Source organism: Ricinus communis, chromosome 4 (assembly GCF_019578655.1).
Source record: "Ricinus communis isolate WT05 ecotype wild-type chromosome 4, ASM1957865v1, whole genome shotgun sequence".
Taxonomy (NCBI): Eukaryota; Viridiplantae; Streptophyta; class Magnoliopsida; order Malpighiales; family Euphorbiaceae; genus Ricinus; species Ricinus communis.
The window spans coordinates 14,022,905-14,085,488 of record NC_063259.1 but is presented as its reverse complement, the minus strand read 5'-3'; the positions used below and the strand labels follow the sequence as shown (position 1 = coordinate 14,085,488).

The 62,584-nt window shown below is 27.3% G+C and overlaps 2 protein-coding genes across 10 annotated transcripts; one reads left to right on the top strand and one right to left on the bottom strand.

Annotated features, from left to right (window-relative positions):
* Positions 1-2,540: 2,540 nt before the first annotated feature.
* On the bottom strand, positions 2,541-9,354 carry LOC8268691 (actin-related protein 2/3 complex subunit 2A). 2 transcript variants are annotated; one of them, XM_015727561.2, is made up of 10 exons: positions 9,135-9,354; positions 8,903-8,969; positions 8,596-8,803; positions 7,999-8,168; positions 7,595-7,672; positions 7,187-7,319; positions 7,018-7,109; positions 5,155-5,211; positions 3,063-3,134; positions 2,541-2,973 (listed from the first exon to the last, which is right to left on the bottom strand). In XM_015727561.2, exons 1-10 carry the CDS (start codon positions 9,194-9,196, stop codon positions 2,938-2,940), a joined length of 975 nt encoding a protein of 324 aa, XP_015583047.2. In that variant the 5' UTR covers positions 9,197-9,354; the 3' UTR covers positions 2,541-2,937. The 2 variants fall into 2 exon arrangements, 1 of the variants encoding a protein (XP_015583047.2); XR_007215623.1 differs by lacking the exon at positions 2,541-2,973 and adding an exon at positions 3,972-4,069 and having other exon boundaries at positions 3,093-3,134.
* Positions 9,355-10,650: 1,296 nt separating this feature from the next.
* On the top strand, positions 10,651-31,792 carry LOC8279017 (membrane-bound transcription factor site-2 protease homolog). Of its 8 annotated transcripts, none has more exons than XR_007215596.1 (9): positions 10,651-10,979; positions 11,067-11,272; positions 11,450-11,597; positions 11,678-11,758; positions 11,848-12,312; positions 12,580-12,900; positions 15,784-15,849; positions 15,889-15,950; positions 16,326-16,765. XR_007215596.1 is itself a non-coding variant. In XM_048373285.1 (8 exons), exons 1-8 carry the CDS (start codon positions 10,734-10,736, stop codon positions 15,895-15,897), a joined length of 1,542 nt encoding a protein of 513 aa, XP_048229242.1. In that variant the 5' UTR covers positions 10,651-10,733; the 3' UTR covers positions 15,898-16,066. The 8 variants fall into 8 exon arrangements, 4 of the variants coding, with proteins under 4 accessions (XP_048229242.1, XP_015583050.2, XP_015583048.2 ...); XR_007215593.1 differs by lacking the exon at positions 16,326-16,765 and adding an exon at positions 14,562-14,730 and having other exon boundaries at positions 10,652-10,979; positions 15,889-16,066; XR_007215595.1 differs by lacking the exon at positions 16,326-16,765 and adding an exon at positions 31,710-31,792 and having other exon boundaries at positions 15,784-15,983.
* Positions 31,793-62,584: the final 30,792 nt, after the last annotated feature.

Genomic DNA, 62,584 nt, shown 5'->3' with positions numbered 1-62,584 from the left:
ACTATCCTAATAAATTTATTTTATTTCAAAATTATTTTTAACTTTAAATAAAAATATATTATTTTAATATTTAATTCAAACGATGAAATTTTAAAAATTTATAAATTTTAAATAAATTCATAGATTCCAATGATATGTAAGTTGCCTATTTTTTCTATACCTTTGTTTTTCTTAATAGAAGAGGGAAACAAAAAAATTTATTACCGTATGTTTGGGGAGGAAAATGAAAGTAGAAGGAAACTAAAGGTTAAAAATAAAAGTTGAATATGAATGTCTTTAGTTTTATTATCTTTTCCAGATTATTGCTAATGGTTCAGTTTTTCAATTAACTGAAAAAATGGCTTTTTTTTTTTAGTTTGTTTAATTCAAAAAAGAATTAAAATTAAAACTTTCAAATTTCTTTTACATAAACCAATTATATAAGAAAAACATATTTATTTGATTAAAGAAAAAAGAAAAACATATTAACAACTTAAGTTCATTACTAATAATTATAATTATTCCCTTCTCCTCTCCTTTCTATTTTTCTATTAATAGGTTTTAAAGCTTTCGTCGTTTAGACCGAATTAATATGGAAAATTTTAAAATAAAATAAATATTATAATAATCTATAATTTAGAGGATTTTGTACTTTCTTCCTTTTAGATGAAAAATTAAAATCTCTAAATATAAAAGGTTTTCTCTCCACTTGGATAGAAAATTAGAATATCTAAATATAAAAGGTTTTGGAGAATGATATGATGAATTCATAGATTTTGATTGGTTTGGCAATTTATCATAATAATCTTTAAATTAATAGATACTATAAAAATGAAAATTTATCATAAACTAAACGTTCATTGAACTATCTTATATCGATGTGATAGTAAAATATATTAGATGGTAAGAAGATTCTTGCATCCAAAAACAACAAGAGTTGAAAATAAGAACACTTCCAATATATTCTTTATATATATATTTTTATTTATTTTAAAAAATAGACTTATAAAAAAGACTGTGAATGACTCTTTGTTTTTAAATAAAAAATAAAGGATTAATTTGATTTCTATATTTAGAAATCCAAACTTTACTCTCTATTTTAAATTCAATAAAAGTACTATAGATTTTTATACATTTTACTAATTGTTATATTTATTTTTTTGTTATTGACAAGCATTGAAAGAGAAAAGTAAATAAATATTAAAACTATTAGTGTTTATATAAAAAAAGAGTAAAATAAGAATATAAAATATTATTAAATTTAAATAATTTTTTTGCTTTATATATTTAAATATTTCTTTCGTCGATTTTTTTTTTTATTCATAGGAGATCCAATGGGTTGTAGGCTACATAACAAGAGTAGTCATCCCCTTGCACTTGTTATAAAGGTGAATCTCATATCAAAATAATAAATTTTAAAATAAAAAACACTACTAGAGCTCCAAAATGGATAAAATTTATATATAAATGCAATTTTTCTTTGTACCACAAAGGCATATAAAGGAAGAGAAGTTTCTCTTGTTGAAACTTTTCATATCTTACTTGACTAATATCTACAGTTTTATTTTTCATCGAATTTTTTCTTTGAAAAAGAAAAGCTTGATATTTTGTATTAGAACTCTATTATACAAAATTAGTGACAGAACAAAATAATTTGAATATTGGAGGATAAGATTAGCTTTTTTATTATACATAAAACTATGAAAAAGGATGATATTTTATTTTATATATAATAAATAAAAAATTAATTCAAAATATGTACATGGAAGGTCCAACGAGGAATAATTATTTTTTTTATACTTGTTATAAATATGAAAACTTACTTAAAGTAGAAGAGATGACTCGAATTCAAAATCTTTAAAAAAAAAAATATTCTTATCATGTAAGCTAGACTTTAAACATAATTATTGAACATGATAATTAGATTAGATTATGTTGATTTATTCTGAAAAATCCAATGAAAGATAATAATTCATTTATATTTGTCATACAAATAAAAATTCACCTGAAATAGAAAAGATGATTTGAATCCGAGATCTCTCGTTCGTTGAAACAAGAACTCTTCCTATTTGAGATAAACTTCAAATGTAATTATCAAAGATGATGATTAGATTAGATCATGCACTTAAATAGATTTATAACTAAACAAGGAGGTCCCGTCAGTGTGTCTGTGTCATTGCTCACAAACGAAGTGACTTTAGGCTTTGTTTGAAATGAAATATTTAAAATTTGCGGATTTTAACAAAATTAATGGATTGTCATAATTTAAATTTTGAAAGAATTTTGAGTCTAAAAATTTGGTATTAACATCAAATTAAACAATCATCATTCACAAAAGTAAAAGATTTCATAAAAATCAACCTCCTATATGTAAGTTTTAGAATTCATCTTTCTGAAAGTAGATAAGATTTTCTTTACAAAATTAATGAATTTTTTATAACTAAACGAGAAATTTTAATAAAATCTACGAATTCTGCGAGTCAAAAAGTCCTCGAAACAAACACTGCCTTACTAACATCTACACCATACATGAAAACTTGGAGAGAACAACCTTCGCAATCTTGACACAAACAAGCAGACTTTGATTCATCCGCAATCTTGATTTAATGCCCTGAGCACTAATTGGACAAAAGAAAAATTTCTTGTTTCTGGGTCAGCAGACCGATCAGGAAAAAGAAAATTCCATGGACATGCTAAAGAAAATCAGGAGGCATAAAAAAAAAAAAAAAGGCAGAATGAAACAATTTACAAGACGAACAAAAATTTGGCCTAAAAGCAATTGACATTTTTCAGTTCAGAAGGAGCCAACTACTGAAGAAATTGTACATTTTAGAAACTAAATATTTTCGGTTTCCATTTCTGTTTCACTGGAAAGAAAGGTACAGGGGCTTGCAGCAGCCTAGCCTGCGCAGAAGTCAGAAGGTTCTTGTGGAAGTAGAATAGAGAGCAATTTCGCCTTCAAGATTTAGAATTAGCGCGAGCTTCTTTCAGACTCTACAGTACAATTTTTTGACATTAGAAAGTACACAGCCTGAAATTAACAGCTTGAGATTAAGCGTGAGACAGAAATGATCACGACATACCAGCCGTTTGAAAGATCTGCTATTTGGTGATTTCCTTTTTTCCTCAGAACCAGGTTTTGCCCGATCCAGAGCCTATAATACAAGAAATATAAAGTCATATGGATTCTTTTTAATAACACAGATCTTTCTGAAACATGTTAGCCAAAGTAATTGCAGCAAATAATCAGGCCCAGACGAAACAAGTACGAATGCTACAGAATGTATGAAAAAAATCAGAAAACCACATTCTCCCACTGATAAATATGTGAACATATCCCCAGCAATCAGTTTCCTCCAAGGGATATGTTCTGCAGAAAGCATACCACACTAGAGTTGCTTGCCATATTGAGTATCTGATTATCATGAAGTTATATAATCAATGATTTTCCCACAAGTAAACTTTTCATTTACACCTCACCCATGCAACGGTGAACCAAACTGATGGACCTAATATTTTTATGCATTAAAAATCGATTACTAGATTGCTTGATATAAGCAGGGTCCAATACAATGACGTACAATCTTAAACTGTAAGGACCTGTTTGGAAGGAAAGAAATGGAACATGGCACCTACAAAATTTGCTTCTCATGTAGCTCCCATTTTTATCACCACCTTTCCTTCACTCTCTTTTCCACCCTCTCACAAAGATAGGTTAAGACTGATAAATATACTGTAAAGTCTCCTATCCATTGCAATAAAGCGGACAAAGAGAATTGCCGATTGTACTAAAGTGTAGAAGACAGCATATGCTCTAACTTGGATACCACATAGAAATGGGATTGTGATCTTCACTCACTAACATGTCAACCTAAAGTGGAAGTATGCTAATTATATCTACAGCTTGTCCAATCTTCAACAAAGAGTAACCACAAAAATTAGCAGTCAATATGCACTCAATACACATTAGACCTATTCATGAGCTTGGCCACCTGATTTTCCACTTGGTCCCTGCCTGAACCAGAGGAAGCTTGTTTATTTTTTGGGCGGGCTTGGAAATATAGCTACCTCGAGATCCAGCTCACCTGATCTATAAAAACAAAAATAAAATATTTTCACATTTGGCTCAGGCTTGGTAACCAAACAAGCACGACTATATGGGCCACTCTAGAGCCTTAGCAAATAACTTTGGCACAAAGCTAGTCCCAGCCTGCATTTGAACAGGTTGAATATCATAGGGCAAGTCACTGACAAACAGATATTATCTAGAGAACAAGTTTATAATATGCAGCAGGGGTGAGATAAAAGTTCTCATCCTTCATTTTGCCATTAATTGCCACATTTATTGTTCAACGGCTCTCATATAACAGTGCTTTAGCTTGGTAACCATCTTTGATAGGAACATGTAGAAACTAGCACATAAGTTTGGGGTACCTGGAGAAGCTAAATAAGAATGCTGTGGGAGCAATTTGAAAACAATTCTAACTGCAAAGCAAGAACAATGATATATCAAATCTATAATAAGCCTAAACGTGAGAATATTTGATGCTTTTGCACTTCGTCAGGTAAATATTCTGGAATTGTCTATCATTTGAGAGGAAACTCTTTCTATACTTAACTGGCACCATTCCTGTAGCTTTGTTTTAGTCATGACTATATGATAACAGTTCACTGTTGCCGACCCACTGGAGTAGTCAATGGTCATGTAGGTTGCCAGTTCAAGTTTTAGATTGTACAAGTTGGGATCACCTATACATGTATTAGACTCTACATCATGACAAGGCCATCTGATACAGCCCTTGCAAAGTCAATAATGTAGGTGACTGTTGCTTATTTTTGTCTGGAGCAGCAACAATTGTAGTTTTCAGATTCCAATTCCTGAATAGGCCCCTTTTAGGCATGGCTACTGACAAAAACCAGCTTTGGGATAATGTTTGAATCTTGCATGGCTTGCTAGCAACATGGAAACTAGAGCTTCAATGCATAGTGAAACTACCAAGATGACAGGCACTAAATATAAATTCTCATGAAAGATTAGTTTTCCTGTCAGATTTAAAGTTCCTCAGGTATCCTTCTCTTACAAAATTTAAAATTCTACTAAGGCAAGCTAAACAGACACTATTAAGTGGTCACAGAAAACACAGTAAAGGTCATTGCAGAAAATGAACATTTAACCTGAATCAGAGATTCCACACGCCGTCGCATGCGAGTATGCATGAAACCTTCTGAACACTGTTGAGGAATGCAAGGAAGAATTCAAGATTAAAAGAGCTATTCAATACATGAATTAGACTTGAACATTAAAACACTAAGCAGTATAACAACTGAAATGTGGATATAGCAGGAATCATGCCTTAAAACACAGCAGGACATCAAATGACCGAGAAGAAACCATTCCCTTATTCATCCAATACCATAGCAAATCTAATAAATATTTGATAGAAATTCAAAAGAAAATGACTTTGTCTATTTATGAAAGAAGAGGACAAGATGATTATTATAAATTGAGTTTTGATTTGAAGCTTAATTTCTTATGTAGCAATATACAGAATAGTGAAAGTAATTTTTTTAAAATGTTCATATTTGTCCCACTCTCTCTTTTTAATGTTCTCTTTTTATATTTACACTAAATATCTTTTTCTCATCACATTTCAATTGTCATATATATTATCAGGATCAGATTGGAAGATTTAAGGGGCAGAAACTTAACATTGAAACATAGTGTTTGGGTGATTGATTTGATTAGCAATAGTTAGAGAAATTGAAGAACTATATGCATGAGGATCAGTTTATGTTGGTCAAATGACAAGATGAGTTTAAGAGTAGATATGGATGACTGATTGAGGAAAAGGTCGAACTTGGTGGTCATTAGTTACAGTGAATAATAACTCATCTCATAGTAGTGGGCAACCTCCAAAGGAGGGAGAAAAGGAGAAAGTTATGAGAGAAGATATAGCATAGAGGAAGACTGAAATCACAATAAGCATCCATGGCCTTCAAAACCGATCATATATTTACATTTCCATCATAACAACCTCGAAGATTGTAGTTGCTCCGCCAGCTACATCTTCATAATTCAGTCCATAGATTAAGAGAATAGGCAGTTCATCAAATTAAAGTATTTCTTACAGATTTTAATTTCAATAAATCTAAACTAGCTAAAGTAATTTAATGTTTTCTTTTTTATTTTGTCATCCTCTTCAAGTTCCGATTCCCAAATATTTTCCATAACCTAATTGTTTACAGCAAATTTTCCACTATTAATTTCCATTTTTAATGATTTCTATTTGACATTTCCAATTTATTAACTTTATTTCAATAACTCTTGGTTAAAATGTCATTGAGATTTAGATAAACGACAATTTAGTTGAGGTTCAATGCATTTTTTATCTTATTATGCATATTATCTGAAGAAAAATTCAAAATGTGACTGAATATGTTTATTAATACGTGCTAAACCTGCACAACTCACGGGTATATCGCTAGTGTATAACAAAGTCATGTATTTCCGCAATTACTCAAAAGCATAAAATATTGCACAAAAAGTAGATGTTGCTGAGAACTATAAAGTATACTGTGGGTCCAAAACATAGAATAAATAACCTACTTTCAGACATTGCCAGGGAATAATTGCAAGATTTTCTAATTGAATTTTTGACAAAGAAAATCAATTTTTTCAAGATAATAACACATTCCAACCCTCAAATCTTTTAATCAATAATCATTATATTCAAAATCTCCAATTAAGGATGATAAAAAATATTGAAACAAATTAGTGAAATTATTATTAAAGTTGAACACCAATATTACATGAAATGACTATAAAGCCAATAAACCCTCAATTTATGACAAGCAATTTGTCTCACTGTAGCAAAAAAAACCTTTTTCTCTCATTCTTATGCAGAAAAGAAGACATTGATAGTTTCTTTGTCATACTGTTGTTAACATGTACTTATTTCTCATGTTTCAAAGCTGGCACACAAGACGTTTCAGATAGTTTAGTCGTGACTGAAAATTCAAGAAATGCAAGAATTTTACCTTAACGTGATAGCTAACGTATGCATGGAATGTAGATAAATTCCATACTGTATGGTCCAACTTTTTTCCTTCCACATGGCGAGGAAAAATGACTGCATATTTTTGCATTTAAATCAGTCACTGGGAGGATAGTAATGGAGCAAAAAACGGTATTTGTTCGTGACATTACCAAAAGATACAAATCCTGCATTTGCAGATAATCCTTCTGTAGGAACATCCTTCAACTCTAAAGGAGGAGTAGGAGACCACAAACAAGGAGGAGCATTATTAAGTCCAGCTGTACGCCTTGCTTCTACAAATTCCTGAATAAGAGATAACAACTTCAAAAAGGTTAAAAGCAAGTAATTAACCAAGAAAATTTTGAAAAATAAATATTGGAACATGTACACTAAGCAACCTTGAATACATAGTACAAAAGGAGTAACTGTTAGACCCCAAACAAATTAAAACTTATACTTGCAATGTAAGAATTTGGAAACAAATATTATCATCTTCATTATTAAAGATTGACAGTTAGTTCTCATTCTGCATTCACATTTGTGGTTTCTAAGACCTCTGTCAGTCTAATACATTGTACCTGCAAGAAGGAAGTTGCAAGAGCAGTATCTATGGAGTCCTTGAATCTCATAGGGAATACTACAGTCACCTTTTCTGCCTGCCATAAAACAATTACATTTTCTTAGCTTAATTGTCATGTGTGTATGTATGTACACATAAAGAGTACACTCTTGACAAACACACTAAATTAATTTGAAAATAAAAATCAAGCCTTCAAGACACACTAAAAGCTAAAAGACTTTCAGCTAAGAGGCAGAGAGAGAGAGATAAAGGGAGAAGAAAAAATGATTGCCATAAATGACATAACAGAGGGTGATTTGCTATTTATTGCCTGGTTCGCCAATGGCGTTAAGGTCAAATAAAGTAGTTCCATTTGTCAAACAATTCTGTATAGTATAAATTAATGCCCACCTACAATTATACCTGAGGAACAAGAAAAAAAGATTCATTTGGCCGATGCACAAGGGCAAGAAGCCGATCTATATCTGGAGCAACAGTCCTTGAAGCAAGATGCTTTAGAACTACTCTTAAAGGCGCACCCAGCACAACTTCTCTGACAGATGCAATCTTTACCAAGACAGCCTGCCTGTTCTCTGCACACCATTAGTGTAGATGTCATCAAACACACCAACCAACTAGTACAATTATACAGAATACATCAAACACAATTCAGATTATATATTAATCATTGAAAACTATTCCATTGCCATATAACCAAACATCATGTCAGAGAATGAGAAAGTCAAATCTCTACACAGTCAATGACACAAGTATCCATGTTTAACAAAACGACCTCCCACATGCTAATCACAAGTTTAATAACATGACTAGATATATTAACCCAACAAAATAGTCCAGAAAACGTCCTGCCACTGAAAGCTAATCCCTTGATTTTAGAAGCATTCTTATTATCAAAAGACTAGAATGACCACCAAGAAACCCTTTATGTGTGAGTGTGAGTGTGAGTGTGTCTATACATGACAAAGCTCATAATGACCTTAGAAAAAGAACTTGTAGAACCTTCATCTGTAGGAAGTTTAGACAAATTGAGTTTCAAAGTGAGATTAAAGCCATCTCTTGGTGGATCAAGAATTTGAACAACTGAACCATAAGCAGCCTTTATAGCTTCTATAGCTCCAAAAGGAAGTCCACCCAAGAAAACAGTCTCTGGAGGTGGAGTAGGCAATGACACAGATAACAACACAGCATTTGGATTCTTCATTGACACCTACAAGTTGTTTTTTTCCCACAAATTAGCCACAAATAAGAACTTGGGTTCTTCTTTTAGCTTATTATAAAGTAAGAAACAGATATGAAACAGAAAAACCTGAATGTGGTAGCGAACATCATTAAATTCGACCCATTGGTAATCAAGCTCAACTGCCTTGTCAAGACTGAGAATTTAACAATACAATGAGTTAAAAGAAAAGATCATTTCCAGTTTTCTATTCAAGACAGAAATAAGCATTAGAAGCAAAAATTTACAGTATTTGATACAAATAATAGGAGAACAGCAACAACAACAATAATAATAATCACAAAGAGAGAGAATAACGCACTTCTTAACCCGATTCAACAAGGTTTGAAGGAGAAATCTGGAATGAGACTGCAACAAAATCATCGCAATTTTCAATTAAATTCTTTCAGCTTTGGGTCCTCTTTTAAAGTAAATAGCGTGTGTCGTGTTCATCAGGAGATTACAGATTCTTCTTTCTTTCATTCATTCAATATGATTTAATTAGTCTACTCCAATGAATAAATTTAATTAGCTAAACACGACGATTAAAAAAAGTAGAGCAAGTTAAAAGAAAAACTATTATATAGTTTAGCGTTTTTATATTTTTATTTAAAAATAAAAATATTTCTTATACTAAAAAATAATATATTATTTATTTTTTATATTTTTAATACATTTAATTAATTTAGAAGTATTCATATTATTATAAATTTATAAAATAAATACTTTTAAGTAATTTAATACTTGATTAGATATTTAATTATCATAATAGATTTTATAATATATAAATATATTTAAAAAATAATTTTTAGATGAAATTTTAATATGTTTATAAATTTTATAACGTACCGTTAGATGTCATATTATTTATAATATTATAAATTAGTAATAGTTTAAATTAAATATATGTAAAATTATATAAAAATAATATATATATATATAAATATTAAAAAATAAAAATATAATACTCTTTCAAATAAAAAATTTTAATTATATAAAAATTATTGTGTCAAATTCAAATTTAATTAATCTTCATATCTTATAATATCAATACTAGCTTTTTGTTAAAAATAATTTTTCCAAAAGAAAATATTATATCATCATTTGTCTTTAAACAAACTATAAAATCATCTCATATTCATTTTTATTTTTTGCCCTATTTATTTGATAAATATATAAATTAATAATAATTATTTTTTATTAGTAAAAATCAATTACCCAAGTAATCTCTTATAAAATCTAGAAATCAATCGGATCAGTGTTTATTTAAAAAAATCAAAATTTTTATTTAAATATTTTTTATTTGACCTGATCAAAATTAAATTGAAAATTTTTAGTTAATCAATTTTATTTTATTTTTGAGTTTAAAAAATTATTTATATGAATAATTTGAATTTTATATTTTAAATATATTTCATTTTAAGGTGAAAAGTATAATGAAAAAAATAATAATAATGATGTATGAGAATTTTAAAAAGATAAATTTAAAAATATAAATTAAAATTTTAAGAAATAAGAAAAATTCAAAATTTATATAAATATTAAATTACAATATACAAAATTTATTTTTATAAAAATTAATAATTTTTTAAATGTATATTTATTTATATAGAATTTATAAAAAAAGTTAAATAATTAAATGCTTCTTATTTTTATAAAAATCTTAATGTTAGTAACTTTTATAGTTTCTAAGATTATTATTAAATATACTCTAGCTCTTAAAGTTTTTTAAAATATTAATTCATTTTTATTTTTTAAAATATTAATTAAGGATTCATTTTATTGTAAGAAAAAGAAAACGGTGTTGACCAAATAAAAGTAGTGACGGTTAAATAACAATAATATTATTAGAAATGGCAGTACGGTGAGCAGTACTAATCTTGAGGTGAAAAACAGATGAGAGTGAGAGTGAAGGTAGACAATGGAGGAGGAGAGGCGTTTTAGGAGATTTGGAAGAGCCCAAAGGCACAGGCTGTTACCTCTTCAAACTTCAGAAACTGGAATCCCTCGTCTATCAAACACAATTTCATGTTGGTTTTGCGATTACAAAATCACAGCCTTTAATTCTCAGTTATTCCGTATTGGAAGGAGGCATGCTCGCTTCTTCAAGCTATGGTTTTCAATTGGGGTCGGTTTTGCCCTCACTTCACTTTTCCTTGTCACTATGGTAATGATGTGCTTTCCTCATCTTCTCTCTTTAATCTCTACTGATGTGTACATTATAGATATAAATTTGTGTTATGTGTACTTACAGATTCTTGTTTGGGACTCAGGCACTGCTTTCCATATATTTGGTGGTGGAAATAGAGAGCTAAGCAATGTTGTTCATTCCTTGTTGTTTGGGTTTTCTCCTACAATCTATGCATTTAGACTATCAGTTACTGATGCTGCTCTTTTGCTACTTTCTACTTTGATTTCTGTTTCTGCCCATGAATTTGGCCATGCCATTTCTGCTGCCAGGTCACTTTCTTCTTCCCATTTGATTTTTCACTCTGTTTTTCATCATTTAATTTGAAATAAGTAGATTCAAGAAACTATTAGATATAGAGATTTAATTTAGACCTGGATTCGCATAAGGTCAGATAGATAGATTCTCATGGTTATTTCTGTAGGCACCCTTTTGCATCGAAATTGCAGTGAGGGCATACAGACGGAATACATTGCCGTTTTTATTGCAGTCCTTTTTCCTGGTGCTCTTGCCGCTTTCAATCATGAGTTGCTTCAGATTTTACCACGTTTTGCTGCCCTTCGTATATACTGTGCTGGAATTTGGCATAATGCTGTGGTAAGCTCCTATTAGTTCATAGGTTACTATGTCATTTTCCATAGTATTGCAGGGATGCTGACTGTGTCTTGATCTCTAAGTGCTGTGCAGTTTGTGGACTGCTGTTATTCCTCCTGCCCTTCATCTTGTCTCCCTTTTACATGCATGGTGAAAGCCTCATGGTATACTGTTAACTTTTTACAATGAATGCACATGCTGATTTGCCTATTTTTGCTTCTCACTTATGGGATTTATTTTCATACTTGAATAGGTTTTAAATGTACCTTCTGCCTCTCCTTTGTCTGGTTATTTGTCTCCTGGTGATATAATCGTGTCATTGGATGGTAGGCGTATTCATAATGAACAGGAATGGATGGAGATGACTGCTCTAATACATCAACAGGCGCTCCCAAGTTCAAACCATTCAGAAAATTCCAGAGGTTCTTCCATAGTTCATAGTAGAAATGGTTACTGTGTTCCTACTTCTATGATCGAAGAGAGCAAGAAAATTCATTTGGCAGATGATCAATCAGCTTGCCCTGATAATCTGACTGAATTTGTAGCCATTCAATGCTTTGGTTCTAGTCATTTACATGATGCCACCTTTGAGAATGGTCATCTAAGCAGAAAAGATGGTATGCACTGCTTGGATGCTAGGGATGCTGTCAAACTTAAGAGATGTGATCGTGGATGGGCTACAGAAATAACTAATGGAAGCAGCTGTTTATGTTCCCAAGTAGGTACTTCAATATTTTCAAATGTCTTTCGATCTTCAGCAATGCTTGTTAATTATTTTTGACATTTGCTTATGGTCCATAATCTGGAGGAATGATAAAAATTTAGGCTTCCCACTACGAAGTTGTAATTTAATGTTCTAAGGCAGGCTTTTGAAACAAAAGTGTTCATGGCAGTGACCTTTCTCTATCTGATTTGATTTGATGGGAAAATAATTAATAACATGCTGTTCATCTCAACTGATTCAATTCTTTTCTATTATCTTTAGGATGAACTTTGTTTAAGCCCTGTCCATTTTCCCGGGTTAATATGGGCTGAGATCACTTATTCAAGGCCTTACTCTCCAGAATGCTTACTACTTGGAAAAAACTCTGTTCCTGATTCTGAAACTGATTTCACAGAAGATAACTGTGGTGGGACTTTTGTTTTTGTTGGTGAAGTGATCTCCATGGCACACTCACTTCAGTTAACTGCTTATCAACCTCGCTGGGCATTCACTTTCAGTGCATATATTCCAAAGGTTCTGGAAAAGAGCTTAACATGCACATTTCAAGTTTCTCTTACAGTTGCTCTCCTCAACAGCTTGCCGGTAAATTTTGTTCCATTTAACATTATAGTAGGATTTAAATTCTGTTAAAGTACATGTGCCCATTAGCCTTCTTAATAGTTAAGAAAGTAACTAGAAATCTAGAAAAGGAAAAAGGAGTTTCATCAATCTATTGATCTCCTTGTATGTAGATGTGGAAATTCTCTAACAAATGGGGCTGGGAGAATTGGTTTAAGGCAAGCTATTTCGTGTGCCATCTGTCAACAAGCTTAGGGTCTCTAGCTCCTAAATTATTCTATCCAGTGCCCGTTACTAGCCCTGTTTGGTCTCTGAAATAACACTTTTTAGTAGATGAGTTATTTTCTCAAACAACTATTGCTAGTAGAAACCAAGATGAATGTTTAATGGAATCATCTTATTATGACATGATTCTCACCTGGCTTGGTTGGATTATAATTACATTTGATGGATACTGATTGCAATGTTTTTCAGTAATTTAATGTGGTTAGCGTTCTGCTTTTTCTATGGGTGAGATTGTTAATCTTGTGAAAAGGTAATTAGTACAAAATAGGTTGATAACAGCAAATACATTAGCTTGACTTCTGAGATTGGTCACTGCAAGGTAGAGATGTTAACTTTAGGGTAGAGATACTATAGAACATTCCATACAGCATTAAGGATACTGCTTTGGCAGAAAAATATTAAGCGATAACCTTTCCTAGTAAACTATGCTTGTCAAGGGAATATCACTTACCTCCCCCCTTTTTCTTTTTCCATTGAGACAATTGAGTACAATTCAAGCTAAATACTCAAGAAGATTGTTCTTGGAAAAGGATGAACCTTGATATTTTAGATTTATTTATTGCTTCATTCTGTTAATTGAGTGGGAAATATGCATGCCTTTTCCAACTCTTTCCAAACCCTCCAACTTCAGTTGATGATACACTTTCAAGGAGGACAGGTGTTGATAAATTTTCAGTCCTGGTATCTTTTCTCTTATCTTCCAATTGTTGAGTCCCTTGTGGATTGTCCTAACTATTTTAGATTAGATGCAGTCAAATGATGGCCAATTAGTTTTCCTTCACTAATGAATGCGTTTTCTTTTTTCTAATGTTTTTCCTTTTATACTTTTATAGCAAGGTCTTGGAATGGATTCTTTGTATTTTGGAACAGTTTGTCAAACTTATTAAGTTAATAAGCAATTAAATGTCCATACTGAATTTTCTAAATTAGTAGAACTGTTGCCGAAAATTGAAAATGGTGGACATGAAAATCCATCACCATAAGAAAGCACTATTGGGTCTTAAGCCAACAGTTATGATTACCACAGTACCATAAGATACTTTGATCACTCTTGAACTTGGTAACTCTCAGTTCTTATGTTTCCTTATATGTACTTGTTGCTTAGTTCTTTCAGACATATTAGAAGACCTGTTCCTTGAATTGATGTATTTAATCATGTCAATGTTCTCTCTTATATCTTAAATGCTGTGGTGAAAAGATTTATAGTAATTATAGGGATGAATATATGGTTCAGGATTTGATAGCTTAAAAACTACCAATTTCGCATCTACTGTTAGGTTCTTGGCATTGATGTAGAGATTAAAAGACTGATATGCTGCCAATATTCATTAAGAAAGCAAAACTCCATGGCTTTTAAATGCTCATCAAAATTCTCTCTTCCCCTTAATATCATGTTCTAGGTTTATTTTTTGGATGGCAAATCTATTTTGGAGGCAGCTTTGTGTCATTTCACTTTGCTGGGCCCAAGGAAGAGGGAAAAAGTACTGCAAGCCTGTCTTTTAGGGGGCACTATCATTTCCATGATGGGTTTTATTAGGATCTTCTTCATCAATGTTTTTTAGTGAACAGGTAATGAACCTTTGATCTTGTTTTTTGAAGAAAGTCGTTTTTAACATGTTTGCTTTAAACTTGATTCTGCATACATTTCTCTTCAATTGGAAGCGAAAAACAAGAAACACATTCCATTTACGTGCAAATAGCCTTGTTTGACATGCTATGTATTGATATATAGAGATCATTTAAATTCAATAGTAGATTGTGTTTGGAATAAATGAATGCTTGAAAATGACTGCTGCTTTAATCAAATATTCAAGGTATTGAAGTAAATAGTTTTGTAGTTCAAGTGGTGTCATTAACCAATCTTTCTAAGTTTGATAGGAGTTTCCCCTAATGTAATGAAAATTGTAGAGGGGAATGGAAGTCAAATGAAACATTTTTAAATCGATTATTTGATTTTGCACTTATCTATTGGAATTTATCTATGTATTTGATATTTGGAAGACATGAGTTTCTAAGGGAGCCATATTCATATTTTAACTTAATATATGCATTTTCTGTTTCTTTTTACTTCTTTTATTTTCTTGAAAATTTCTGGATAACTTGGGTTCTCTGAAAATAAAGATGTTGTTAGCTTTTGCCGAGGAGCTTAGTAGTGGAAGCTGCACATCTATTTGAACTTGGAGCATATGTTCTTCAGATATTCACTCTCGACAATGCAATTATCAAATAGCAGAAACCAAAACTAGTTGTAGGCTTTCTTATACAACAAATTGCTTTGTACACTTGCAGTTTTTAGTTTATCTTATAACAATTAGATGTAACTTCTAAAAAAGAAAAAAAAAAAATATGAGAGGAAAAATTTCATACAAAAAGAAATCTTCTTCCCTTCCAAAACCATGTGCAGATCCTTTTTCTATCTTAGCTTCATTTTATAACTTTTACATAATTATCTTCGAACTTATAGGAGCAATAATCAACTTTTAAGTGATAATGATCACTGTCTTAACAGGTAGCTTTTAGAATTCATAGCATAGATGTATGCATCAGACATTGAGAAAAACCTCACTGATACACTTCAACTAGCCATATGTATTGCTTCTTATGTGGTACTCTTGTATGCAGATCATCTTAACTCTTGGAGAAGAATATGCTTTTAGAAGAAAAACCCTCTGGCTGCAAGTGTTTGTTTTCGGTGCATCTAGGAGAGGATGTGGTACTGCGTATCCATGCCATTGAAATTTTCTACCGAGCGTAGCTGGATGTACCAATTTGAAGTCAAGTTGTGTAAGGTTCGTATGTTATAGCAAAAAACCTAACATAAAATTTGAGTGCTTTTTCCATTTTGTAAATATTCGGATTCGTGATATTTTGTCTATTAATCAATTTTGTCGGTCCTTTTCTCTTAGATTCAATTGCATTTTCAAAACTCATATGATCTTTTCCATTGCTAAAGTATTTGACTATGAGTCTTGCAATTACTGCAGTTATCCGAGTAACAGATACCACCAAACACACTATAACTGATTTAATGAGCAATTCAGGGTTTTATGGTTTGAATTAGTTCATATTTACACATGCGCTTAGTCTTGAGACAAACTATATTGATCTTTGACCTTGTTTTCTGGATTTTCTCTGATTTGTATGTTTGTTTTTTCTCTGGGTAGGGTTTTGGAAAAGATGGTTTCTGGTCACCAAATTTCTGAGATTTTCAGTGTCATGATAAAGTGCAGTGTTGTGAGTATTCAGGTCTAATTTCAGCCATGGCTGTTGTTTATTACTGCATTTCATAGCTATCTACTTTTTAATTGGAAAAATATCAGAAACACTCTTCTTTTTTTTTTGTTTATTTTTAATCAAATTTATAGTATCTTTTTCATTTTTACTGTGTAAAAATATCAAAAATATAGTTTTTTTTTTTTTACTTTTTTATCCTCAAATTTATGGGTTTGATTGACTTTTAATACAACTGAAAAATAGCCGAAAACAACCAAAGAAACAATGACTGTAAATTTGAAAGAAAAAAGGTTAGAAAAACAGTAAAAACGATATATTATATTTTTGTTGATTCTGGGACATTTTTGAAAGTTTCTTTTTTAATTCAACACAGAAGAGCCACTCAATTTGATTTTGTATTGCAATGAGGAAGGCCAATTTCATAGACTTTAGAAGTTATGAAACGAGAGCCATGGGCTGTCTTCTAATTGTAAATGCAAACCCAGAGCAAAATAACTGTTCTCAATATTATTATGTAAGATATTTGACCATAATAATGTAATTGTGACAGTTAATTTTTGGAATTTGAAGTTCGGCATTGAACTTTAATATAAAAAAGATTATTATTTTTCTATTCTCAAATTTAATTTATAAATAAATTTACTTAAAAAAAGTTAATATCTAAAATGGTAAATATATATATATATATATATATATATATATATATATATACTAATTTCTGGACTTAAAATTTTTTGACATTTTGCTTAATTTTTTATGCATAGGAGTTTTGTTTTGACGTGTGTACTTAGTTTTGATACATGAAGTTCAAGCTTACGTGTAATTTTATTATTTTTTCTATTAATTTATTAATTAATAAATTATATCTCTAATTAAATACTGACTATAATTCTAAGAATAACATATTAATTATATTTTAATATTATATTAACTAATAAATAACTTTATAATCAGATAATAATATTAATTCTATTTAAAAAATAGCATATTAATTATATTTTAATATTATATTAATTAATACATTAGTTTTCTAATTAGATAACAATTTTAATTCTAGAAAATAACATTTTAACTTATAGTTTTAATATTATTTTTAATTATAAATTAATTTTTCAAGCATACAATGAATTTCTATTTTAAAAAAAGTGATATAAATTATTTTGATAGGATTAATTTATATAATATTAAAATTAATCAATTAATAATTTTAAGATAATTTTTATATTATTGTACTAATAAAATTTTAAAATCTTAAAAGATTAAAAAAATATTTAAGAAATAATTAGTTTGCTATTATTTTTTAAAATATTATAAACTAATATTAAATATTAAAAATTTTATTAAATTATATCTATTAACTTAATTTTATAATAAAAAAATAACAATAAATATGCAACACACGGATAAGCGACTACGCTTTTAAATCCGAACCGGACATGCAATTTTACATACGGTTTCGATTCCTATATATTTTATTATCAACCTAAACTTATTCATTGCATTCTAAAATAAGCATTGTTACACAAAGATTATGAAACTGGTGAAATAGCCTCAATAATAGTAAAAGAATAACTTAATTTCATTAAAATACTCTTCCATTAATATACTCCAAATCACTATATATTTTATCTCTCGTCTGTTATATTTTCTCTCTCCAACTATATTAATATTTTTACTCAAAACCCATAAGAGTAGACTTAAAAGAAGAAAAACAAGTCACTAATGCTTTATTGGTTTATTAAAACAGCAATTAATTTGGAATATACTTTTCTTTTTCTAGAGTATAGTATTTATTTTAGAATGAAAGAAATATATATTTTTTTAATTTCTTATTCACATATACTTTTACAGCATTTTTAATACATTCTTTATATATGTTAAACCATTTATTCCAAAGAGTCATTTATGACACTCTAATGCAATATTTATTCTTCAATACATAAAGTAGATAGTCAATTTGGCTCTCTATGTATGAAGAACCAAATTTTCAGTCTCTATTTTATTTAATATGCACTATAAATTTTTATACAATTGATTTAATTGATATTTGTTACTCTTGTTTTTCTATTGATAAAAGTTACAAATAAATGAAAGAGAAATTAAAATTATTAATGCTTATAGAAATAAAAGTAAAATATATAATAAAATATAAAGAGTCTATTGGACTTAAATAAAATGTTTTACTCTTTATATATAAATATTTTTTAAATATTCTTTATTATAGAAACTGTACTCTTTAAAATAAAGAGCACCGTTGGAAATGTTCTTATACTCGGAAAAATTAGCACTCAACATCCATTCAAATTCATAATCTCAAAACCATAGAGAGGGTGTCAATATCATTGATATAGGTTGCACAAAAATATAGAAACAACAAATTTTTTTAAAAACTTGGTAAAAGAATTGGAAATTCTTAAAAGATTTCTAAAGCCTTTAAGAGCTTTCAAAGAGTTTCCAAACATGATCAACACAGAAACCTTATTTTCTTAAACATTTCGTAGAACCCAGACATTAACTCTCTTACACATGGAAGAACATTTCCTCCCATGATTGGAAGTAGCCCACCTTCCAAAGCTTTTTTGCTTTTTTAGAGATTTTGGTACAAATCTAAGCATCCATCCTTGAAACTATGCAAACTTACTTCCTATGCATCAAACCTCGTTTTTCATTAAAGGGCACTAACTCAATCATTAACCCAATTCCTCAATAATTTCCAACTACAAAACTGTTGTAGGAATCTAAAGTCAAGATTTATAGTACATTTTGTGCCTAGTTTTGTATTGTTATTGACAAATTCTTTTTAATGTGGGCATATAGTGACGGCTTGTTGGGGGACAAAGCATGGTTTAGAAAATTCTAAGTTCCACATAAAGCATGCTTCTCTTTATTATTTTACTGTTTCATGGCTCTTCGGCATTGTGACCTTTGTATCAACTCAAAAACACGACGCACTCGACCACAAAAAGACACTCTTAAAATGACTTTTGTATAATAAGTCATGAATGGTCTGAAACTCGTTCTTATCACATTTGATTCTACTACTCAAACCATCTTCAAATATCTTTCAGATAAGTATTATATAATTTCAGCGTTTTACAATTTTTAATATGTAAGTATTTTTCAGATAAAAAGAGATATGTGATTATAAATTGTAATAAAAAATGTATTTTATCGTTAAAAAATCTTGATTTACAAGAATTTAACTACATTTATTTCGACAGTTACTATTATTATATTGCTCGTATTTGATAGCGAAAACTCATAATTTCATTATTTGACTGTTAAATCATGGTCTAAGAAGTTATCTTAAACCATTTTTAAATATTTTTTGGCTCAACTTATTTATTTTTCAAACTATTTACTTACTAGTCATATTCTCATGCTACATAAAATTATTTTAATTTATGGTTTTTTATGGATATAAAATATCAAAATCTAGTTTACAAGTAATGATAATTTAATTTTAATTATTCAAAGTATGCATATTTACAGGGTGCTCGTCTGACTTGAATATTTGAGGGTTATTTTTTTTCTTTCCTATTGATTTTGTGAATTTGGTCCAAACTCAAAATATCTAATTCTTTTAGCTTTAAAAAATATATTATTTCTTCAAACCTCATCCAAAATCTTATTTGGATGATAACTAATTTATTTTAAATGTAATCCTAATGAAAAATAATATAAATAAAGAAAAAATGAGAATTAATGAGGTTTAACAATGGATCTACGTCTTCCACACAAAAAATGGCTAAAATATTTTATTAATTCAAGAAATGGATAAGACTTATATTTATATAAGAAAGAAATCAATTTCTTTCTATTATATTATCAGATCTCATAAAATACTGCCAATTCTAGTCTACTCATTTCATTTAAGACTCATTTTTCTGAACTTGATTTCTATGTTATGTATGACCGTGCCTAAGATCATATCGATTAAAGTAGATCTTTGTTCCCCTCACCTCTGATGTCCAAGCCTCTAATTAAGAAGAAGAGGTGATCTCGATACCAGGTCGCAATAAAAGACGAGAGAAGCCCAAAGTTTTTATTCCTTCCACAATAAAAATGAAAATACCTTCTAAATTTCTCATAACGGCGAGATCTAAGCCCCCGGTCATTCCAGTGACTTAAAAAGGAAAAGTCCATCTTAATATTTTTTATCAATCAAAACATCTTCTCAAACTATACAAGTTTATTTTAAAGCATACGGCTTTCCGGGTGTACATGATGATATTTGTACGGATGGATCTTTTATATTGTACGACCGAGTGAATCATCTGTTAGACTTTATTCTTTATAATAATGGTCATTGAATTATCCATGACAATACATACAAATTATAGATTTCAAAATCCATATTGATTATCAAATCCTAATATCTAAAACTATCATATACCATAATTACTAAGAAAGTTTAGTCATAAGTATGTGTTTTCATTATATGAATGAATTATGAATGAGTGTTTGAATCAACAAGTATAGCTATACTAAGTCAAATCGCTAAATTCTTTAGAGTTTTTTATTTTTGTCTCTCATAGGTAGATAATAAAAGTTATCTATGATTTGACATATTAGAAACCATAACCTAGAAATCTTAATATACTAATCTAATAACAACATCCACCTATTTAGCATACTATGATTTAAGAATTTATAGGCTCTACATAGATGAATTATTTTAAATAAGCTCACTAATAAAATAGTTATTAATATAATTGTTATTAAATATGTAAGCTCCGACAATAGAGATTAAAAATCTAAGATGATCGTCATTCTCAAATATGAGATGGTCGTTCACTAGTGATGGGTTATAGATCATCAAATTCCCACAAATGGTATGAGAAACGGATATATTAGCTGCATTCTCAAAAGTATGAATCTGTCTAATAATATTTGACCAGACTCAATCAGCTTCCTGATTTTATGAAATCTCCCATAAATATGCTTAATCCTAGCATGATAGACCTAGTTTCTTACTAAATCATTGGCACCCCGACTGTCACGATGCAATTGAACTCCTTCTTGCTTAATACCTAGTTCCTTCATCAACCTTGCAAGCAGTAAAGCTTCTTTGGTAGCTTCAGCCATCGCCAGATGTCCTACTTTAATTGTAGATAATGCCAAGTTTTGATGCGTCCTTCAGATACCTTAAATTCCATTTGATTGCTTCCCAACGTCGTCTGCTTGATTTTGACATATCTTAACTAACAACACGAGCCAAATTAGGTCTAATACAAACCATTACATAACTAAAAGGCCAACTACACTACAACGCCATATGAAACCTTTGCCCCGACTTTAATCTTTCAATCTAACTTTGGACACTGCTCCAAACAAAGCTTGAAATGATCTGCCAATGGAGTACTCACTGATCTCTAATCATTTAAATTTTAGATTCTTAAATATCCACATAATGACTCTACTATTATAAATATTATTTTTTTAATTATAAATCATTGGATCGGGTATTATTTTAATTGATTTATAATTTATATGTCTTTCTACTAATTTAAATTGTCGGGTAGATCTATATATGACTTTTAATTATTTATACAAATCAAAATTATATGATTATAATAGTCGTCAAGCACTACTAATTATATTTTAGAAATAGATAAAAACTTGTAAGAGATAATATAATATATTCTCTTAATCAATAACTAAATACTACATATAATTAGTTAATTCACTATCAAATTATATTAATATATAATTAAAATAAAAATAATATCAATTATTATAGATTTACAAAATATCGTAAATTTATAGTACATATGACTCATTAAATTTAATATTACTCTTCCAAAATCTTAACTTTGTCAAGTAACATATCCTCATGCTTCATAGTCGACATTCATGTGGCTTCAATCTATCAATGCTTTGATGCAAGAGGCTGTTTTAAACCGGTCATACGATGGATCCTGTGCTCTTACTCAATCAGTATTTGTATATTTCATTATTTATACACTAAATCGGTAGTTAATTATATATTTATTAATTTTAAATAATAAAATACATATCAGTCATCTAATATCAAAATATAAAATATTTATACATATACGGTGATTTTCTTATCACTATTCTTACGGATTTTAGTGGCAAGGTCACAATACGTGAACCACACCCTAAAAAGATTGTTGGTCTATGCAGCCACCAACCTCATATATAATAAAAAGATTATTGAATTCAATATCCTTATTAAATTTAGATTGCATTTTAACTTGCAGGCTAACCACCCAATAAGTAGATTATACCTATGTTATTTTGTATAATATAATATAACATAATTATGAACATAATATAGTATTCAAGGGTATATGACTTGATTGCCAAAGTGTTGCTGAATTTAATTTACTCCAATTAAAAATAGAGGAGATTCTTGAAGAATCAAGACATGTGATCTTATATTATATATAATAATAATAATAATAATATGTAAATTTTGTAGCAGTGGAAGGGTCATTTTCAATTTGGATTTTGTGAAAGCAAAATTAAATATTTGGATAAGATATTTTTCCCATTTGCCTGCGGCTCTGACTCTATCTGCATGTGAGAGGTTTCAATGGTTTTGGCAAATTACTATTCCAAGTTCACCAAACAAATTATAAACTTCTGAAAAAAAAAAAAAAAAGACAAATATTTAACCTAATCTTTGTAACACTGCCTACTTCTGAATTATGTTGCCCCCTTTAAAGGAATATTAAAATTTCTGGTTGAAGGCAGCTCTCCATTCATTTCTATTTTAATGGATAAAAGTAAAGGTCAAAACAAATACTTCTACTATTTATTTGTCCAAGTTTATTCTAATATACAAGTTACTTTTTATATTTTTGTATTATATCTTTTTTATTTATTTTTTATAAAATTAAATATTATTTATTCTGTATAAAATTAATGTAGTTAAACCACTAAATTATTAATTTAAAATTATATTTTAATCCTTAATAAAGTTATTATTAAATATTAGACTCGTTTAAAAAATTAATTTCTTTTATTAAAATAAACAAATCTCATTTTTAATGCAAATTAATTTTAGTTTTTGATATGAATGGTTAATTAATAATTTTTTATCTGCTTTAATCTTTTTTTCAAATACTAATTAAACTATATTAATGTGAATATTTATTTCTCAAAAGATTAAAAGAAAGAAAAGTAAAATTATTTTGTTTCTCATGCATTCAAATAATTTTTTTTTTAAATGCCATTTACTTATTCTTTTATTTTTATACACTCATCTCAAAAATAAAAATAAAATTTATTCTTTCACCTCAAAACAATAATAGAAAAAGAGAAAGGTATTGAGTGTTCTAAACAAATAATTTTTAGAAATTAAAAGATGATGAGTAATTTTTTAAATGAATAAAAATTAAAATAATTTAATCTAATATATTTTTTTTAGTGCTAAAAGAAGATTTGACAGAAAATTAAAAAATAGAAAAAATTATAAGGATCAATAAAGAGAGGGACACTATAATATATATAAATTAGCAGGTTCTTTAATTAAAAAATAATAATTCAAATACTGAAATTGAAAAAAAATTAAAAAATTGAGACATTAAATTTATAATTATCCCTAAGAGTTTGGATTTCTAATTGGTTATTACCATCATTAGTTAACTTTCCCTTCATTCAAAACATATAAATTTTGAATTTACAAATAAATTCTATAAATTTCAACCAAACACAATAAAAATATGTATCAGCTTCAACTATCTATTCCAAAAATCCCTTTCTATATCTAAATTTCTAGGTAGGAATACCTTTAATAAACTCATCATGTCTCCAATTATATGGCTTGCGAATTTCTTCCATTCTTTCCACCACTAAGCTGAGCCAACTCCAAGTAAGAATCAGCGTTCGAGCTAAATATTAACAAGTTTATTTAAAAGTATCTATTTCGAATTGAATCGATTAAATTTTAGATTTCACATTGATTAAAAATTAAAAAAGAATGAAAGCTTTATATAATATTTGAAACTCACTGTTTAATTTTCTTTTCTGAAGGATAGTATTTACTAGTTAAGTTTTTAACCTAATTACTAATTAAGTATATATATTTTTTAATAAGTTTATTTAATTATTTTAAATTTTAAAAAATAAAAATATTCATACTTTTAAATTATTTTTAAAAATACTTCCCGATTACAATCTTATAACGAGGAAGACGGTGTGGCAAGCCAACTGTGTTTATTAAAAAAAATTATAATTCAACATAAAAATTTTATCCTCTATTTACCATGTAATCATTAAAAGTCTCACATATATATATACATCTTTTATATATCTCATATCTAAATGCATTTTTTTTTAATAAAATACGATAGATTTACCATATAATTTTTCTCATCAAAATTTTAAAAATTATTGCTCAGAACTATTTATATAAAAAAATTCATAAATACGGATGTTTATTTTAAAATCTTAAAATAATTTGATAAAATATTTGAAAAAGAAAGTATATAATCTAGGATCTAATTGGTAATTAGACCCAAATTTTTGAATCAGCAAGGATGGTTTTCACTTACGTGTACTCGAATCTTCTTACGTCCGTATGTTGTCGTGTGTTGATTGGACATTACATGTGAGTCAACCTGATAAGATGGGCTAGCTATGGGTTTAATGTTATGTGAGGATTGGGTGTTGAAATTATAGATTTTAGGGGGCAAGGCCACAAGATTATTGCTAACAGAATCTAATAAAACACAAACGTAAGAAAAGCCCACCAACTTACCGATGGGTAATAAAGTACTAATAGCCAAACACCTGTTGTCTTTTTGCCGTATTATTATATATTTATATATGTTATCCTCTTAAATGGGTGACACTGATGAATTGGTTATTAAATTTAAAATAAATATTAATGTTTTATTACTTTGAAAAAGTAGGTTAAATATATAACTGGCCTACTGCTGTATTTGTTCCTTTTTTACAATTGGCTCCTTCAACTAAATTTTGCTTTAAAATTGAACCTTTTAAATCTATGGTTCGTGCAATTGAATCCCTTCAGTAATAGTAGTAATAAAAAAAATTAACATTTTTCTCTAACGACATTTTTGTATTGATAAAATAAAAAATGAGAGAAGCTAATTAATCAAAATAATAAAAATTAAAATATTTGTAAAATCTCTTACTCAAAAGAGGAATCTTAACTCAATAAGACATTAAAAAACATATTTTGATCACTAATTTTTTGACAATCCATTCAAATTTTAATATGTGACAGCATTGAATTTCAAATTTAGCAACCCCAAATTATTAGTAAACCCAAATATCAACAATTTTATTATGTAGCCTTAAAAAAATCCAAATATCAAATCGGATACATGGTAAAAAAAAATCAATTGAAACGGCAGCTGCAGGAGCTTCAGAAACGATAGTGGCGCATGGCGAGGCTGGGTTTGTGAACGGCGACGTTGTTAGTGCAGTACGCAGAGCACAAGACTGGTTACTAGTACGATGTGCAGTAGCAAGACTGTTGTTGATGCGTTGTGCAGCAGTAAGACCGTTAGTGGTGTACGTTGTGCAATGGCGAGACTGTTTACTACAATGAATGGTGGCAAGACTGGTTGTGGGTGCAATTTTTATAACGAGACTGGTTGTTGGTGGTGTGGTATGGTGCCGAGACTACTGCAATGGCTGGTGGCAAGGATTGATTGCAGCTTACTATCGATTTAGAGGAAGAGAAGTGAGAAAATTTGATTTAGGCCATTGATTTAGAGGAAAGGAAGTGAAAATTTTTTATTTTGATTTATTTTCTTTTTTTTTAAATTAAGTATTTTTTATTCATTAATAAGATATTTAGTATATTAATAAATAATTTATTAAACACACTTAAACTATTTTTTAAAAATGCACGCTTAACTAATGCTATTGAGGAAGTTTGATTGCATAATCCTTAGAGTTAAGGTTCAATTGAAACAAAGTTTAGTTGAAGAAGCCAATTGCAAAAAATGAAATAAATACAATAGGCCATTTATGTATTTAGTTAATGAAGTATTTCATTATTTATTTAACAGTTAGATATAATTCGAGTAATTTATAAAAAAATTTAATCAAAAATAATGCATGAAAGGGTCGTCGAGGAATTGTTCTTCATGGAGGACCAATATTAAGGAGACAAGTTAGATTTTTTTGGACCTATAGTAAGGGGACAAGTAGATTATAGGACCAATCGTATCACGAAAAGCGTTAGCAAGCAAAGGGTCTATTTGTAGTTTTAAAAAAGGAAAAAAAATGGATAGATCAAAGTTGTCAATTCTAATTTGGTCATCAACAATATATTTAAACTTGTAGAAGCAAAGAATACATTCCACATCTTATCCAACAAAGAACCCGTTCATTTGTCTATCTCTCTATGTGCCCTTGTCACTCAACCTTCACCTCCAAAAGAAATGAAAACACTTTACATTCCCAGAATTATTGGACTCCATAATAATAATAATAATACGAATAACAACTCTAGTGTGTTATATGTTGTGTTGTCATCATGAATGGTGACTGTTAAGGAATCAAAATATGAACAAAATTGTTGTCCATTAGTACTTTTGCAATATTATGATTTGTCATTAGGAAGAAGAAAGAAAAAAAAATAAGCAAAATTTTCTAGAGTTACGGATAATTGACCAATAAAAAAATAAAAAAAAATCGATTAATGCTGGCGAAAAGAGGGTTGAAATATATTACCGAAAGGACTATGATATATATAAAAATAAAATTTTAAAATGTCGAAAAGACCGTATGTATTATTTTTATAAAGTAATTCTTTTTAATTTAAATGTGTCGACGATAATGAAAGAGCCAAAAGGATATAATCGATCTTCATGCAAAGTAAATAACTCAATCAATTAATAAGATTTCAAATTAAAGCAAATAATTAGGGAGAAAATGAGGATGAAACGAAGAAAGAGGCAACGGACGAAAAGAAATGGGGAAGAGAAGGGAGAGGCAATAATTGCCCGTGCGTTTATGGGATCCGTTTGGACACATAACTGCCATAACTACCGCTGGTCTTTCCTCACATGCTAATGCTGTTGCTGTTTGCTTTTAATTAACAGAAACCCCTTTTTTAAAAATGTATATATTATTATCTCACGCGCATGCCCCCACGCATTCACCTGTCTATCTATTTAATAAGAGAATTAGAAAAAATATAATAAAAAATGAAAATGAAAAAAAAAGTGGGACTCTACAATCTAAAATTAATTTAAGTGGGCCCACAGCCGATCATGTGAATCATAGCCACGTACGTTGTCGGCATCTTACCAAATTGACCAGGCAGCCTTGTACCCCTCTCACATGCCCCTTCAATCCCACTCCCATTGAGTGAAGTGAAAGAAAACAAAAACAAAAAAACAATAGTCTTTGGTAATTCTTTTATAGATTGATTGTTCTTTTAGATAAGTATTTGGTGATAATTTATTATAGATTAATATTTATTTTTAAAAATTTTTACTCTTAAAATTTAATAATTTTACTTGGTACGTTATCATTTTTATTTTTTTCGTGTCTAATTATATAAATCTACAGTCAAATTTCTCATTATTAAGATATTAAATCATAATGAAAAAATTATTATTTTAATGATATTAATTTAACAGTTAAATAATAATATTAAAATTTATAAATTCTAAAAATATAAATATAAAATAATAATAATTGATCGAACTTTTTATCAGTATAATATCTATTTATACAGTAGTTATTATTATTATTTTTTTATTTAAATAGACATTTGACAAATTATCACAAAAAGCAACTATCATAAAAAAATTATTCTTCTTTTTTCTGGATGATCACTCAACACAACATAGTCAGTCCAATGAGATTTATTCTATATTCGGAAACTTATATTATATAGGAGAAAAAGAAGAATTATTTCCATTATTTTCTACTTTTCTATTTTATAGATAGACAATAAAAAATAAAATTCATATTTTGAATTTTCAAAATGGAAAAAAAAATTATGAGAAAGAAAAATAACGTTTATTTTCCTTTTCTTTCCAACCAAACATAAGTTACTTTTCTTTTTTATTCCCTCTTCTAATTTCTTTTTCTGTTTTTTTCAAAGAAAGAGTTAGTTTAACAGGTTTCTTTATGCTTTTAGCAATGAGCAACAAAAGAAAAAATGTTTATCAATGCAGTTGCGAATCTAGAAAAATCAATAGGAGTAAAATAAGAGAGAAATTTTAAGAAAAAAAAGAGTAATAAAAACATGAATAAACTTATGAAAGTAGATAGAAAATAAGAAATTAATATAGATTAGGGATAAAAATTAAAAGAAAAATATTAATTACTATAATCCACTGAGGTTTTTACAAATTTATAAGTTTCACATTAACAATTAATAAAGATTTAATTTCATCTTTAAATTTATTATTAAATATTAGTTTTTTTAAAAATAAATAATTTAAATTTTTAAATTACCCTAATCGCCTATCATAATTTTAAACAATCATTGACAACACATTTTTTATTAAATTTTTATTGGCTAATATCTAATTAAATGATGAACTTTACACTTTTAACAATTTTATCTAATTGTTTCAAAATTTTAAAATAAATATCTATGCTTTCAATTTATTTTCAAAAACACTTTTCGATAATAATTTTTAAAATTTTACAATGAGAAAAATGACGTGGCAAGTCATTTTTACTTAGTAACATAAAGATTAGTGAGTCAATACAAAATTTATTGTATTTAGATGTAAAATATGCAAAAAATGCATATATGTGAAATTTTTAATGGTCATATTATTAAGTTTAGGATAAATTATTTTTACTGATTCATAATTGTTATTTTTTTAGTAAGCACAACGAAAATAGTTTCATAATATCCATGGAACTAATTTATGCAACTAAATTCAAACATAAGAATTAATTCAAAGTTAATTAATACGCACAATGAAGCTAATTTATGCAACTAAATTAATGAATTTGATATCTCATCTCAGAAAAAAGAAATTGATATCAAATTTAGTTGTTTAGCATAGGTGGCTTCCTCAAACTCAATTTTGGATAGTAAGTGTTGGAGGCAATTTACATATGAAAAGGGAAGGAGTAAACTAACACTTTAGATATTTTAGATTATAAAGAATAAAAGACAAAAAGAATTAATGCATAGATTATTATTTTTCATTAGTAAGTGTTGGTTTCCATCATCTTTTCTTGTGCTGAATTCAATCTAAAAGTTTACAGATTTTACATCTTATGCTCAATTCAATTTATAAACAGATTTTGCACATTAGGTTTACCTTTAAGCAAAAAGAAAAATTGAAAGCCATCTTTGCCTCTCTTTTATTTAATTTTGTTTACCAAGCTCTTTCATTAAAATGTGAAGAGTTTGGTTTCTAAATGCATTTTGATTAGTATTACATTTTCAACATGGTGGTTTTTTCTTATACCTAAGATTTTTAAACCATGAGAAGCGTTTAGTTGAATTATTATTTTATTTTTCCACTTATAAATCAAACCGGTAGATGATCGAGATATATGTTTATTATTTTTAAATAAATAAATATTTATCCATCATCCAATAGTAAGGTACAACAAGAAGAAAAAAATCCATTGTTGAGTTATTGAACTTATCAGTTTTATGCCATTGGATCCTTAAACTTTTATTTTATTCTATTGAGTCTTTGTATTTTTATTTTTGTTTTGTTCAGGACTCCTTACATATATTTTATGAGACAATCGAATCTTTTTACTTTTATTTTTAAAAATTTTAAAGACTTAAAAATATATTTTATCTCTATATATACGTATCACTCTCTTATTTATTATTTATTATAATATATGCACTTATTAGAAGACAGAGTTAGCATATTTCCGAAAACAGAAATTTCAAATTTTCAACTCAAGAGCATGTGTTATGATGTCAGAGACTGATGTTTTTTAAGACAAGATTTAGAAAAGCAGAACCAAAGTACTATAAATGTTTCAAATGCAAACAAAATTATGCATGTGATGCTTAAACGTTTTTCCCTTTCTTCAATTTTCCTTAAGTCACGTATCACATGCACTGACTTTTATTATCTCAAGCATGGAATTGGAACCCATATAATGTTTCAAATAATGAAGAAATTAAAACTCTTGTGCTCTCTAATCTTCATTTTAATTTTTTGTTATTAATATTAGTATACAATCATTGCCAATCAATTAACTTAATTTAAATTTAAAAAGGATTCGATCTTATATACTAGACGACATTTTTCCCAAATTATATACCCTCCTTATTTAAAATTAGTAAAAAGGGTATAATTAGCTGGAATCGCACAGATGTACCGTTGATTATTTAAAATTAGACAGAATCACGGTGATATATAGCCGATTATCTTTTTTCCTTCACAATATTAAACTTAAATCTCGATTAAACATGTAATGATATATGATTAAGCCAAGCATTTGAGTTAAGTGATACTCATATCTTTGTCATCACTTATAATTACATTTGGTAAAATAGACAAATTTCAGTCACGAGAATAGAAGAGGAAGAAAAAAAAAAAGAATTATTGAAACCATGTTACATACATATGAAGACATATGCAAGAATAGTACCATTAGTTCACATGGTTCTGATTACTTATTGAGGGGTGTATTTTCTTTGCCCACTTTGGAGCATCAAGAAGAAAATAAATAACAAAAATATATTAAATGCATAGTTTAAATAAAAAAGGGAAGAAAAAGGAGAGAACGTGGGGGCATGAGAACCCACATGGTGATTCTGGGTAGAAAAGGCATAAAATCTTCAAATTGTGTTGGGGGATAGGGTTAGGTATGGTAGTTGGAAAGTTCTATTTCATGCTCTTATAATTTGTAACTAACCAACCAACCAACCAACACCCAATATATATATCCAATTACCATGGCTTTTTATAAATTGTCATATATAATTTTAACATGTATACGTGTTTTTTTAGTTCATATATATTTATATATACATACATTTTTAAAAAATATAATATTATTTTTTCTTTAAGCTCGATAACGGAAATCTGTAGCGAATTTATATAATACAAATAATTTTTTTTTTTAAGAAAAGGAAAAAAGAAAAAGGAGATGCATGTCAAGCACGGCATGTCTATTATCTTCAAAAGAAGGCAGCTAGCAAATTGCTTAAAATTCAATGATCCCTCCATTAGCTGCGTTGTTGCTGACAAAGCCCTAATCCTCAAAAATTCATCATCGCCATCACTTCATTCTTTGAAGAAAAAGAAAAATACTTGACTAGTCTTAGATGTACCAGCTACGCTCGGATGTACCAATTTGAAGTCAAGTTGTGTAAGGTTCGTATGTTATAGCAAAAAACCTAACATAAAATTTGAGTGCTTTTTCCATTTTGTAAATATTCGGATTCGTGATATTTTGTCTATTAATCAATTTTGTCGGTCCTTTTCTCTTAGATTCAATTGCATTTTCAAAACTCATATGATCTTTTCCATTGCTAAAGTATTTGACTATGAGTCTTGCAATTACTGCAGTTATCCGAGTAACAGATACCACCAAACACACTATAACTGATTTAATGAGCAATTCAGGGTTTTATGGTTTGAATTAGTTCATATTTACACATGCGCGCTTAGTCTTGAGACAAACTATATTGATCTTTGACCTTGTTTTCTGGATTTTCTCTGATTTGTATGTTTGTTTTTTCTCTGGGTAGGGTTTTGGAAAAGATGGTTTCTGGTCACCAAATTTCTGAGATTTTCAGTGTCATGATAAAGTGCAGTGTTGTGAGTATTCAGGTCTAATTTCAGCCATGGCTGTTGTTTATTACTGCATTTCATAGCTATCTACTTTTTAATTGGAAAAATATCAGAAACACTCTTCTTTTTTTTTTGTTTATTTTTAATCAAATTTATAGTATCTTTTTCATTTTTACTGTGTAAAAATATCAAAAATATAGTTTTTTTTTTTTTACTTTTTTATCCTCAAATTTATGGGTTTGATTGACTTTTAATACAACTGAAAAATAGCCGAAAACAACCAAAGAAACAATGACTGTAAATTTGAAAGAAAAAGGTTAGAAAAACAGTAAAAACGATATATTATATTTTTGTTGATTCTGGGACATTTTTGAAAGTTTCTTTTTTAATTCAACACAGAAGAGCCACTCAATTTGATTTTGTATTGCAATGAGGAAGGCCAATTTCATAGACTTTAGAAGTTATGAAACGAGAGCCATGGGCTGTCTTCTAATTGTAAATGCAAACCCAGAGCAAAATAACTGTTCTCAATATTATTATGTAAGATATTTGACCATAATAATGTAATTGTGACAGTTAATTTTTGGAATTTGAAGTTCGGCATTGAACTTTAATATAAAAAGATTATTATTTTTCTATTCTCAAATTTAATTTATAAATAAATTTACTTAAAAAAAGTTAATATCTAAAATGGTAAATATATATATATATATATATATATATATATATATATATATATACTAATTTCTGGACTTAAAATTTTTTGACATTTTGCTTAATTTTTTATGCATAGGAGTTTTGTTTTGACGTGTGTACTTAGTTTTGATACATGAAGTTCAAGCTTACGTGTAATTTTATTATTTTTCTATTAATTTATTAATTAATAAATTATATCTCTAATTAAATACTGACTATAATTCTAAGAATAACATATTAATTATATTTTAATATTATATTAACTAATAAATAACTTTATAATCAGATAATAATATTAATTCTATTTAAAAAATAGCATATTAATTATATTTTAATATTATATTAATTAATACATTAGTTTTCTAATTAGATAACAATTTTAATTCTAGAAAATAACATTTTAACTTATAGTTTTAATATTATTTTTAATTATAAATTAATTTTTCAAGCATACAATGAATTTCTATTTTAAAAAAAGTGATATAAATTATTTTGATAGGATTAATTTATATAATATTAAAATTAATCAATTAATAATTTTAAGATAATTTTTATATTATTGTACTAATAAAATTTTAAAATCTTAAAAGATTAAAAAAAATATTTAAGAAATAATTAGTTTGCTATTATTTTTTAAAATATTATAAACTAATATTAAATATTAAAAATTTTATTAAATTATATCTATTAACTTAATTTTATAATAAAAAATAACAATAAATATGCAACACACGGATAAGCGACTACGCGTTTTAAATCCGAACCGGACATGCAATTTTACATACGGTTTTGATTCCTATATATTTTATTATCAACCTAAACTTATTCATTGCATTCTAAAATAAGCATTGTTACACAAAGATTATGAAACTGGTGAAATAGCCTCAATAATAGTAAAAGAATAACTTAATTTCATTAAAATACTCTTCCATTAATATACTCCAAATCACTATATATTTTATCTCTCGTCTGTTATATTTTCTCTCTCCAACTATATTAATATTTTTACTCAAAACCCATAAGAGTAGACTTAAAAGAAGAAAAACAAGTCACTAATGCTTTATTGGTTTATTAAAACAGCAATTAATTTGGAATATACTTTTCTTTTTCTAGAGTATAGTATTTATTTTAGAATGAAAGAAATATATATTTTTTTAATTTCTTATTCACATATACTTTTACAGCATTTTTAATACATTCTTTATATATGTTAAACCATTTATTCCAAAGAGTCATTTATGACACTCTAATGCAATATTTATTCTTCAATACATAAAGTAGATAGTCAATTTGGCTCTCTATGTATGAAGAACCAAATTTTCAGTCTCTATTTTATTTAATATGCACTATAAATTTTTATACAATTGATTTAATTGATATTTGTTACTCTTGTTTTTCTATTGATAAAAGTTACAAATAAATGAAAGAGAAATTAAAATTATTAATGCTTATAGAAATAAAAGTAAAATATATAATAAAATATAAAGAGTCTATTGGACTTAAATAAAATGTTTTACTCTTTATATATAAATATTTTTTAAATATTCTTTATTATAGAAACTGTACTCTTTAAAATAAAGAGCACCGTTGGAAATGTTCTTATACTCAGAAAAAATTAGCACTCAACATCCATTCAAATTCATAATCTCAAAACCATAGAGAGGGTGTCAATATCATTGATATAGGTTGCACAAAAATATAGAAACAACAAATTTTTTTAAAAAACTTGGTAAAAAGAATTGGAAATTCTTAAAAGATTTCTAAAGCCTTTAAGAGCTTTCAAAGAGTTTCCAAACATGATCAACACAGAAACCTTATTTTCTTAAACATTTTCGTAGAACCCAGACATTAACTCTCTTACACATGGAAGAACATTTCCTCCCATGATTGGAAGTAGCCCACCTTCCAAAGCTTTTTTGCTTTTTTAGAGATTTTGGTACAAATCTAAGCATCCATCCTTGAAACTATGCAAACTTACTTCCTATGCATCAAACCTCGTTTTTCATTAAAGGGCACTAACTCAATCATTAACCCAATTCCTCAATAATTTCCAACTACAAAACTGTTGTAGGAATCTAAAGTCAAGATTTATAGTACATTTTTGTGCCTAGTTTTGTATTGTTATTGACAAATTCTTTTTAATGTGGGCATATAGTGACGGCTTGTTGGGGGACAAAGCATGGTTTAGAAAATTCTAAGTTCCACATAAAGCATGCTTCTCTTTATTATTTTACTGTTTCATGGCTCTTCGGCATTGTGACCTTTGTATCAACTCAAAACACGACGCACTCGACCACAAAAGACACTCTTAAAATGACTTTTGTATAATAAGTCATGAATGGTCTGAAACTCGTTCTTATCACATTTGATTCTACTACTCAAACCATCTTCAAATATCTTTCAGATAAGTATTATATAATTTCAGCGTTTTACAATTTTTAATATGTAAGTATTTTTCAGATAAAAAGAGATATGTGATTATAAATTGTAATAAAAAATGTATTTTATCGTTAAAAAATCTTGATTTACAAGAATTTAACTACATTTATTTCGAGTTACTATTATTATATTGCTCGTATTTGATAGCGAAAACTCATAATTTCATTATTTGATCGTTAAATCATGGTCTAAGAAGTTATCTTAAACCATTTTTAAATATTTTTGGCTCAACTTATTTATTTTTCAAACTATTTACTTACTAGTCATATTCTCATGCTACATAAAATTATTTTAATTTATGGTTTTTATGGATATAAAATATCAAAATCTAGTTTACAAGTAATGATAATTTAATTTTAATTATTCAAAGTATGCATATTTACAGGGTGCTCGTCTGACTTGAATATTTGAGGGTTATTTTTTTCTTTCCTATTGATTTTGTGAATTTGGTCCAAACTCAAAATATCTAATTCTTTTAGCTTTAAAAATATATTATTTCTTCAAACCTCATCCAAAATCTTATTTGGATGATAACTAATTATTTTAAATGTAATCCTAATGAAAAATAATATAAATAAAGAAAAATGAGAATTAATGAGGTTTAACAATGGATCTACGTCTTCCACACAAAAATGGCTAAAATATTTTATTAATTCAAGAAATGGATAAGACTTATATTTATATAAGAAAGAAATCAATTTCTTTCTATTATATTATCAGATCTCATAAAATACTGCCAATTCTAGTCTACTCATTTCATTTAAGACTCATTTTTCTGAACTTGATTTCTATGTTATGTATGACCGTGCCTAAGATCATATCGATTAAAGTAGATCTTTGTTCCCCTCACCTCTGATGTCCAAGCCTCTAATTAAGAAGAAGAGGTGATCTCGATACCAGGTCGCAATAAAAGACGAGAGAAGCCCAAAGTTTTTATTCCTTCCACAATAAAAATGAAAATACCTTCTAAATTTCTCATAACGGCGAGATCTAAGCCCCCGGTCATTCCAGTGACTTAAAAAGGAAAAGTCCATCTTAATATTTTTTATCAATCAAAACATCTTCTCAAACTATACAAGTTTATTTTAAAGCATACGGCTTTCCGGGTGTACATGATGATATTTGTACGGATGGATCTTTTATATTGTACCATGACCGGAGTGAATCATCTGTTAGACTTTATTCTTTATAATAATGGTCATTGAATTATCCATGACAATACATACAAATTATAGATTTCAAAATCCATATTGATTATCAAATCCTAATATCTAAAACTATCATATACCATAATTACTAAGAAAGTTTAGTCATAAGTATGTGTTTTCATTATATGAATGAATTATGAATGAGTGTTTGAATCAACAAGTATAGCTATACTAAGTCAAATCGCTAAATTCTTTAGAGTTTTTTATTTTTGTCTCTCATAGGTAGATAATAAAAGTTATCTATGATTTGACATATTAGAAACCATAACCTAGAAATCTTAATATACTAATCTAATAACAACATCCACCTATTTAACGCATACTATGATTTAAGAATTTATAGGCTCTACATAGATGAATTATTTTAAATAAGCTCACTAATAAAATAGTTATTAATATAATTGTTATTAAATATGTAAGCTCCGACAATAGAGATTAAAAATCTAAGATGATCGTCATTCTCAAATATGAGATGGTCGTTCACTAGTGATGGGTTATAGATCATCAAATTCCCACAAATGGTATGAGAAACGGATATATTAGGCTGCATTCTCAAAAGTATGAATCATCTAATAATATTTGACCGGACTCAATCGAGCTTCCCGATTTTATGAAATCTCCCATAAATATGCTTAATCCTAGCATGATAGACCTAGTTTCTTACTAAATCATTGGCACCCCGACTGTCACGATGCAATTGAACTCCTTCTTGCTTAATACCTAGTTCCTTCATCAACCTTGCAAGCAGTAAAGCTTCTTTGGTAGCTTCAGCCATCGCCAGATGTCCTACTTTAATTGTAGATAATGCCAAGTTTTGATGCGTCCTTCAGATACCTTAAATTCCATTTGATTGCTTCCCAACGTCGTCTGCTTGATTTTGACATATCTTAACTAACAACACGAGCCAAATTAGGTCTAATACAAACCATTACATAACTAAAAGGCCAACTACACTACACTGCCATATGAAACCTTTGCCCCGACTTTAATCTTTCAATCTAACTTTGGACACTGCTCCAAACAAAGCTTGAAATGATCTGCCAATGGAGTACTCACTGATCTCTAATCATTTAAATTTTAGATTCTTAAATATCCACATAATGACTCTACTATTATAAATATTATTTTTTTAATTATAAATCATTGGATCGGGTATTATTTTAATTGATTTATAATTTATATGTCTTTCTACTAATTTAAATTGTCGGGTAGATCTATATATGACTTTTAATTATTTATACAAATCAAAATTATACGAGTTATAATAGTCGTCAAGCACTACTAATTATATTTTAGAAATAGATAAAAACTTGTAAGAGATAATATAATATATTCTCTTAATCAATAACTAAATACTACATATAATTAGTTAATTCACTATCAAATTATATTAATATATAATTAAAATAAAAATAATATCAATTATTATAGATTTACAAAATATCGTAAATTTATAGTACATATGACTCATTAAATTTAATATTACTCTTCCAAAATCTTAACTTTGTCAAGTAACATATCCTCATGCTTCATAGTCGACATTCATGTGGCTTCAATCTATCAATGCTTTGATGCAAGAGGCTGTTTTAAACCGGTCATACGATGGATCCTGTGCTCTTACTCAATCAGTATTTGTATATTTCATTATTTATACACTAAATCGGTAGTTAATTATATATTTATTAATTTTAAATAATAAAATACATATCAGTCATCTAATATCAAAATATAAAATATTTATACATATACGGTGATTTTCTTATCACTATTCTTACGGATTTTAGTGGCAAGGTCACAATACGTGAACCACACCCTAAAAGATTGTTGGTCTATGCAGCCACCAACCTCATATATAATAAAAGATTATTGAATTCAATATCCTTATTAAATTTAGATTGCATTTTAACTTGCAGGCTAACCACCCAATAAGTAGATTATACCTATGTTATTTTGTATAATATAATATAACATAATTATGAACATAATATAGTATTCAAGGGTATATGACTTGATTGCCAAAGTGTTGCTGAATTTAATTTACTCCAATTAAAAATAGAGGAGATTCTTGAAGAATCAAGACATGTGATCTTATATTATATATAATAATAATAATAATAATATGTAAATTTTGTAGCAGTGGAAGGGTCATTTTCAATTTGGATTTTGTGAAAGCAAAATTAAATATTTGGATAAGATATTTTTCCCATTTGCCTGCGGCTCTGACTCTATCTGCATGTGAGAGGTTTCAATGGTTTTGGCAAATTACTATTCCAAGTTCACCAAACAAATTATAAACTTCTGAAAAAAAAAAAAAAAAAGACAAATATTTAACCTAATCTTTGTAACACTGCCTACTTCTGAATTATGTTGCCCCCTTTAAAGGAATATTAAAATTTCTGGTTGAAGGCAGCTCTCCATTCATTTCTATTTTAATGGATAAAAGTAAAGGTCAAAACAAATACTTCTACTATTTATTTGTCCAAGTTTATTCTAATATACAAGTTACTTTTTATATTTTTGTATTATATCTTTTTTTATTTATTTTTTTATAAAATTAAATATTATTTATTCTGTATAAAATTAATGTAGTTAAACCACTAAATTATTAATTTAAAATTATATTTTAATCCTTAATAAAGTTATTATTAAATATTAGACTCGTTTAAAAAAATTAATTTCTTTTATTAAAATAAACAAATCTCATTTTTAATGCAAATTAATTTTAGTTTTTGATATGAATGGTTAATTAATAATTTTTATCTGCTTTAATCTTTTTTCAAATACTAATTAAACTATATTAATGTGAATATTTATTTCTCAAAAGATTAAAAGAAAGAAAAGTAAAATTATTTTGTTTCTCATGCATTCAAATAATTTTTTTTTAAATGCCATTTACTTATTCTTTTATTTTTATACACTCATCTCAAAAATAAAAATAAAATTTATTCTTTCACCTCAAAACAATAATAGAAAAAGAGAAAGGTATTGAGTGTTCTAAACAAATAATTTTTAGAAATTAAAAGATGATGAGTAATTTTTTAAATGAATAAAAATTAAAATAATTTAATCTAATATATTTTTTTTAGTGCTAAAAGAAGATTTGACAGAAAATTAAAAAATAGAAAAAATTATAAGGATCAATAAAGAGAGGGACACTATAATATATATAAATTAGCAGGTTCTTTAATTAAAAAATAATAATTCAAATACTGAAATTGAAAAAAAATAAAAAAATTGAGACATTAAATTTATAATTATCCCTAAGAGTTTGGATTTCTAATTGGTTATTACCATCATTAGTTAACTTTCCCTTCATTCAAAACATATAAATTTTGAATTTACAAATAAATTCTATAAATTTCAACCAAACACAATAAAAATATGTATCAGCTTCAACTATCTATTCCAAAAATCCCTTTCTATATCTAAATTTCTAGGTAGGAATACCTTTAATAAACTCATCATGTCTCCAATTATATGGCTTGCGAATTTCTTCCATTCTTTCCACCACTAAGCTGAGCCAACTCCAAGTAAGAATCAGCGTTCGAGCTAAATATTAACAAGTTTATTTAAAAAGTATCTATTTCGAATTGAATCGATTAAATTTTAGATTTCACATTGATTAAAAATTAAAAAAGAATGAAAGCTTTATATAATATTTGAAACTCACTGTTTAATTTTCTTTTCTGAAGGATAGTATTTACTAGTTAAGTTTTTAACCTAATTACTAATTAAGTATATATATTTTTTAATAAGTTTATTTAATTATTTTAAATTTTAAAAAATAAAAATATTCATACTTTTAAATTATTTTTAAAAATACTTCCCGATTACAATCTTATAACGAGGAAGACGGTGTGGCAAGCCAACTGTGTTTATTAAAAAAAATTATAATTCAACATAAAAAATTTTATCCTCTATTTACCATGTAATCATTAAAAGTCTCACATATATATATACATCTTTTATATATCTCATATCTAAATGCATTTTTTTTTAATAAAATACGATAGATTTACCATATAATTTTTCTCATCAAAATTTTAAAAATTATTGCTCAGAACTATTTATATAAAAAAATTCATAAATACGGATGTTTATTTTAAAATCTTAAAATAATTTGATAAAATATTTGAAAAAGAAAGTATATAATCTAGGATCTAATTGGTAATTAGACCCAAATTTTTGAATCAGCAAGGATGGTTTTCACTTACGTGTACTCGAATCTTCTTACGTCCGTATGTTGTCGTGTGTTGATTGGACATTACATGTGAGTCAACCTGATAAGATGGGCTAGCTATGGGTTTAATGTTATGTGAGGATTGGGTGTTGAAATTATAGATTTTAGGGGCAAGGCCACAAGATTATTGCTAACAGAATCTAATAAAACACAAACGTAAGAAAAGCCCACCAACTTACCGATGGGTAATAAAGTACTAATAGCCAAACACCTGTTGTCTTTTTGCCGTATTATTATATATTTATATATGTTATCCTCTTAAATGGGTGACACTGATGAATTGGTTATTAAATTTAAAATAAATATTAATGTTTTATTACTTTGAAAAAGTAGGTTAAATATATAACTGGCCTACTGCTGTATTTGTTCCTTTTTTACAATTGGCTCCTTCAACTAAATTTTGCTTTAAAATTGAACCTTTTAAATCTATGGTTCGTGCAATTGAATCCCTTCAGTAATAGTAGTAATAAAAAAAATTAACATTTTTCTCTAACGACATTTTTTGTATTGATAAAATAAAAAAATGAGAGAAGCTAATTAATCAAAATAATAAAAATTAAAATATTTGTAAAATCTCTTACTCAAAAGAGGAATCTTAACTCAATAAGACATTAAAAAACATATTTTGATCACTAATTTTTTGACAATCCATTCAAATTTTAATATGTGACAGCATTGAATTTCAAATTTAGCAACCCCAAATTATTAGTAAACCCAAATATCAACAATTTTATTATGTAGCCTTAAAAAATCCAAATATCAAATCGGATACATGGTAAAAAAAAATCAATTGAAACGGCAGCTGCAGGAGCTTCAGAAACGATAGTGGCGCATGGCGAGGCTGGGTTTGTGAACGGCGACGTTGTTAGTGCAGTACGCAGAGCACAAGACTGGTTACTAGTACGATGTGCAGTAGCAAGACTGTTGTTGATGCGTTGTGCAGCAGTAAGACCGTTAGTGGTGTACGTTGTGCAATGGCGAGACTGTTTACTACAATGAATGGTGGCAAGACTGGTTGTGGGTGCAATTTTTTATAACGAGACTGGTTGTTGGTGGTGTGGTATGGTGCCGAGACTACTGCAATGGCTGGTGGCAAGGATTGATTGCAGCTTACTATCGATTTAGAGGAAGAGAAGTGAGAAAATTTGATTTAGGCCATTGATTTAGAGGAAAGGAAGTGAAAATTTTTATTTTGATTTATTTTCTTTTTTTAAATTAAGTATTTTTATTCATTAATAAGATATTTAGTATATTAATAAATAATTTATTAAACACACTTAAACTATTTTTTAAAAATGCACGCTTAACTAATGCTATTGAGGAAGTTTGATTGCATAATCCTTAGAGTTAAGGTTCAATTGAAACAAAGTTTAGTTGAAGAAGCCAATTGCAAAAAATGAAATAAATACAATAGGCCATTTATGTATTTAGTTAATGAAGTATTTCATTATTTATTTAACAGTTAGATATAATTCGAGTAATTTATAAAAAATTTAATCAAAAATAATGCATGAAAGGGTCGTCGAGGAATTGTTCTTCATGGAGGACCAATATTAAGGAGACAAGTTAGATTTTTTTGGACCTATAGTAAGGGGACAAGTAGATTATAGGACCAATCGTATCACGAAAAGCGTTAGCAAGCAAAGGGTCTATTTGTAGTTTTAAAAAAGGAAAAAAAATGGATAGATCAAAGTTGTCAATTCTAATTTGGTCATCAACAATATATTTAAACTTGTAGAAGCAAAGAATACATTCCACATCTTATCCAACAAAGAACCCGTTCATTTGTCTATCTCTCTATGTGCCCTTGTCACTCAACCTTCACCTCCAAAAGAAATGAAAACACTTTACATTCCCAGAATTATTGGACTCCATAATAATAATAATAATACGAATAACAACTCTAGTGTGTTATATGTTGTGTTGTCATCATGAATGGTGACTGTTAAGGAATCAAAATATGAACAAAATTGTTGTCCATTAGTACTTTTGCAATATTATGATTTGTCATTAGGAAGAAGAAAGAAAAAAAATAAGCAAAATTTTCTAGAGTTACGGATAATTGACCAATAAAAAAATAAAAAAAAATCGATTAATGCTGGCGAAAGAGGGTTGAAATATATTACCGAAAGGACTATGATATATATAAAAATAAAATTTTAAAATGTCGAAAAGACCGTATGTATTATTTTTATAAAGTAATTCTTTTTAATTTAAATGTGTCGACGATAATGAAAGAGCCAAAAGGATATAATCGATCTTCATGCAAAGTAAATAACTCAATCAATTAATAAGATTTCAAATTAAAGCAAATAATTAGGGAGAAAATGAGGATGAAACGAAGAAAGAGGCAACGGACGAAAAGAAATGGGGAAGAGAAGGGAGAGGCAATAATTGCCCGTGCGTTTATGGGATCCGTTTGGACACATAACTGCCATAACTACCGCTGGTCTTTCCTCACATGCTAATGCTGTTGCTGTTTGCTTTTAATTAACAGAAACCCCTTTTTTAAAAATGTATATATTATTATCTCACGCGCATGCCCCCACGCATTCACCTGTCTATCTATTTAATAAGAGAATTAGAAAAAAAATATAATAAAAAATGAAAATGAAAAAAAAGTGGGACTCTACAATCTAAAATTAATTTAAGTGGGCCCACAGCCGATCATGTGAATCATAGCCACGTACGTTGTCGGCATCTTACCAAATTGACCAGGCAGCCTTGTACCCCTCTCACATGCCCCTTCAATCCCACTCCCATTGAGTGAAGTGAAAGAAAACAAAAACAAAAAAACAATAGTCTTTGGTAATTCTTTTTATAGATTGATTGTTCTTTTAGATAAGTATTTGGTGATAATTTATTATAGATTAATATTTATTTTTAAAAATTTTTACTCTTAAAATTTAATAATTTTACTTGGTACGTTATCATTTTTATTTTTTTCGTGTCTAATTATATAAATTTACAGTCAAATTTCTCATTATTAAGATATTAAATCATAATGAAAAAATTATTATTTTAATGATATTAATTTAACAGTTAAATAATAATATTAAAATTTATAAATTCTAAAAATATAAATATAAAATAATAATAATTGATCGAACTTTTTTATCAGTATAATATCTATTTATACAGTAGTTATTATTATTATTTTTTTTATTTAAATAGACATTTGACAAATTATCACAAAAAGCAACTATCATAAAAAAAATTATTCTTCTTTTTTCTGGATGATCACTCAACACAACATAGTCAGTCCAATGAGATTTATTCTATATTCGGAAACTTATATTATATAGGAGAAAAAGAAGAATTATTTCCATTATTTTCTACTTTTCTATTTTATAGATAGACAATAAAAAATAAAATTCATATTTTGAATTTTCAAAATGGAAAAAAAAATTATGAGAAAGAAAAATAACGTTTATTTTCCTTTTCTTTCCAACCAAACATAAGTTACTTTTCTTTTTTATTCCCTCTTCTAATTTCTTTTTCTGTTTTTTTCAAAGAAAGAGTTAGTTTAACAGGTTTCTTTATGCTTTTAGCAATGAGCAACAAAAGAAAAATGTTTATCAATGCAGTTGCGAATCTAGAAAAATCAATAGGAGTAAAATAAGAGAGAAATTTTAAGAAAAAAAAGAGTAATAAAAACATGAATAAACTTATGAAAGTAGATAGAAAATAAGAAATTAATATAGATTAGGGATAAAAATTAAAAGAAAAATATTAATTACTATAATCCACTGAGGTTTTTACAAATTTATAAGTTTCACATTAACAATTAATAAAGATTTAATTTCATCTTTAAATTTATTATTAAATATTAGTTTTTTTAAAAATAAATAATTTAAATTTTTAAATTACCCTAATCGCCCTATCATAATTTTAAACAATCATTGACAACACATTTTTATTAAATTTTTATTGGCTAATATCTAATTAAATGATGAACCTTACACTTTTAACAATTTTATCTAATTGTTTCAAAATTTTAAAATAAATATCTATGCTTTCAATTTATTTTCAAAAACACTTTTCGATAATAATTTTTAAAATTTTACAATGAGAAAAATGACGTGGCAAGTCATTTTTACTTAGTAACATAAAGATTAGTGAGTCAATACAAAATTTATTGTATTTAGATGTAAAATATGCAAAAAATGCATATATGTGAAATTTTTAATGGTCATATTATTAAGTTTAGGATAAATTATTTTTACTGATTCATAATTGTTATTTTTTTAGTAAGCACAACGAAAATAGTTTCATAATATCCATGGAACTAATTTATGCAACTAAATTCAAACATAAGAATTAATTCAAAGTTAATTAATACGCACAATGAAGCTAATTTATGCAACTAAATTAATGAATTTGATATCTCATCTCAGAAAAAAAGAAATTGATATCAAATTTAGTTGTTTAGCATAGGTGGCTTCCTCAAACTCAATTTTGGATAGTAAGTGTTGGAGGCAATTTACATATGAAAAGGGAAGGAGTAAACTAACACTTTAGATATTTTAGATTATAAAGAATAAAAGACAAAAAGAATTAATGCATAGATTATTATTTTTCATTAGTAAGTGTTGGTTTCCATCATCTTTTCTTGTGCTGAATTCAATCTAAAAGTTTACAGATTTTACATCTTATGCTCAATTCAATTTATAAACAGATTTTGCACATTAGGTTTACCTTTAAGCAAAAAAGAAAAATTGAAAGCCATCTTTGCCTCTCTTTTATTTAATTTTGTTTACCAAGCTCTTTCATTAAAATGTGAAGAGTTTGGTTTCTAAATGCATTTTGATTAGTATTACATTTTCAACATGGTGGTTTTTTCTTATACCTAAGATTTTTAAACCATGAGAAGCGTTTAGTTGAATTATTATTTTATTTTTCCACTTATAAATCAAACCGGTAGATGATCGAGATATATGTTTATTATTTTTAAATAAATAAATATTTATCCATCATCCAATAGTAAGGTACAACAAGAAGAAAAAAATCCATTGTTGAGTTATTGAACTTATCAGTTTTATGCCATTGGATCCTTAAACTTTTATTTTATTCTATTGAGTCTTTGTATTTTTATTTTTGTTTTGTTCAGGACTCCTTACATATATTTTATGAGACAATCGAATCTTTTTACTTTTATTTTTAAAAATTTTAAAGACTTAAAAATATATTTTATCTCTATATATACGTATCACTCTCTTATTTATTATTTATTATAATATATGCACTTATTAGAAGACAGAGTTAGCATATTTCCGAAAACAGAAATTTCAAATTTTCAACTCAAGAGCATGTGTTATGATGTCAGAGACTGATGTTTTTAAGACAAGATTTAGAAAAGCAGAACCAAAGTACTATAAATGTTTCAAATGCAAACAAAATTATGCATGTGATGCTTAAACGTTTTTCCCTTTCTTCAATTTTCCTTAAGTCACGTATCACATGCACTGACTTTTATTATCTCAAGCATGGAATTGGAACCCATATAATGTTTCAAATAATGAAGAAATTAAAACTCTTGTGCTCTCTAATCTTCATTTTAATTTTTGTTATTAATATTAGTATACAATCATTGCCAATCAATTAACTTAATTTAAATTTAAAAGGATTCGATCTTATATACTAGACGACATTTTTCCCAAATTATATACCCTCCTTATTTAAAATTAGTAAAAAGGGTATAATTAGCTGGAATCGCACAGATGTACCGTTGATTATTTAAAATTAGACAGAATCACGGTGATATATAGCCGATTATCTTTTTTCCTTCACAATATTAAACTTAAATCTCGATTAAACATGTAATGATATATGATTAAGCCAAGCATTTGAGTTAAGTGATACTCATATCTTTGTCATCACTTATAATTACATTTGGTAAAATAGACAAATTTCAGTCACGAGAATAGAAGAGGAAGAAAAAAAAAAAGAATTATTGAAACCATGTTACATACATATGAAGACATATGCAAGAATAGTACCATTAGTTCACATGGTTCTGATTACTTATTGAGGGGTGTATTTTCTTTGCCCACTTTGGAGCATCAAGAAGAAAATAAATAACAAAAATATATTAAATGCATAGTTTAAATAAAAAAGGGAAGAAAAAGGAGAGAACGTGGGGGCATGAGAACCCACATGGTGATTCTGGGTAGAAAAGGCATAAAATCTTCAAATTGTGTTGGGGGGATAGGGTTAGGTATGGTAGTTGGAAAGTTCTATTTCATGCTCTTATAATTTGTAACTAACCAACCAACCAACCAACACCCAATATATATATCCAATTACCATGGCTTTTTATAAATTGTCATATATAATTTTAACATGTATACGTGTTTTTTTAGTTCATATATATTTATATATACATACATTTTTAAAAAATATAATATTATTTTTTCTTTAAGCTCGATAACGGAAATCTGTGGCTGTAGCGAATTTATATAATACAAATAATTTTTTTTTTTAAGAAAAGGAAAAAAGAAAAAGGAGATGCATGTCAAGCACGGCATGTCTATTATCTTCAAAAGAAGGCAGCTAGCAAATTGCTTAAAATTCAATGATCCCTCCATTAGCTGCGTTGTTGCTGACAAAGCCCTAATCCTCAAAAATTCATCATCGCCATCACTTCATTCTTTGAAGAAAAAGAAAAATACTTGACTAGTCTTAGATGTACCAGCTACGCTCGGATGTACCAATTTGAAGTCAAGTTGTGTAAGGTTCGTATGTTATAGCAAAAAACCTAACATAAAATTTGAGTGCTTTTTCCATTTTGTAAATATTCGGATTCGTGATATTTTGTCTATTAATCAATTTTGTCGGTCCTTTTCTCTTAGATTCAATTGCATTTTCAAAACTCATATGATCTTTTCCATTGCTAAAGTATTTGACTATGAGTCTTGCAATTACTGCAGTTATCCGAGTAACAGATACCACCAAACACACTATAACTGATTTAATGAGCAATTCAGGGTTTTATGGTTTGAATTAGTTCATATTTACACATGCGCGCTTAGTCTTGAGACAAACTATATTGATCTTTGACCTTGTTTTCTGGATTTTCTCTGATTTGTATGTTTGTTTTTTCTCTGGGTAGGGTTTTGGAAAAGATGGTTTCTGGTCACCAAATTTCTGAGATTTTCAGTGTCATGATAAAGTGCAGTGTTGTGAGTATTCAGGTCTAATTTCAGCCATGGCTGTTGTTTATTACTGCATTTCATAGCTATCTACTTTTTAATTGGAAAAATATCAGAAACACTCTTCTTTTTTTTTGTTTATTTTTAATCAAATTTATAGTATCTTTTCATTTTTACTGTGTAAAAATATCAAAATATAGTTTTTTTTTTTTACTTTTTATCCTCAAATTTATGGGTTTGATTGACTTTTAATACAACTGAAAAATAGCCGAAAACAACCAAAGAAACAATGACTGTAAATTTGAAAGAAAAAGGTTAGAAAAACAGTAAAAACGATATATTATATTTTTGTTGATTCTGGGACATTTTGAAAGTTTCTTTTTAATTCAACACAGAAGAGCCACTCAATTTGATTTTGTATTGCAATGAGGAAGGCCAATTTCATAGACTTTAGAAGTTATGAAACGAGAGCCATGGGCTGTCTTCTAATTGTAAATGCAAACCCAGAGCAAAATAACTGTTCTCAATATTATTATGTAAGATATTTGACCATAATAATGTAATTGTGACAGTTAATTTTTGGAATTTGAAGTTCGGCATTGAACTTTAATATAAAAAAGATTATTATTTTTCTATTCTCAAATTTAATTTATAAATAAATTTACTTAAAAAAGTTAATATCTAAAATGGTAAATATATATATATATATATATATATATATATATATATATACTAATTTCGGACTTAAAATTTTTTGACATTTTGCTTAATTTTTTATGCATAGGAGTTTTGTTTTGACGTGTGTACTTAGTTTTGATACATGAAGTTCAAGCTTACGTGTAATTTTATTATTTTTTCTATTAATTTATTAATTAATAAATTATATCTCTAATTAAATACCTGACTATAATTCTAAGAATAACATATTAATTATATTTTAATATTATATTAACTAATAAATAACTTTATAATCAGATAATAATATTAATTCTATTTAAAAATAGCATATTAATTATATTTTAATATTATATTAATTAATACATTAGTTTTCTAATTAGATAACAATTTTAATTCTAGAAAATAACATTTTAACTTATAGTTTTAATATTATTTTTAATTATAAATTAATTTTTCAAGCATACAATGAATTTCTATTTTAAAAAAGTGATATAAATTATTTTGATAGGATTAATTTATATAATATTAAAATTAATCAATTAATAATTTTAAGATAATTTTTATATTATTGTACTAATAAAATTTTAAAATCTTAAAAGATTAAAAAAAATATTTAAGAAATAATTAGTTTGCTATTATTTTTTAAAATATTATAAACTAATATTAAATATTAAAAATTTTATTAAATTATATCTATTAACTTAATTTTATAATAAAAAAATAACAATAAATATGCAACACACGGATAAGCGACTCGCACAGTTTTAAATCCGAACCAGACATGCAATTTTACATACGGTTTCGATTCCTATATATTTTATTATCAACCTAAACTTATTCATTGCATTCTAAAATAAGCATTGTTACACAAAGATTATGAAACTGGTGAAATAGCCTCAATAATAGTAAAAGAATAACTTAATTTCATTAAAATACTCTTCCATTAATATACTCCAAATCACTATATATTTTATCTCTCGTCTGTTATATTTTCTCTCTCCAACTATATTAATATTTTTACTCAAAACCCATAAGAGTAGACTTAAAAGAAGAAAAACAAGTCACTAATGCTTTATTGGTTTATTAAAACAGCAATTAATTTGGAATATACTTTTCTTTTTCTAGAGTATAGTATTTATTTTAGAATGAAAGAAATATATATTTTTTTAATTTCTTATTCACATATACTTTTACAGCATTTTTAATACATTCTTTATATATGTTAAACCATTTATTCCAAAGAGTCATTTATGACACTCTAATGCAATATTTATTCTTCAATACATAAAGTAGATAGTCAATTTGGCTCTCTATGTATGAAGAACCAAATTTTCAGTCTCTATTTTATTTAATATGCACTATAAATTTTTATACAATTGATTTAATTGATATTTGTTACTCTTGTTTTTCTATTGATAAAAGTTACAAATAAATGAAAGAGAAATTAAAATTATTAATGCTTATAGAAATAAAAGTAAAATATATAATAAAATATAAAGAGTCTATTGGACTTAAATAAAATGTTTTACTCTTTATATATAAATATTTTTTAAATATTCTTTATTATAGAAATCGTACTCTTTAAAATAAAGAGCACCGTTGGAAATGTTCTTATACTCGGAAAAATTAGCACTCAACATCCATTCAAATTCATAATCTCAAAACCATAGAGAGGGTGTCAATATCATTGATATAGGTTGCACAAAAATATAGAAACAACAAATTTTTTTAAAAAACTTGGTAAAAAGAATTGGAAATTCTTAAAAGATTTCTAAAGCCTTTAAGAGCTTTCAAAGAGTTTCCAAACATGATCAACACAGAAACCTTATTTTCTTAAACATTTCGTAGAACCCAGACATTAACTCTCTTACACATGGAAGAACATTTCCTCCCATGATTGGAAGTAGCCCACCTTCCAAAGCTTTTTTGCTTTTTTAGAGATTTTGGTACAAATCTAAGCATCCATCCTTGAAACTATGCAAACTTACTTCCTATGCATCAAACCTCGTTTTTCATTAAAGGGCACTAACTCAATCATTAACCCAATTCCTCAATAATTTCCAACTACAAAACTGTTGTAGGAATCTAAAGTCAAGATTTATAGTACATTTTTGTGCCTAGTTTTGTATTGTTATTGACAAATTCTTTTTAATGTGGGCATATAGTGACGGCTTGTTGGGGGACAAAGCATGGTTTAGAAAATTCTAAGTTCCACATAAAGCATGCTTCTCTTTATTATTTTACTGTTTCATGGCTCTTCGGCATTGTGACCTTTGTATCAACTCAAAAACACGACGCACTCGACCACAAAAAGACACTCTTAAAATGACTTTTGTATAATAAGTCATGAATGGTCTGAAACTCGTTCTTATCACATTTGATTCTACTACTCAAACCATCTTCAAATATCTTTCAGATAAGTATTATATAATTTCAGCGTTTTACAATTTTTAATATGTAAGTATTTTTCAGATAAAAAGAGATATGTGATTATAAATTGTAATAAAAAATGTATTTTATCGTTAAAAAATCTTGATTTACAAGAATTTAACTACATTTATTTCGAGTTACTATTATTATATTGCTCGTATTTGATAGCGAAAACTCATAATTTCATTATTTGACTGTTAAATCATGGTCTAAGAAGTTATCTTAAACCATTTTTAAATATTTTTTGGCTCAACTTATTTATTTTTCAAACTATTTACTTACTAGTCATATTCTCATGCTACATAAAATTATTTTAATTTATGGTTTTTATGGATATAAAATATCAAAATCTAGTTTACAAGTAATGATAATTTAATTTTAATTATTCAAAGTATGCATATTTACAGGGTGCTCGTCTGACTTGAATATTTGAGGGTTATTTTTTTTCTTTCCTATTGATTTTGTGAATTTGGTCCAAACTCAAAATATCTAATTCTTTTAGCTTTAAAAAATATATTATTTCTTCAAACCTCATCCAAAATCTTATTTGGATGATAACTAATTTATTTTAAATGTAATCCTAATGAAAAATAATATAAATAAAGAAAAAATGAGAATTAATGAGGTTTAACAATGGATCTACGTCTTCCACACAAAAATGGCTAAAATATTTTATTAATTCAAGAAATGGATAAGACTTATATTTATATAAGAAAGAAATCAATTTCTTTCTATTATATTATCAGATCTCATAAAATACTGCCAATTCTAGTCTACTCATTTCATTTAAGACTCATTTTTCTGAACTTGATTTCTATGTTATGTATGACCGTGCCTAAGATCATATCGATTAAAGTAGATCTTTGTTCCCCTCACCTCTGATGTCCAAGCCTCTAATTAAGAAGAAGAGGTGATCTCGATACCAGGTCGCAATAAAAGACGAGAGAAGCCCAAAGTTTTTATTCCTTCCACAATAAAAATGAAAATACCTTCTAAATTTCTCATAACGGCGAGATCTAAGCCCCCGGTCATTCCAGCAGCTTAAAAAAGGAAAAGTCCATCTTAATATTTTTTATCAATCAAAACATCTTCTCAAACTATACAAGTTTATTTTAAAGCATACGGCTTTCTGGGTGTACATGATGATATTTGTACAGATGGATCTTTTATATTGTACGGCACCGAGTGAATCATCTGTTAGACTTTATTCTTTATAATAATGGTCATTGAATTATCCATGACAATACATACAAATTATAGATTTCAAAATCCATATTGATTATCAAATCCTAATATCTAAAACTATCATATACCATAATTACTAAGAAAGTTTAGTCATAAGTATGTGTTTTCATTATATGAATGAATTATGAATGAGTGTTTGAATCAACAAGTATAGCTATACTAAGTCAAATCGCTAAATTCTTTAGAGTTTTTTATTTTTTGTCTCTCATAGGTAGATAATAAAAGTTATCTATGATTTGACATATTAGAAACCATAACCTAGAAATCTTAATATACTAATCTAATAACAACATCCACCTATTTAACGCATACTATGATTTAAGAATTTATAGGCTCTACATAGATGAATTATTTTAAATAAGCTCACTAATAAAATAGTTATTAATATAATTGTTATTAAATATGTAAGCTCCGACAATAGAGATTAAAAATCTAAGATGATCGTCATTCTCAAATATGAGATGGTCGTTCACTAGTGATGGGTTATAGATCATCAAATTCCCACAAATGGTATGAGAAACGGATATATTAGCTGCATTCTCAAAAGTATGAATCTGTCTAATAATATTTGACCAGACTCAATCAGCTTCCTGATTTTATGAAATCTCCCATAAATATGCTTAATCCTAGCATGATAGACCTAGTTTCTTACTAAATCATTGGCACCCCGACTGTCACGATGCAATTGAACTCCTTCTTGCTTAATACCTAGTTCCTTCATCAACCTTGCAAGCAGTAAAGCTTCTTTGGTAGCTTCAGCCATCGCCAGATGTCCTACTTTAATTGTAGATAATGCCAAGTTTTGATGCGTCCTTCAGATACCTTAAATTCCATTTGATTGCTTCCCAACGTCGTCTGCTTGATTTTGACATATCTTAACTAACAACACGAGCCAAATTAGGTCTAATACAAACCATTACATAACTAAAAGGCCAACTACACTACACTGCCATATGAAACCTTTGCCCCGACTTTAATCTTTCAATCTAACTTTGGACACTGCTCCAAACAAAGCTTGAAATGATCTGCCAATGGAGTACTCACTGATCTCTAATCATTTAAATTTTAGATTCTTAAATATCCACATAATGACTCTACTATTATAAATATTATTTTTTTAATTATAAATCATTGGATCGGGTATTATTTTAATTGATTTATAATTTATATGTCTTTCTACTAATTTAAATTGTCAGTAGATCTATATATGACTTTTAATTATTTATACAAATCAAAATTATACAGTTATAATAGTCGTCAAGCACTACTAATTATATTTTAGAAATAGATAAAAACTTGTAAGAGATAATATAATATATTCTCTTAATCAATAACTAAATACTACATATAATTAGTTAATTCACTATCAAATTATATTAATATATAATTAAAATAAAAATAATATCAATTATTATAGATTTACAAAATATCGTAAATTTATAGTACATATGACTCATTAAATTTAATATTACTCTTCCAAAATCTTAACTTTGTCAAGTAACATATCCTCATGCTTCATAGTCGACATTCATGTGGCTTCAATCTATCAATGCTTTGATGCAAGAGGCTGTTTTAAACCGGTCATACGATGGATCCTGTGCTCTTACTCAATCAGTATTTGTATATTTCATTATTTATACACTAAATCGGTAGTTAATTATATATTTATTAATTTTAAATAATAAAATACATATCAGTCATCTAATATCAAAATATAAAATATTTATACATATACGGTGATTTTCTTATCACTATTCTTACGGATTTTAGTGGCAAGGTCACAATACGTGAACCACACCCTAAAAAGATTGTTGGTCTATGCAGCCACCAACCTCATATATAATAAAAAGATTATTGAATTCAATATCCTTATTAAATTTAGATTGCATTTTAACTTGCAGGCTAACCACCCAATAAGTAGATTATACCTATGTTATTTTGTATAATATAATATAACATAATTATGAACATAATATAGTATTCAAGGGTATATGACTTGATTGCCAAAGTGTTGCTGAATTTAATTTACTCCAATTAAAAATAGAGGAGATTCTTGAAGAATCAAGACATGTGATCTTATATTATATATAATAATAATAATAATAATATGTAAATTTTGTAGCAGTGGAAGGGTCATTTTCAATTTGGATTTTGTGAAAGCAAAATTAAATATTTGGATAAGATATTTTTCCCATTTGCCTGCGGCTCTGACTCTATCTGCATGTGAGAGGTTTCAATGGTTTTGGCAAATTACTATTCCAAGTTCACCAAACAAATTATAAACTTCTGAAAAAAAAAAAAAAAGACAAATATTTAACCTAATCTTTGTAACACTGCCTACTTCTGAATTATGTTGCCCCCTTTAAAGGAATATTAAAATTTCTGGTTGAAGGCAGCTCTCCATTCATTTCTATTTTAATGGATAAAAGTAAAGGTCAAAACAAATACTTCTACTATTTATTTGTCCAAGTTTATTCTAATATACAAGTTACTTTTTATATTTTTGTATTATATCTTTTTTTATTTATTTTTTTATAAAATTAAATATTATTTATTCTGTATAAAATTAATGTAGTTAAACCACTAAATTATTAATTTAAAATTATATTTTAATCCTTAATAAAGTTATTATTAAATATTAGACTCGTTTAAAAAAATTAATTTCTTTTATTAAAATAAACAAATCTCATTTTTAATGCAAATTAATTTTAGTTTTTGATATGAATGGTTAATTAATAATTTTTTATCTGCTTTAATCTTTTTTTTCAAATACTAATTAAACTATATTAATGTGAATATTTATTTCTCAAAAGATTAAAAGAAAGAAAAGTAAAATTATTTTGTTTCTCATGCATTCAAATAATTTTTTTTTTAAATGCCATTTACTTATTCTTTTATTTTTATACACTCATCTCAAAAAATAAAAATAAAATTTATTCTTTCACCTCAAAACAATAATAGAAAAAAGAGAAAGGTATTGAGTGTTCTAAACAAATAATTTTTAGAAATTAAAAGATGATGAGTAATTTTTTTAAATGAATAAAAATTAAAATAATTTAATCTAATATATTTTTTTTAGTGCTAAAAGAAGATTTGACAGAAAATTAAAAAAATAGAAAAAATTATAAGGATCAATAAAGAGAGGGACACTATAATATATATAAATTAGCAGGTTCTTTAATTAAAAAAATAATAATTCAAATACTGAAATTGAAAAAAAATAAAAAAATTGAGACATTAAATTTATAATTATCCCTAAGAGTTTGGATTTCTAATTGGTTATTACCATCATTAGTTAACTTTCCCTTCATTCAAAACATATAAATTTTGAATTTACAAATAAATTCTATAAATTTCAACCAAACACAATAAAAATATGTATCAGCTTCAACTATCTATTCCAAAAATCCCTTTCTATATCTAAATTTCTAGGTAGGAATACCTTTAATAAACTCATCATGTCTCCAATTATATGGCTTGCGAATTTCTTCCATTCTTTCCACCACTAAGCTGAGCCAACTCCAAGTAAGAATCAGCGTTCGAGCTAAATATTAACAAGTTTATTTAAAAAGTATCTATTTCGAATTGAATCGATTAAATTTTAGATTTCACATTGATTAAAAATTAAAAAAGAATGAAAGCTTTATATAATATTTGAAACTCACTGTTTAATTTTCTTTTCTGAAGGATAGTATTTACTAGTTAAGTTTTTAACCTAATTACTAATTAAGTATATATATTTTTTAATAAGTTTATTTAATTATTTTAAATTTTAAAAAATAAAAATATTCATACTTTTAAATTATTTTTAAAAATACTTCCCGATTACAATCTTATAACGAGGGAAGACGGTGTGGCAAGCCAACTGTGTTTATTAAAAAAATTATAATTCAACATAAAAATTTTATCCTCTATTTACCATGTAATCATTAAAAGTCTCACATATATATATACATCTTTTATATATCTCATATCTAAATGCATTTTTTTTAATAAAATACGATAGATTTACCATATAATTTTTCTCATCAAAATTTTAAAAATTATTGCTCGAACTATTTATATAAAAAATTCATAAATACGGATGTTTATTTTAAAATCTTAAAATAATTTGATAAAATATTTGAAAAAGAAAGTATATAATCTAGGATCTAATTGGTAATTAGACCCAAATTTTTGAATCAGCAAGGATGGTTTTCACTTACGTGTACTCGAATCTTCTTACGTCCGTATGTTGTCGTGTGTTGATTGGACATTACATGTGAGTCAACCTGATAAGATGGGCTAGCTATGGGTTTAATGTTATGTGAGGATTGGGTGTTGAAATTATAGATTTTAGGGGCAAGGCCACAAGATTATTGCTAACAGAATCTAATAAAACACAAACGTAAGAAAAGCCCACCAACTTACCGATGGGTAATAAAGTACTAATAGCCAAACACCTGTTGTCTTTTTGCCGTATTATTATATATTTATATATGTTATCCTCTTAAATGGGTGACACTGATGAATTGGTTATTAAATTTAAAATAAATATTAATGTTTTATTACTTTGAAAAAGTAGGTTAAATATATAACTGGCCTACTGCTGTATTTGTTCCTTTTTTACAATTGGCTCCTTCAACTAAATTTTGCTTTAAAATTGAACCTTTTAAATCTATGGTTCGTGCAATTGAATCCCTTCAGTAATAGTAGTAATAAAAAAAAATTAACATTTTTCTCTAACGACATTTTTTGTATTGATAAAATAAAAAAATGAGAGAAGCTAATTAATCAAAATAATAAAAATTAAAATATTTGTAAAATCTCTTACTCAAAAGAGGAATCTTAACTCAATAAGACATTAAAAAACATATTTTGATCACTAATTTTTTGACAATCCATTCAAATTTTAATATGTGACAGCATTGAATTTCAAATTTAGCAACCCCAAATTATTAGTAAACCCAAATATCAACAATTTTATTATGTAGCCTTAAAAAAATCCAAATATCAAATCGGATACATGGTAAAAAAAAATCAATTGAAACGGCAGCTGCAGGAGCTTCAGAAACGATAGTGGCGCATGGCGAGGCTGGGTTTGTGAACGGCGACGTTGTTAGTGCAGTACGCAGAGCACAAGACTGGTTACTAGTACGATGTGCAGTAGCAAGACTGTTGTTGATGCGTTGTGCAGCAGTAAGACCGTTAGTGGTGTACGTTGTGCAATGGCGAGACTGTTTACTACAATGAATGGTGGCAAGACTGGTTGTGGGTGCAATTTTTTATAACGAGACTGGTTGTTGGTGGTGTGGTATGGTGCCGAGACTACTGCAATGGCTGGTGGCAAGGATTGATTGCAGCTTACTATCGATTTAGAGGAAGAGAAGTGAGAAAATTTGATTTAGGCCATTGATTTAGAGGAAAGGAAGTGAAAATTTTTTATTTTGATTTATTTTCTTTTTTTTTAAATTAAGTATTTTTTATTCATTAATAAGATATTTAGTATATTAATAAATAATTTATTAAACACACTTAAACTATTTTTTAAAAATGCACGCTTAACTAATGCTATTGAGGAAGTTTGATTGCATAATCCTTAGAGTTAAGGTTCAATTGAAACAAAGTTTAGTTGAAGAAGCCAATTGCAAAAAATGAAATAAATACAATAGGCCATTTATGTATTTAGTTAATGAAGTATTTCATTATTTATTTAACAGTTAGATATAATTCGAGTAATTTATAAAAAATTTAATCAAAAATAATGCATGAAAGGGTCGTCGAGGAATTGTTCTTCATGGAGGACCAATATTAAGGAGACAAGTTAGATTTTTTTGGACCTATAGTAAGGGGACAAGTAGATTATAGGACCAATCGTATCACGAAAAGCGTTAGCAAGCAAAGGGTCTATTTGTAGTTTTAAAAAAGGAAAAAAAATGGATAGATCAAAGTTGTCAATTCTAATTTGGTCATCAACAATATATTTAAACTTGTAGAAGCAAAGAATACATTCCACATCTTATCCAACAAAGAACCCGTTCATTTGTCTATCTCTCTATGTGCCCTTGTCACTCAACCTTCACCTCCAAAAGAAATGAAAACACTTTACATTCCCAGAATTATTGGACTCCATAATAATAATAATAATACGAATAACAACTCTAGTGTGTTATATGTTGTGTTGTCATCATGAATGGTGACTGTTAAGGAATCAAAATATGAACAAAATTGTTGTCCATTAGTACTTTTGCAATATTATGATTTGTCATTAGGAAGAAGAAAGAAAAAAAAATAAGCAAAATTTTCTAGAGTTACGGATAATTGACCAATAAAAAAATAAAAAAAAATCGATTAATGCTGGCGAAAAGAGGGTTGAAATATATTACCGAAAGGACTATGATATATATAAAAATAAAATTTTAAAATGTCGAAAAGACCGTATGTATTATTTTTATAAAGTAATTCTTTTTAATTTAAATGTGTCGACGATAATGAAAGAGCCAAAAGGATATAATCGATCTTCATGCAAAGTAAATAACTCAATCAATTAATAAGATTTCAAATTAAAGCAAATAATTAGGGAGAAAATGAGGATGAAACGAAGAAAGAGGCAACGGACGAAAAGAAATGGGGAAGAGAAGGGAGAGGCAATAATTGCCCGTGCGTTTATGGGATCCGTTTGGACACATAACTGCCATAACTACCGCTGGTCTTTCCTCACATGCTAATGCTGTTGCTGTTTGCTTTTAATTAACAGAAACCCCTTTTTTAAAAATGTATATATTATTATCTCACGCGCATGCCCCCACGCATTCACCTGTCTATCTATTTAATAAGAGAATTAGAAAAAAAATATAATAAAAAAATGAAAATGAAAAAAAAAAGTGGGACTCTACAATCTAAAATTAATTTAAGTGGGCCCACAGCCGATCATGTGAATCATAGCCACGTACGTTGTCGGCATCTTACCAAATTGACCAGGCAGCCTTGTACCCCTCTCACATGCCCCTTCAATCCCACTCCCATTGAGTGAAGTGAAAGAAAACAAAAACAAAAAAACAATAGTCTTTGGTAATTCTTTTTATAGATTGATTGTTCTTTTAGATAAGTATTTGGTGATAATTTATTATAGATTAATATTTATTTTTAAAAATTTTTACTCTTAAAATTTAATAATTTTACTTGGTACGTTATCATTTTTATTTTTTTCGTGTCTAATTATATAAATTTACAGTCAAATTTCTCATTATTAAGATATTAAATCATAATGAAAAAATTATTATTTTAATGATATTAATTTAACAGTTAAATAATAATATTAAAATTTATAAATTCTAAAAATATAAATATAAAATAATAATAATTGATCGAACTTTTTTATCAGTATAATATCTATTTATACAGTAGTTATTATTATTATTTTTTTTATTTAAATAGACATTTGACAAATTATCACAAAAAGCAACTATCATAAAAAAAATTATTCTTCTTTTTTCTGGATGATCACTCAACACAACATAGTCAGTCCAATGAGATTTATTCTATATTCGGAAACTTATATTATATAGGAGAAAAAGAAGAATTATTTCCATTATTTTCTACTTTTCTATTTTATAGATAGACAATAAAAAATAAAATTCATATTTTGAATTTTCAAAATGGAAAAAAAAATTATGAGAAAGAAAAATAACGTTTATTTTCCTTTTCTTTCCAACCAAACATAAGTTACTTTTCTTTTTTATTCCCTCTTCTAATTTCTTTTCTGTTTTTTCAAAGAAAGAGTTAGTTTAACAGGTTTCTTTATGCTTTTAGCAATGAGCAACAAAAGAAAAAATGTTTATCAATGCAGTTGCGAATCTAGAAAAATCAATAGGAGTAAAATAAGAGAGAAATTTTAAGAAAAAAAAGAGTAATAAAAACATGAATAAACTTATGAAAGTAGATAGAAAATAAGAAATTAATATAGATTAGGGATAAAAATTAAAAGAAAAATATTAATTACTATAATCCACTGAGGTTTTTACAAATTTATAAGTTTCACATTAACAATTAATAAAGATTTAATTTCATCTTTAAATTTATTATTAAATATTAGTTTTTTTAAAAATAAATAATTTAAATTTTTAAATTACCCTAATCGCCTATCATAATTTTAAACAATCATTGACAACACATTTTTTATTAAATTTTTATTGGCTAATATCTAATTAAATGATGAACTTTACACTTTTAACAATTTTATCTAATTGTTTCAAAATTTTAAAATAAATATCTATGCTTTCAATTTATTTTCAAAAACACTTTCGATAATAATTTTTAAAATTTTACAATGAGAAAAATGACGTGGCAAGTCATTTTTACTTAGTAACATAAAGATTAGTGAGTCAATACAAAATTTATTGTATTTAGATGTAAAATATGCAAAAATGCATATATGTGAAATTTTTAATGGTCATATTATTAAGTTTAGGATAAATTATTTTTACCGATTCATAATTGTTATTTTTTTAGTAAGCACAACGAAAATAGTTTCATAATATCCATGGAACTAATTTATGCAACTAAATTCAAACATAAGAATTAATTCAAAGTTAATTAATACGCACAATGAAGCTAATTTATGCAACTAAATTAATGAATTTGATATCTCATCTCAGAAAAAAGAAATTGATATCAAATTTAGTTGTTTAGCATAGGTGGCTTCCTCAAACTCAATTTTGGATAGTAAGTGTTGGAGGCAATTTACATATGAAAAGGGAAGGAGTAAACTAACACTTTAGATATTTTAGATTATAAAGAATAAAAGACAAAAAGAATTAATGCATAGATTATTATTTTTCATTAGTAAGTGTTGGTTTCCATCATCTTTTCTTGTGCTGAATTCAATCTAAAAGTTTACAGATTTTACATCTTATGCTCAATTCAATTTATAAACAGATTTTGCACATTAGGTTTACCTTTAAGCAAAAAGAAAAATTGAAAGCCATCTTTGCCTCTCTTTTATTTAATTTTGTTTACCAAGCTCTTTCATTAAAATGTGAAGAGTTTGGTTTCTAAATGCATTTTGATTAGTATTACATTTTCAACATGGTGGTTTTTTCTTATACCTAAGATTTTTAAACCATGAGAAGCGTTTAGTTGAATTATTATTTTATTTTTCCACTTATAAATCAAACCGGTAGATGATCGAGATATATGTTTATTATTTTTAAATAAATAAATATTTATCCATCATCCAATAGTAAGGTACAACAAGAAGAAAAAAATCCATTGTTGAGTTATTGAACTTATCAGTTTTATGCCATTGGATCCTTAAACTTTTATTTTATTCTATTGAGTCTTTGTATTTTTATTTTTGTTTTGTTCAGGACTCCTTACATATATTTTATGAGACAATCGAATCTTTTTACTTTTATTTTTAAAAATTTTAAAGACTTAAAAATATATTTTATCTCTATATATACGTATCACTCTCTTATTTATTATTTATTATAATATATGCACTTATTAGAAGACAGAGTTAGCATATTTCCGAAAACAGAAATTTCAAATTTTCAACTCAAGAGCATGTGTTATGATGTCAGAGACTGATGTTTTTTAAGACAAGATTTAGAAAAGCAGAACCAAAGTACTATAAATGTTTCAAATGCAAACAAAATTATGCATGTGATGCTTAAACGTTTTTCCCTTTCTTCAATTTTCCTTAAGTCACGTATCACATGCACTGACTTTTATTATCTCAAGCATGGAATTGGAACCCATATAATGTTTCAAATAATGAAGAAATTAAAACTCTTGTGCTCTCTAATCTTCATTTTAATTTTTGTTATTAATATTAGTATACAATCATTGCCAATCAATTAACTTAATTTAAATTTAAAAAGGATTCGATCTTATATACTAGACGACATTTTTCCCAAATTATATACCCTCCTTATTTAAAATTAGTAAAAGGGTATAATTAGCTCGGAATCGCATGATGTACCGTTGATTATTTAAAATTAGACAGAATCACGGTGATATATAGCCGATTATCTTTTTTCCTTCACAATATTAAACTTAAATCTCGATTAAACATGTAATGATATATGATTAAGCCAAGCATTTGAGTTAAGTGATACTCATATCTTTGTCATCACTTATAATTACATTTGGTAAAATAGACAAATTTCAGTCACGAGAATAGAAGAGGAAGAAAAAAAAAAAGAATTATTGAAACCATGTTACATACATATGAAGACATATGCAAGAATAGTACCATTAGTTCACATGGTTCTGATTACTTATTGAGGGGTGTATTTTCTTTGCCCACTTTGGAGCATCAAGAAGAAAATAAATAACAAAAATATATTAAATGCATAGTTTAAATAAAAAAGGGAAGAAAAAGGAGAGAACGTGGGGGCATGAGAACCCACATGGTGA

Coding starts and splice junctions, on each gene's coding strand:
- LOC8268691 (XM_015727561.2), bottom strand. CDS start 9,196: ATGATTTTGTTGCAGTCTCATTCCAGATTTCTCCTTCAAACCTTGTTG. Junction 8,169..8,595: donor TAAACTTCCTACAGATGAAG/GTTCTACAAGTT, acceptor AATGGTGTGCAG/AGAACAGGCAGGCTGTCTTG. Junction 3,135..5,154: donor GTGTGGAATCTCTGATTCAG/GTTAAATGTTCA, acceptor CTTGTATTATAG/GCTCTGGATCGGGCAAAACC.
- LOC8279017 (XM_015727562.3), top strand. CDS start 10,734: ATGGAGGAGGAGAGGCGTTTTAGGAGATTTGGAAGAGCCCAAAGGCAC. Junction 11,759..11,847: donor TGCATGGTGAAAGCCTCATG/GTATACTGTTAA, acceptor ATACTTGAATAG/GTTTTAAATGTACCTTCTGC. Junction 12,313..12,579: donor GCAGCTGTTTATGTTCCCAA/GTAGGTACTTCA, acceptor TATTATCTTTAG/GATGAACTTTGTTTAAGCCC.